We start from the raw sequence: 72,089 nt of genomic DNA on the forward strand, positions 1-72,089 counted from the left end.
TAACAACTGTTAGGGCAGGGGTTCTTACTCTTAATTGGCACCATCTGGAAATGAGAAGGAAATTGCTCAGGATGAACGCAGAGAAGAGGAAAGGCCTTGCACTTTTTCACGTTTGCAAAACTTACTCCATTTGGAATAGCTGCATCTGATCTGGGATCCTGCTTGCCCTTCATTTCTGCTGGGGGCAGGAGGAGAAGAGTGTTTGCTCTCAGGAAACAGACAACCAACACTTTGCCAGCAGAACTAGAAAATAATCATTTAGAACCAGAAAGTTGCACAATTGAGGCAGCTAGCAAACTAGGCAAATTGAATATCTTTATTCCGTGTTTTTTTTTTTTTTTTTTTTTTTCCCTCCCCCTAATCTTGCACCACTTGTTCAGCATTTCCTTATTTTCTGGCACTGGTTTCCATAGCTGCATGCAATCACACTCTCACACAGATGCCATTCTGTGTTCAAAGCACTGAATGCTACAGGGCATATTAGTGTTTTTATGCTTTAGATCTATCTTTATGTAACTTCAGAGCTCATTAATATATACCATTTTGTGTGATTAAAAAACAACAACCTGGCACATGAGAAGCTTTGAACAGGAGAATGGATTGCAAGGAAAATGGCTTTCTTCTCATTATGCAGATTTTAAGTGAGACATGAGATGGGCCCAGACAGTCAATGGTCTAGGTACCATCTACTAAAATGCAGTAATTCCCTGACTACAGACAGTGTATCAAAAAAAAAACCAAAAAAAACAAAAAAACCCCTGAAACAAATGCTATTCAAAATGTGAAGATTTTCACATTATGATTTCACAAAAGTAGACTCAAATGAGTGAAAAATCCCATGATATTCATCTTAAGGCTTTTAAAAATACCAGTGAAAGCCGTTCTCTTTTTCTGTGTGAAAAGCTAGGAACTGGACTGAAGAGTGCAGATCCCACAGTGATAGGCTTACTATGAAAATCTAGTTAGCAGAGACTGGAAGAGGTGTAAATACTCTGGCTGTTAGTGAAGCACAATTCTCCCAGTAGAAATTACAGCTTGAAATGTCATCTCTAAAACTGTTGTGCCAAAAAGGATTAAGACTATGGCTGCAAGAGCTTAATTCTTCTCAAGCTCTGGCTGCCGGCTTCGAAGGAATGAGGGAGGTGAATATCTTCCACACCAAATAAGGTGATATGGGCATTCTTCTAATCCCTGTTTCTGATTTTTCAAGCTGCTTTCTATATAATGACACCAGCATGTCACTTGCTAACCAAAGCACCGTCTGTTTTAGCAACACAAGCAACTGACCCTTCCAGCCTGCATGCCTCTCCCTGACGTGGCTCTCTCTCTTACCAGGGTATCCTGATAACTTCTCAAGAAGAAGATCTCACGATACAGTCTTAAATTCTCACTCATGGCTGAAATCCCACTGTGAAGGCTGTAATGAAGAGGAGTAGTGAGTGAAATTGGTAATGGAAACCAACTTGGGATACAGCAGAAGCTCTGGCTTGTAAAGGTAGGTTCACTGCTTGGTACATTGGAGAGTAATCAGGGTACAAATACAGTCTCAAAGAGCAGGAAGATATCTGAGTGTAAGAAAGAACGTGGCCGGTGTAGCATGAAACAAAGATGACGATTAGTGAGGTACTTCTGTTTGCCTGTAATGCTGTACGTGCATGTGCTTTAGGTGGCACCGCTAAGCAAAGCAAAAAGACACTCCCTCACATGTGTTTTAGGAAGCCATACTTCTTAGGAGCAGCGTTCCAGAAAAAAAATCTTGTGTGTTAGGATATTGGGGAATCTGCCATTGCTGCAGCGTGGGCAGCGACAATAATGTAAATTCTGGTGTAATCCACCCAATGCTCACTAAGATCTTTGAGAAATGGGCAAGCAAACACATTTTTACTATCTTAATCCTTGACTTTGTGTTCAGGGGTATGTGACTTGAGTAGCAATGCAGCCCCAATTGGCTGGAGAAGTAACAGAGAAATTCATGTGGCTACATATGATTCATACAATTTTAACTCCAAACAACAACGCCACACAGTTCCCCAATGCTGGGCAATTTTTTGTGTCCTGCTTCTCCCTTCCTCCCTTTTCCTTCTTCACGTAAAAGAGACGTATTCATTATATGGAACAATGACCACAAATTGAGACTAACATATGAAAAGAAAATCCCTACCTGACGGCACAGAGCTCTGAGGCACATACTCTGCAATGACTGCCTTGCTGCAGTTTCTCCTGCGTATTACTACTCAAAAGCATTTCTGAGCACAGGCAATTTGCTGCAAAGATCATTAAAAAAAAATCTTAATAAACCCACACAGTTTAAGGCCAGGTAGTTTCCTAGCTCATGCTCCCTTTTAGTACAAAGTCTTGGAGGCTGGCTGCGCCAGGGAAAATTCCCTCGCTGGTGTAAGAGTCCTAGCAGAAGGCAGAGGGGCAGGGTGAGCTGCTTGCTACGCAGGAGGATGCCCAGGCTGAGCGAGGCGGGGGCTGCAGGCTGAACGCGCCTCTAACTGCACTGCAGACCTGCGGGCATGTCACCAGCTGCTTGGAGAGACCGTTGTGTGCAGGGAGATTTGGAGTCGAGGCCAAGTCTCTCGAGTAGCCAGCAGCCTGCACTTAACAGCCACTTCTTTCCCTGGAATACTGTAGCCCCTGGGGACTTGGCATTCACTCCTGCAAGATGATCTGTTGAATGCCCTGCAAGACACTGGACCAAATTCTCTTAGCAGCAGCATCAGGTGCTTGCAACTGCTGGGAGTCGGCAGGGCCAGTTGGCAGAAGCCCAGGCACCTAGCAAATGTGCTGATCTAGCACTGACAGGGGAGCTCCTGCCAGGGCCAACCCTGCAGAAGGCCAGGCAGGAATTAGAGCTATCTTTGTGCAGCGTAATTTACTGACAGGCCCAGCTGTCCTGTCTCCTGTTTTTAGGTGGTAAATACCCCATGCAGAGATGCCACAACTGTGCCAGTCAGGGTGAATCAAACTCTTCAAATAGTCATCACTGATGAGGCATTTTGCCTTCTCTAGCTAATGCCCTGAGCGGGTAGAGAGCCCTGATGTCAGCCAGTTGATATAAAAGAGGGAAAAGGTGTTGCCATTCATCCAAGAGTCTTTTACAGCCCAAGTGACACTACTGCATCTGAGGTGCAGGTCCAAGGGGGAATGCAGGATCCCAAGGCTGCTTCCTCACCACATGCCACTGCTGTCTGCACCCTCTTAGGGAAAAGGCATCCGTGCAAAACCCTCTCTCTGCCCCCAAAGTGATGGGCTGCCCAGATTTAGCACAGTGCCATGCTGCTTGGTGACAGGCTGCACACAAAGACGCGAGAGCTATGTGAAGGGAAGAACAGTGCTGGAAACAGGTGCTACATGGGCAGTATGTAAAACTGGCTTTGATTCAAGTACATGTTTGAAGAAACACACCTGAGCTATTCCCATGGAAGGTAATTCACATGCCTATGACTGGAGACTCAATTCAGTCCACGAGGTCATTAATCTAAATAAGGACATTTAAGAAGCCCAACCAAAAAAACCATCAGTGCTATGGTTTTGCTGATTTTTTTCCCAAGAAAACGATAACATATATTTAAAGTAAGTTAATTCCCTTCCTGCAACACCCTACTTCACTCCTCCAAACTAGATACTTTCTTTTTTGCCAATATAGCTTTGTTTTTATTATAATATTATGATTTGTAGAAAGTATTTGATGACGAGAAACAACACAATAATATCAGTTACCCAAGGAGAAATATTTGTGTATACGGAGAGGGAATTTAACCTCAAACATTCAGTTCACCTATTCATGTGCGATTTATATTGCCCCAGGCTCCTAGGCAGAGTGAACACTGACACCCTTTGATGTTGAAAGAAGCCTAGTCGCTGGCCTTTAGAGAGAGATTTGTGATGTCTCTATCAGTCTGTCAATGGAAAACCAGGCAGTAAAGCCAGGCCCCCTAAAGATTTCAAGGCCTTGTAGGCAGCGGAGTCATGTAAGCATTTTGCTTTCACCTGGTGCTTGAGAGGCCAAGCACAAGCAGCTGGTCTAATTGACTAGTTGCAGAGCAGCGTGCTGCAGTCTGCATCTGCATGGGCCTGTGTGACTGCATGTCCTTTTGGCCCCGAAAAGGGGCCCGTGTCAGGGATGGCTCCACTTAGCGGCTGCCCACCCCTGAGCCATGGAGCTCTTCAGTTTCTGTAGCAGACTGGTAGGGATACCCTAACCCATGACCAGGATGCGGAAGGGAGGAGTAAACCTTGCTTACTGAAAATAGAAGATGTTTGCTTGCACTTGCTGAGGGGAAAATAAGCGCTGCCGAGAATTTCTGCTCTGCAGTGTGGTGCCAAGTGCCCAAGGTTTTCCGTGGGATGACGCAGCCTTGAATAGGTCTGATATGCCCTACAGAAAAGCACAAAGCTCCAACAAAAAAGGGGAGGCAGCAGTGTACTAGGCATTGCACAGCCTTGGCACAGGAACAAGCTGTGCACCGAGGTGAGCGAAGAGAAGCAGGTGGCAGAAGGGAACAAGCGCTGATGCTCCTTGTGAGGCAAATTCCCAGGCAATGTGTTGAGTAACACTTTGGAAGATAGGATTAAAATTCAATACAATGCTGATAGATTGGGGAAATGACTTGAAAACAATAACGTGATATAATAAGACAGCTGTAGAATGGTTTACATAGAATTAGGGACTGCTGGCTAGGCACAGCAGGATCTGAGGATTACCAGGGATTATAAACTGAAGATGCATCTAAAATATGATGCTATTGCAAAAAACAAACAAACAAACAAAATGAGCAGTTACGGTTATATTGAGTCTAAGAGCTCATTTGAATCAGGTGTGTCCACAATTGCAGCTTAATAGGCAAGTTACAGAAACCATCCAAGCATTTGGAAACTAAGAGTAAGGGGAAGCTGGTATATTCCCTTTGGCAAAGAAAGACTAAGGAATTGTATTTGAGAGGGACAGAGTAGCCAGAGACTGTTTCTTCCTTCTGGCTGTTGAGAACAGGAAAGTGAAGGTGCAAGCAATTCAGCTGCTCAGGTCATTTCACATGTGATGGAGATGAAAAGTTACAACTATTTTTTTAAAGCCCAATTCTTTTGGGCAGCAATGAAGGGGGACAGGAATATCAGATGAAGCTGAAGACCTACAATGAGGCAGGTATCCGTAAATTTGCTTCAGTGGGGAAGTGGAGAATAAACTGTGGGTTCTGATTTTCCAGGGAGCCTCTGTGGGGAACTGATATTCTAGACTTGTCCTTTTTGAGGCCTAATTATGTCTCTCTGTCAAACTATAAAAACAAGAGTCTGTAGCATCACAAGGGAAAATGAAAGCTATTGGCCTGTGTTCTGCATTTAATAGGATGTCAAAATCTAAAGCACAGTCTGACTGGTTTTGACTGAGGTTAGAAAAGAAAATGCAACTAATTGGCCTGTTTCTGAATATCCCTTTCTGTCTAATAGCTGTAGACTTGTAAATTGTAACATACTGGGAGTCCCAAACTCTCTGATCAGTGCTGCTCTCTGGATGGGAGGGGTCTTTCCCGCTGATGAGATTCAGACTCCACTTGATGAGCAGTCTCACTACTGTTGGGAATGGTGAGATGAGAAAACAGAGCTGGACTTACAGGTGTAAGGAGGTGAAGCTGGAGAGGAGCTCAGTGCTCCCTGGGAAGCATCTCACTCTGTTGGTAAAAACTACTTTTTTCAGTTTTCATTGAAGATGAATTTCAAGTCTTAAGAGAATGAAGAAACACACAGAAAGTACCTTGTCGGTTAAATCACAGATTTTCTCTCTTCAGGTATCATGGTGCCTCAATCAAAGTAACACATGGCGCTCTCCAGCTTATATAAACGAGTATGGAGGCTAGCGTTCACCTAAAAATACCCCAGATGTCTTATGGGTGAGCTAAAGCAGTGGGAACCAACCTTTTTTTCACCAAGCAGCTCTTCCATGACCTTCTCTTCTGCTTGCACCCACTTCATGACCATTAACTCTTGCTTCCAGGCTCTTAGAGCTACCCCCTTTTGCTCTCCTTGGTGCAGCAGACACCAGAAGACAATGTAGCCACACGCATCTAAAAAGTCTGAGACAGGAGGACCTAACGGCCCATATTTAAACTGACGAATGCTTTAATTCCACTGTGGCTTCTGCTGTGTCAGGGGTTGCTAGGTAATGGTTGAGTGCCCTTCCCTTTCCTTTGGAAGTTGGTTTGAGGCTTTTTGAGTTGAAATCATTTCTTGGAGAGAATTACAGCAGTTCCAAGTCCCTTTTACCTTTCCCTAGCCAGCTGCCCTCATTCTGAACCAATGCTTTGCTCAGCCAGTTCCTCATGTTTTACAGATGAACTGAAACAAAGGCAGAATTTGTCCTGGAAAAAAAAAAAAAAAGAAAAAAGAAAAAAGAAAAGTAACTGCTTACACAGCTTTTCATACAAAACCTGTATCATTACTTTTGCTCTCTTTTGACAAGGAAATTTGATTGTCTTCTGCTTTGTATGTTCTACAGTAGCTTCTCTCATTTTCATTCTTCTTTTCGGACCAGACTTAGGGTTTGTAGAGGACAGGAAAAACATCTGGCCTCAAAATGGTGATTTTTTTTTAATGTCACTTCTGCAAGGCCTGCAGAGGTATTTGAGTCAGGAAAGCAAAGTCTGTGAGTCCACAAGAAAATGGAAGGTCTTTCCAAGAGTCAGCAAAAAAGGGTGGAAAAGAATAAAAAAGGTGAAAGACTTGCATAACCCAAAGGAGCTTAAGAAGCTGAGAGAAATGAGAGCACCTGGCTCTTTTTGGCAAATGCCAAAATACTATGTGACATAGCTTCAACACTTACATGGGGATTTATAGCTATATTTTCAAATCACTACACAGTGATTTCACCCACAAATAATAGTTTCTGCAGACACAGCTAAATTATGCCGTAAAGTATGTTTTTTCCTAGGCTGTAACTAGAAAAGAGACTCCAAACAGCTTGGGCCCAGTATTCCAATTAGAAAGTACTGCTTACTACTAAGCCTTTTATAGGTGAGCCCTTCTTTTCTGGCTTTGTATTGTGATGCCTAATTTTGATGGGCATGCACACAGAACAGAGCAACATCACTGACTGGTGCAGTGGCAAGGAAAGGAAGGGAAACTGGACATGACTTGGCCAAGTCGTTAGCCCTGGGTCCGTCCTGCACTTCCAGAAGTGAGATCTGACATCACTCAACTTAGAGTGGGTAAACTGAGGTCTTTGTATTGCAGCCCTGATCACAGAATCACAGAGTGGTTGAGGTTGGAGGGGACCTCTGGAGATCACCTACTCCAACCCCCCTGCTCAAGCAGGGTCACCTACAGCATGTTAGACAGGATCGTGTCCAGGCAGGTTTTGAATCTCTCTGGAGAAGGGAGGCTCCACAGCCTCTCTTGGCAACCTGTTCCGGTGCTTCTGGTGCTGATCCATGATGGCCATGATTTTTACTAGCAAAAAGTCTGGGCAGGTGGCAGTAGCACTCGGTGCTTTGTTTCACTGAACTCAAAGGTAAATGCATGCGGATGCTGCACCTGGTGCTGAGTGTCCCGGGCCAGGCAGGGACCATGTACTTTCTTTTGTGGCCCTTAAGCACAAGATTCCCAAAGATTACTGGAAAGCTGCTTGTATAAGGCTAGTATCTGTATTGGTCTTTTAACTTAAATGTGCATTTAAATGTTACTGAATCTTGCAATAGGTGGATTTAAACATGTGCTTAAATAATTTCTTGATTGCAGGCATAGCTGCAACTCAGCTGGATATTGCTGCCGGTTTAGTGATGATAGCACTGTCTCAGTATGAGTAATTTGTGAGTTAGGCAGCATGGGAAGAACTAAATGATAAATTACCGTTTCTTCGAGGACGGTCAGTTTGCTTGCTGCCCCCGCCAGCTCCTTCCTTGTGCAGGCATTCAGGGTGGTTTCTCTGTTCAGCACAAAAGCCTTCCTGACTGCTTCACCTTTAGCACAGCTCGTCAGGAGCTACTGAAATTTCACATCTGAACACAAAGGTGCGAGTCATTTCAAAGTTTTGACAGTGATCAAGGCAATCAGAAAAACGGTGACAACTGCAATTAAAATACAGGCTACTTGGGGTGGAGGAATAGACGTAATAACCACACAGCTCAAATTTAGCATGAAAAGTTATGAAACTGGAATTATGGAGAGGGGGTCCAGATTTTTTTCCCTTCTATATTTATCTGTACAACCTGAAGGGTTGGAAGGGACATGCTGCTCTAATAAAGGATCACTTTTACCTTTTAATCTATGGCATAAAAATGACATAAAATCCACCTCCACAAGCCATCACGTAAATGAATCCAAGTCAGATAATGCACATAGTGTTACAAAGCACCCCAGACTCGCCTGCTTTGCAGAATGGTCATTTAATTCATGCTTTGAAATTATGGGGAAGCTGTGGTCATTTCAATTTACAGCCCCACACCAGTTTCCCCCTCCCTACCACAGCCGATTTTTTTCTTTCAGGGGGAGGGTGGTGAAGGGGGGGGGGGGAAGGTCGGCAAATCCGTGTTAGATTATGGCCCAGATTCCTCTGCTACAAAAATAAAAGGCCGAGCAGAACAAAGAGATTTGCATTCTAAGTGATGCAAAGCAGCCAACAGTGTTTTAATGTTCTGTTTGCTCTGTGATGTCTTCATCAGGCGCTCAAAGCGAGCGGCTCTGGCAGCAGCAGGTCCCCGCGAGCCTGTCAAATTCCGTTTCCATGGTTTTCCTTCAGGCAGCACCATAGGCAGACAGCGCCGAAACGGACCCCTGCAACCTGTTTTGAACAGTGTCTCTGATGTAGGGCCCCATAGCGGGCATCAAACTAGCAAGAAGCAGCAAGAAAATAACAATTTTGCTTTTCGCAGGTGTCAGAACGGCAAACAAAAGGCTGTTTATAAAAGATGCCGCATCCCCTTTTTGTCGGAGTTAGCAGTTTAAAGTCAGCTGGTCAGCCGTCAAGTTAAGAAAGAGGTTTTGGAAGGGCTGTGCTGGGAGAGAGGGAACCCAACCTGAGGAATTCTGATTGTTTCCCCTTGACTCCTCTGCCTTGCTAAATAGCACCTTCTAATCATTGAGCTAACAGCTCTTAATGGTGTTTCAATTATTCCATTTGAATCAATGAGGAGGACTGTTTTTTTTCAAACAACTACAATTTTTTTACATACAAAGCAAGCACAAAGGTCTCACTATTCCTTCACCTTAAAGAGTACTTTCATTTAAACAAAAAGTTCAGAACATTTAAAGCTTCTGAAGCCATATTTGAGCACTGATACATATTCAGAAACTGAGAAAGATGAATCTATGGTCTTTTGCAATACTGCCTATGTGAACAGTGCTTTAGAACCATATCCTCTGCTAAAAGAGCAGAAGTTAGGAAAGCTGGCTTCTAGATCCAGTTGGACCAGTGAATTTCTGAGCAATGTTGGTTAAGGAACTTTATCTCTTGGTGCCTCAGTTTCACCATATGTGAAGAATATGGAGTTTTATGGCTGAAATGTGATATAAGGGTAATTGTTATGGTTGTGCATGCTGTTATTACCTCCTATTACCATGACACTAGTGATTGCAGCTGATGAAATTCTGTACTGGAACAGTTTTCCATTCAATAAAATTGATGGGTCAGATGCTGGCCAAGATGCAGCAGAACCTGTTTTTTCCTACCAGTTAGCCTACTTTATCACAGCTACTTGGGGAGGTTCTGGGAGCCTCCGGCCTTGTTGGCTCTTGCTTGCTTAGCAATGCACTTGATAAGCCAAGGAGAAACCAAGAGCTTTGGGAACATCAGCTCCAAGTTACTTGCTTCTTCCTGTAGTAGAAAGACCTGAGGGTGGAAATTTGGTGTTATTGGGCTCACAGTTTCTGATCATGAGCTGTAATTGGTGAACTGGGAGCTTATGATGCATGGCTTTCCAACTCACTCAAGAGCTCCCAGTTCACCTGTGGCTTCTTCCTTCACACATAGGAAAGTTGGAAGCCAGCAAGCTGTAAGGACACCAGTCCAGGATTCCTAGCTCTTCCATGGCCTTGAGGTCTGCAGTGCACAAGCCTTGTATTCCAGCTCTTGAATTCATGCTTCCCACTGCCTTGGAGACTAGGCCTCATTGTCCTTAATGGAAAAATAAAAATGTTTGTGATTTTGTTCCAAATTAGGGTGGAACCCAAAAAAAAAATAGCCAAGTCTCATGCAAAATAGAGATACATTTTTCTCTATAGCTCACCCCAAAGTAATCTAGTTTATAGTTTGACAAAAGTTAGCCCAAGTACATTCAGCTAATGCTGCTGCTGTCCTTGCAAAACTCACTGGAAATTTTGCCACTTTCTACGCTTTTAGGTGCTTTAAGAATAAACTGATTTAATACTTTGTCCTTAACCAAGTGGTTAGTTGATTACTGCACAACATCTGTATATGCAGCAGACTGATGGTGCTGGATGTGGGCTGAGGTTAAGTGTCAGGGAATAGATAAAGGTGATGCAACACTGCAGCTGAAGTCCTACCCTGACCTTGGGTTTAAAGGAACAAGCACAAGATCTGTAGAGAAAACAAGCTTGGGACTAGCTAATGAGAAGGCTTTAAAAATTGCATATGCCATGTTGGTCATTATTTTTTTTCTCAACTTTACTTCATCTGTTAAATAATAAAATTGAATCATTTTTGAAATGAATACTGCTTCGATATAAACTGCAGATTAGCACCAGAGCAAGGCCAGGTACTGCTATACTGACAGTGATGGACAAGTGCTGCCATTACTAACCTCTCTGTACAAGGTTTCGGTTTCCCAGGAACAGTTAAGTTCCTTCTACATAGTTTGAAACAACACATTTGTTCTAAATGTTGCTGTACAGTGTAGAATTTGCTCCCACTTTCTCAGGAGCCAACAGTACAGTAGAACAAATGTTCAGTGAAATGAGCAGCCGTTCGTAAGAAGGGAAGGGGTGAACAAGCCACAGACTCTAGCAGCGTTTTCTTTTGATCAGAGCAACTGTTCATGACTTTTGTTCAGCATCTCATGATGAAAAAAATCGTCTGGTGAGAAAAATATGTCTGTGTCACAGTGGAGTCAGAGGCTGGCAGTAGTCGCGCCTAGACTATTTTTTTAATGAATACTTTTGTTTGCAGCGTATTACATGATTGTACAAAATGCAGCTTGTACTGTTTCTCAGTTTGAAAATAGCTGTAAGTAGTCTGGGTTAAAACAAACAAAAAAAAGGAAAAGTGACTTTGTTCAGGAATGGTTTTGAGTCAGACCCCTATCTAGCAGGGTAAAGGGGACATACCCAGGGAATTACTGGAGGGAACAGGGATCAGTTGTTTTAAAGCTGAGGATTTTTGAAAAAAAAGAATCCAAACCCTCATGTTTTCTGTACAGCAACACTGTTATTTATAGATAGGGATGGAGCTGGAGGGAGACAGGGGTGCTAACCTTGTTTTCTCTCTATTGCTTAGTTAACGCCATTTCAAAATCAAGAGCTTTACCGATCTATTTAATTTGGAATAAGGATACTTGTTTGGAATAAGAGTACTTTGTTCTGCTTTAGGCCTTTTAGAATTTGTCCAGAGGTCCTCGCTCTTGTCACCTGTGTAGGCCTGATCTGAGAGCTGCACTGCTCAGGGTGGAAGAGCAGACGGCAGGTATAAAAGGGGAGGAGAGCCTTTGTCCCCAGCCCTCTCCTGGGCTGAGGTGGCAGGGACCTCGGAAGCACCGAGGTTAAACTATAGTTGGGGGAAAACACTGTTATTCTGGGTAAGAGTATGCACACAGTTACCCCTAAGAGCTGAGTAGGCAGAAGCTTGTTAATCTTTTGTGCGCTGGGAACCAGGTAGCACCCTTGAGCCCTATTAGAGAATTATTAATGATTCTGTAGGGTCTCCCTCCAGTCAGTGTATTCCCATTAGGATGCTCTGATGAGCTGGGTTAGCAACACAGATCTCATCATTGCCATTATTTTATTTGCTATTCTTACTTTTCAGGGCATTAGAAGTTTTTTACAAGACAAAAGCAGTCTGAAGTCTTGCTATGCCAGGAAGTAGAGATTTATCATATTAGAAGTCTTTTTAGCCTGTCAGAATTATATTATTCTGTAGAGTCTTGGTTGGGAAGGGTGAAAAATAAACTCAAAAAGGACAAAGAAGTTCACACAGCACTGTGTGCAGGAGGTATCCTGAGCAGAGAAATGACACACTCAGGGTGAAACAGAAGTGGGAAAAAGTAATTTTATCTCAGCATTTGCTTTGGCTGACTTCTTGGTCGCCAACATATTAATGGCTCTTCCCCTAGCAACTACAGAGCTTCCAACATGTAACTATTCTTTGGTCATAAAGACAAAAAATTGAGTTTGCCAGAACAGAGCTACCCCATTCTGGGTTGCTGACAGCAGTCCCAGACTGTCCATATGCTCTGTTGCGCTCAGAAGCGGTAAAGCAACATTTTTGCTCCTGCTGGTGCCGGTGGTGTCCCTGCAGTTGTTATTGTTTCCATCCATACCCTCTCCTCTTCCCTGGAGCTTGCGCTCACTCTATTTCAGCCCGTACTGATAGCAATGTCACAGAGCCTTAACGCCAAGAAGGGCTAACAGATGTAGCTGTTGTAGGTTCCCTGGGAGCCGACGGTGTGGCCTCACTTTATTCCTCAAAATGGCTCTTGCTGGATGGCCATGGAGCGTTTTAGAGTAGAAGGGGCAGAGAGGGAACAGACTGGGCTGGATCGGAGTGTGTGGGGGGGTAAGTAAGTGGCCCATACTGTGCAGGGAGGTGCAGGCTCTACCACTTTTGGGGCACAGGGACTAAGAATAATTTCTTTTTTAGATGAATTGGATGTAATAGATGATAGAGAATGGGGAGCAAGCTGGTAAAGGCCTGACGGTCCCAGACTTGTAAGGGACAAATAGGCAGTTCTCAGTTACTACTAGCAAGAATTTAGGGCCATGGCAGGATTGGTAGAGATCGGCTAAGATGTCCCCTCTTTCAGTGAGAGTTGCAGGACTTGACCTCTCAGGTACGCAGGGAGAGTATGAGCATTAAGATGAAACCCCAACACTGCCTACAAAGGCTGGCTAAAAAAAAAAAAAAAAAAGGCAAAAGGCTCACTGCTTTTGGTGGTGTAACACTGGCAGCACCTCACTGCTGTGGGACGCAGTGCTGGAGACTGCACCCAGGCGGGCGGGCGTGTAGCTGTGTTTGGTCAGCTTCTCCAGCACCCTGCCCTGTGGGTACTTCACAGCATGATTCGCCATCAGCTTAAGCTGCTGTTGCTTCTTAAAGGGGTGATCCCATTTGCTTCTACTCCTCCATGTCTTAGCTAGACATCCCCATCCTGCTCAGATCCAGCCAGAAACTAAACACTGACTGTTCCACGTGGCTGACGAAGAGCTGTTGTCCATGGGGTGGAGGGGGGCAAGGCTGGGGGCAGCCTGGCCTTCAGTCTGCTTACACTGGCTGTGAAACTGCACCCACAGCTTGCAGAAAACACCCAAGTTTAACTCTGTGTTAAGCAGCCTGATTTGTTGCAGCCCCTTTTGGATGACCTAAGTGAACTTACTTACCCAATGCATCAGGATCTCTTTAGGGCAGTTCCTCTAAAGAGATCCTGATGCATTGGGTAAGCTCAAATAGGTCACCAGAAGAGCTGAAGATTTATCAAAATAACAGTTTCTACCTTTACCCATTAGCAGCAGAGGGAGCAATTCATTGTTCTGATTCCTTTCCATGAAAGACCGGAGTGGGCAAAATACCAGGTTCTTTCTACTATTAATCTACCCTCTTCCAAAACCTACTCTTATCACAACTTATCCTGCTTTCAGATGTGGCGATTCAATACTACATGCCTTCTTTAGGGTGAGGATTTTTGTGTTTATCTGCACACTCACTGCCAAGGCAGATAAGAGACTTTAGTCTCTATGTTATCACTATTTTTGTTGTCCTGGAAGCCAGTCTGACTTTAAAAAGAGGGATAAATATTTGAGCTTGTTTTGCAGATGCAAAATAAGGCTCTGTTTTTTTTTTTGTTTTTTTTTTTCCCTTTTCCCATATTTATATCCACTAAAATAACCAGCTTGAGGCTTTTTCAGCTTGTTGGGCTAAAAAGTTCCCTTTTGCTAATATTCATTTGCTGTGTTCATTATTCTGTGCTAGACTCTTCCCTCCCCTGATTGCATGTTATCACCTTCAATGGAACAGCTGTGTCATTGCTAAAGGGTGTTAATCTTCCCCTATCTAACACCTTATTGACAGCTAGAGTCAGGGAGGCCCCCAATCTTTTCTGACTTGGGTGATTTGGACTTCTCAAAAGATTTATTTTTTAGCTTCCTTTTCATTTTGTACCCAAGTGCCTCTTGCCAGGGCCTGAGCTGGGGACTTAACCACAGCCTATCACCATGCACAATTAAAGCTGTTCCCTCCTGGGCTGCTGCAGCAAGCTTTGACTTTTCTGCCTACATCAGTTTTAGGGATTTTAACCAGGAGAATATTCCCTAACGATGTCAAGGAACAATGAGCCACAGCTAATCAATAAGCACAATACCTACGGCACACCACAGCCCAGAATAGAAACTGCTCCGGCAGGTGGGACAGCTGGCTTGAATTTTTATTTAGTGCTTGTGAAAGACACTGTGGCTTTCAGCAAGACGAGAGCAGCACTGACAGTGACAGATCCCCCATTACATTGTGCCACTGAACAGAATGAGCCACTTCAGCAGATACAGTTCTTTTTTTTCCCTCAGAATTTTGTAGTGGAATGGAATTAGTCTAGAATTTCATTTTTCTGAATTACAGAAGTGTTCTGGACTGTCCTTTGGTTTCCAAGGTCACCTTGACTTTTTGGACGCCTGGAAAGTTGACCTGACTGTACAAAGATCCAGTGCAAACTTGCACACTGTGCTGATTACCTGACTAGGTCTGCCTTACAGCAGGCAGCACAGCAGTGGGCACCCTGGTCACCCACGTCAATGCAGGGCCCGAGGGGATATTTTCCAGCGATAACCTGCTGTGCAATGGAAGAGCAACAGGAAGCAACTTTCCTTTTATTCTTTATCCTTCTCTACTGAGTGAACTGCTAAATAAATGCAGACGCTCAGGTTTAGCCCACCTATGTTCCATCACAGCACTGAAATGCTGAAGTTGCAAACAAACTGCGTTTTCCTCTGAAGTCTACAGAAAGAAGCTGACACCACTGAGCTCACATAAAAGGACTGAGTCGCTTCGTAGAGGTCTCCCCATGGAAGATCCAAGAAACCACAAGCAACTGTTCCTAAAAGGTAGAGTAACCAACTAATCAACACCAGTTGTCCTGGATTTCTCTTACAGTCACTGTAGCAAAGTGGTGACCATCAGAAGTTGGCTCTCAACAGCCCCCTGCTGTCGTAACCTTAATTTCCCACTGAGGCTAAACATTTCTGACAGCAGGAAGCATTTATCAGCAGACTGCTGAGCGGCTCAAGATGAATACCGTTTTCTTTTTGTTTGGATTAGGAGGAGCATCCAGAAAAAAGGAGACAAATGCGGTCATAAAAGAAATGTAACATTTATTGCACTAGTGATCTACACGTCCTGCTTCTCCAGTACTTGAAAAAGGTAGCTGAGGAGTGCAGCATAGTGGTTTGAGTACTGAACTGAGAACCGGGATTGTAGGGGCTTTTGGAGAACTTTTGAATCAACCGCCTAATTTTACTCCTAATTTTAAGTGGAGTTTTCTAATTGACTATGACTGTTAAATTTGTTAGGTCAGTCAAAACTGGGGCAATAATAATAGGTAATCAGTGCTTAGAAGAGCTTTACTTGACAGCTAAAGTACAAATACTCATTTGATGATAAGATATATCCTAGTCTGAAGATGTATGTGCTCAACATGACTGTCAATTGACTTCAAACTTGACTCTCACAAATACTGCATTATTCCACTTCAGGTACACCTTCTGTGGGGCCACAATTTCAAAATTTCCTGCTGCAATTCCGAAGCCATCAGCACATTTCTTTGGGGGAATGAATTGGGCCAATAACATTTTCGGATAGGCTTGGCCAGATGTAGTTGTTAAAAGAACCAGGCCAACACAGTGTGTCATTAATGAAAGAAACACAGACCCCTGGGGGAAAATATGAACATCAGGTTATTTGGCCACCAGCTGATTCCTTATCAATGAGTGATGTAGCAGAAGGCAGAGTTGTATTACACGTGCTGAGAGGCCACTGCCATACAGAGAGGCACTACACTCGGGATAATAGCCTGGCCTAGCTATTCTGGAGTCCACAGCAAAGCAGAACATGCCTGGCACACACTCTTTCTTTTCTTCAGTTCATCTTTTCACACTACATATGAATAATAAGGATAAACAGGCTGAGCTGATGCCCCACCATGGTGATCAGTGGGCCCCAGGGAGCTGGCTGGCCAGAACGTTTCCAGCATTTAGGAAGGGCACCGAGTGTTTGCCCTGCATTACTCGATACTTTTGTAAATTAGAAATAATTATTTCTTTTCTGTTCTCATGGGAAGGAAAGCCATCAGAAACTGGCTATTTGATGTAATGTAAAATGAAGGAAAAATGTTCTGAGGCTCATTAATAAGTTTGCTTCAGGAAGTCAGCTTTGTTCATTCTAACCAACTCTGTACCCTGAGATCACAACCAGACAGCTAAGAGAAGTCTGCATATTATTTAAAAGAATGGTAAAGTCACTGTGGCCTGAGCCTCTCAGGTCTGAATTAATCTCTTTAGAGATAAGTCTCCTCGCTCAGATGAATGTGCTCACAGGTACATTTGTGTAGAGCAATGCCATCCAGTGGTTGCTCAGATTCATCACAAAGCCAATGGCTTGTTCCTTAGGGGCATTACATGAGCCTAGATGTTTCTGCTCTTTTTTCCAGCTAAGGCATTTCTCAGATATTAAAAGGCTGTGAAAGTGGTGGGGTTGATCGCTGCCAGCTTCTTTGTCATTTTACATGCAAAACTAAGGCGTATTTCAAATAGCAGCCACTTGCAAAGGTTATTAGACGTTTTGGGAGAAAAAAATCTTCTACCTATGCAGTCTGAACACTCAGAGTGATTATTAGGCCTTAATTTTGTTGCAGGGACTGATGACATGAACTGATGTGGAAATTATGCTGATTTTTTTGAGACAAAAAATACAGCCTCTGAATGAAACTTTCTTGCTAGCCATAGCTCAGGAGATACCAGGACTGCTCAGTGGGACATTTTTTGTTTGAGAAGGACGCACAAGAATAAGAGAATATTACACAAGGGAAAGATGGATAAGGGCCGAGCTGAGCAGAAAGCATCTGTTCCATGTCAGTTTTTAAAGAGCTCCAGCGTTGCTGGCTACCCAAGCAGTGTAGCATCATTGCAGGCTGGACATTTTGGGGGAAGGGGGGTCTTAAGTCTGCCTAGCTTCATCCCCTCTCTTGCTTTCACCCACAGCTACCATCGGACAGTGGCACAGGCGAATACCCCACAGTGATTAGACTAACACTTCACATTTCTGCCTTTTGCACTCCCGAGTCAGACTTCATTGCACGGTTGGGAAGGGGAGGATTATCACGCTGTGGCCAGGGCTGCAGCAGCTGTTACACTGGCACATCACCCAACCAGGCACCACCTTGCCTGGGGCTGGCGGCCAGCCTGACCCTGACCGGGGTGCTCTGCCCAGAGTGACGCTCGGCCATGGCCCGCCTCCCACGTGTGTGAGAGCACGGCCCTGCTGTGCTTGCATGACACTGTACTGGAGACGCAGGCAAGCCCTAACTTGAGGCCTGGCGAGGGGCTGCCCTTCGCAGCAGCACTGAAGTACCCAGTGGGTCTTACCTTCATTTACTCTCGGGCCCTTTTACACTGCTCAGGCAGCACCGGCGACAGCCTTCCTGCTGAGACAGCAGCCAAGATCGCAGGGATGCTGCCCCTGCCTGCAGCCAGGCGCCCGTCTGCGCGTGCTGCGGTGGGTTTCTGCTCTTTGCATCGCTCCTGTTCTGCAGAACAAATTCCAATCAGGCGCGACAAAGCCCACCGGGTACTTCTGACAACAGGTGTCTCATTAAACATCTCTCAACCTTACAGGCATTCTCATTGACAAGAACCAAACTCACACTCAATCACAGCTTAATCACAGCCAAACTCTATTAACAAGTCATACTAATTACCAACTTCTAACAATTTCTCAGGTTCAGAGGCAAAATACCCTTTCTTTATAGACGAAAACAGACTGGTGATACTCCAGCTCTGGCCATGATTAGGTCCTTTTAAACAAAACAAAACTAAAATAAAAATCCAGACAGATTCCTTTGTGATAATGGTCCTTAAAGTACAGTTGTACAGTAAAATATTTTGTTTAATTTTGTATCTGCTATGTTGCCCACAAGGGTCCAATTAGCTTATTACAGATGCTTGTATCAGTTTTATCCACTTGTCTTTTTAAATTTTTTTTTTAAGAGGGGTAACTTGTAGCACAGATTGCTGGCCTGCAGGCATCCAGAGATCAACAACCAGCTTTCTGTGATACCAAGCCCCCTGTGAAACAGGCAGTCCTTACCCACAGAATTCATAATGCAAAGGGTAAAGTGAACAGAGGGGAGGGAGGGGCTTGAACTGGATTTAGGATTATTATGGAATAATATCTGATGTGTTCAAAAGTGGCCTGAAGATGGCAATTCTGCCATGGCTAACAATAACTATGATAAACATTGGTTGCTACACCTTGAAAATTAAAATGCACGTTTTATTTTAATAGCATGAAGAGCTGCCTTGCAACAAAATAACACAGCTCTTAAGATTTCCTTTTGAATTGTACATGTCAGTACTTGTTCTTGTTCCCTGGTACGTTTAGCACATGTGTAATTCTGTGGTAACCTGGATGCTTTTCTCCATTGTGTGGCTATATTGAGTGCCGAGTACTTGAGAATTCACTTGTATAATCAATACAATCACAAAAGGGTCCATATAAATAACATGAAAAATCTGACTTGAACTGACAGTGGGGTATTTGCAGCTAGGGCTAATGCATCATCTTTAACTCATGCTGATACTGGAGAGGAAAAGAAACAACAGACTGAGTTAAGGGCTAACGTAAGATTTCCTAGCTATTTCTGAACAATGTTGGTTCAAGGAAGAAAGCCTCCTCCTTGCATCTGGTGTGCAAAATCCAGGAGCTAGCTATTTACCTTTTCTTGGGTTTAGCTGCTATTTGCTTTTCCTCTTCTTAATTTTAAAAGTAATTTAACATCTTTCCTTGAAGATTATACAGGCAAGGAGGAACCATGTTACTTCAGCATTGCCAGAGCTGTAGAGTACAAGAAACCCAGGGCTGATCTGCTGTTTCCTTGTGTGGATTACAGTGTGCAAGACCTGCAACAAACCTTCCCAGCTCTGAGCTTTTCTTTGGAGAATGGATTTCTTTTTTTTTTCTTCATGGATTTTTATTATTAATTTCTGAAATTTAAAAAGAAAAAGAAATAACATAAAAGAAAAAACAATTCAAGCCTTACTATTTTGTGAAGCAATCACTTCTGATCAGAAACTGACATCCTGCTTCATGCTCCTCAGTGTGGAAATCTGTCAGGTAACTAGAAATCACCTCGTAAAAGCCCCTAAACAGCTCTGTTTTATATTTTAATTGAGGAACAGAACATTTTAAGTACTTTTATTGGGTGGTGCCTGCTGAATGACAGATGTCCATGGCAGAGTAATGCTGAGCACACTTTCATAAAACAGGGCAATTCCTTGCTTAAAACATTTACAATTAAAGGCTTGATTGAATAACTACAAGTTCTGTGCATGGAGCTCATTTCTGCACTTGTTTGTGCACCTGAATCAGGCTGTGATCATTTGGTAGGTTGGATATGAGGTGCCAGTTGCTTTGTTCAATGACCAAATAGTGCTCATGGGCACAGCTGGAAATCTGCCTTTGATTTTTCACCAAGCAAGAGATAACATACACTATACGCTGCACTGTTAGACTTGCTAACACTCTCATTTCAGCTTAGAGGCTGTTTTTTTTTTTAACTACATGTTAGTAACTCTCCCAATTTGTCAAGAGCCAGAGATTTTAAAATGAACACTAATCCTTAGCAGCTGAAAAGTCTTACTAGCTTCTGCTTTATTTTTCTGTCTAGCTCCTGTGACCCCTCTTTTTATTGAAATACCTGAGAACATCACCTTCATTAGTGTGCTGATCCTCACAGTATCTCAAGAAAGTTAGGTATTATTATTATTATTATTTTATACAGTCATGTAAGGACTATTGAGGCACACTGAGATCAAGTGAGTTGCCCAATGGTGTTCCTAGAAGAGGAGTAGAAGAATTACCTACTGCATTGCTCTATTTGCATGACGAGTCTTTGGATGATACTTAAAATGTAGCCTTGTTAATGTAGGAACAGGCTTAAAGAAGGAACAAAACAAGCTGCAGCAAACCAGCTGACGTGGCACAAACTGCAAACTGTCACTCAAGTCAACTCAGAGACTCAGTGAGAAAGGATTTCAAATTTCATCCCTACACAATTAAAAAAGACTGTGCCTACGCTGACATCAATACGAATTTGTGAAGGCACAGAAAATCCTAATAGGGAGCACTTAAGCTTGGAAAACAACCCCATTTTCCTGAGAAGAGATGAAACCATAAAGTAGATGATGCCACAACAGAACGAACATGTGTCATCAGAACAGCAAAAGCCAGATTGTGTCATGGGAAAATCTCAAAGGATTCAACCCAGGATAAGAATGTGCAAACTGATGCGAAATTAAATGCAACTGAACAAGATAACACACATCTCAGCAATGAAGAACATGCACTGCATACTCACGAACAAGATGATGGAGTTTAAATCCCAGGAGGTCTGAGGAAGTCTAAACAGTCCCAAGTGACTAAATCTTGGCAGGACTAAGAAGAGTTCCCAGAAAAGGAGGCAGGAAGGTGCTGCAGAAACTGAACAAGGACTAAAGGAAGAGAAAGGGTAAGTTACAGAACTAAGTGGAAGTTTGTAACCCAGCACTACTACATAGAAAGAAAAGAGGTACTAAGTAATGATAATAGTTTGTCTGCAACCAAAAAAGTCACCCTGTAGCTTGCTTCTGGCATACTGTATTTTTTTCTCTTACTGGTCTACTCTGTTGGCAGAGAGATTTCAAACAGTTGCTATGTTCTGGCTCCAAAGTAGTTGCCTTTCAGTTCCAGAGGAAACAAAACTCTAAAATAGCCTTATTTGTAGAATTACTGAAGATGGAGGAATTTCCTCTAGTTTTAAGAAAAAGGAATGCAAGCCAGAAGCTGGTACAAATAGAGAAAGAGTCTGATATTTAATTAGACACATCTTTCTTGTGGCATGAGTGACTAAGCTCTTTCAGGCTGAAAATCTCTGATACTTACTGCACTATTCTCCATTTAAGTGGCAACACAGAACTTTCAGCTGATCCTTCTGGGATGCAAACAAATCTTCCAAGTTTTCCTAAATTGTTCTGCTAAGTACTGACAGTGGTTCTGGCAATAGGTTCGCTGCTCAAATCCCATGTCTTTCCCACTTAGTAACACTGACACCAAAGGAAAATGTAAAAATCAAAAATTGCTTTAACTTCTTTCTTCTTCTGAGATGGGTAGGAAGATGTTACTAAAACCTCTTGATTTCCTCCTACTCGTAGAGCAGGGAAAGGAAGGGAATCATTCATGTAGGCGGCCAATTCCCCAGACCTCCCATGCAAAACTGAAGAGACCAAATAGTACTGACTAGCAGAGCTAGTATTTAATTAACACAGTGCCTCAAAATTCTCTCATTCTTCACCACAAGCTGAGGTCTTTCTTTGCTATAATAGCAAGCTGAAAAAAATATTCACCCAAATTCTTGATGGGCCTGACCAAAAACATGGCTCTTCTGAGACCCATCAGACAGCTGTGGTTATTTACAGCAACCTCAGCACACAGCACAACAACTGCCTACCCTTACAGAGGGTGCCAGAGCCTTCTGCTTAGGTGCTGACTCCTGCTATGGCCTCTTTCCCAAATGTATTAGTTTTGCCAGAGCAAAAGGTTAGAAGAGTGGTTACGATGGCCCCAGGAATAACATACACTTACTTACGAATGATTCCGATTTATGTAAAGAGGGTGCTGTCATTTTACAAAACAGAGGAAGACTTGGTTCTAAACCAAAAGAAGCCGGACCATCCAGTTCATCAATGGTGAAGGTCTCCTGATGTCATGAACTGGGGACACCCTTCTGGTTTGCGACGTTGCTGTGGAAAAGCTCTCCTTTTAAGTAACTCCCGACAAGTAGGCACTGAAGATCGCTGTCTAGTTAAGACAGATCAAAAGCAAGCAAGTACAATATATGTGAGACCAGCTGAAGAAAATATGTGGCTAGTCAGGAAGCCAACGCCTTCAGTCTGGGAGCTGCAGAGATGTTACTAGTATCTCTCTTTCCAGGGACACACAAATGCACATAGTGGCTGCATTCAGAGGGGGCAGAGTGGGAACTAATCTCACCTTGCCAAACGAAGTTTGCCACATGGTCTAAGCTTGTCATCTAGCCTTCTTAAATAGGTGCAGGGAAAGGCGGGTATCAGTCTCAATATGGGATAAAACACTCTGGAAATGCCTAAAATAAGTGGCATGAACTGTTGCCTAGCAGTGTTTATCTTTCTGTCTTGACTATACAAGGACTGGACATCCAACTTCCAGACACCTAATGCTAGTAACACCAAATGCTATTAAAATTGTCCTAGCCTCTAGGAAATAAAATCCGCAGAGAGAAACGATGGGACAGATTGCAAAGACACAGCAGACAAAGCAAGAGACAAGCACAGGTCATGCAAAACAGATGCTCTCTAGCTTGGAGTCAGGAAACCATTCAGCACCCATTTGGGTTTCCGTGCCTGTGAAGCAGTTTGGAGATTCCTTAAGTCTTATAACAGGTTACCTAATTCAGGATAGAGGCACATGCTTTGCACAACAGAAGGGGTTACCAAAGGACCCGTATGCATGAAACTAATATCAGAGGTGCTCAGAGGCAGACAGGAGGAATGAGAACAAAACTACTCAGAGCGAGCACTGAGTGCCCTGGGATGCTGTCTCTCATAGCAACAGCCCATGAAAGAAAGCGGGGGAAAAGAAGAGTGTTAGACCCAATCTTGTGTACCTTTCCAGCATGCTGCTGGTATCAGCCAGACTTTCTACGGGCACTGGTCCCTAGGTTTGGCAGAACTGGGTTGTAAAAGTTGGCCTGTCATCTACTTTCCCTGGGATAGGAGTGCTAGTGAGGCAGCCACACTACACATGGTCCATAGTGGCACTAGTCAGTCTGCTGCTGACGAAAGAACATTTTGAGAACTAGTAACTTTGTACTTTTACATGACAAATCAATCTTTCTGGATTGTCAGATCAGTCTGACACGTATCTCTCCAGTGCCAGAATACTGCAGCAACGTCCTTCCCAGGCAGCTGAGGTGAGGAACCTGCACTGCTACTCCACTGTACAAAAGCACAGGCTGCCCTAGTCTGCCCTCAGAAGCAAGTAAAAATTTCCAGCTAGTTATAAAAACAGTATGAGAAAAAAAAAAAACATGTTTCAGGGCTGTTATTGTCTAAAGAAAACAGCTGGAACACAGCTGGCCTGATCCTGCACCATGGTCACTACTGAGCTTAGCGTGAGCAACGAAGTTACGCCAGAACAGCGTGCTGACGGCGGGAGGTGAGGATCAGATTTGCAGACTTGCCTTTGCAAAGGGTCAAGACAATCTTACGTAGGGCACAACTCTGTTAGTTTTGTTCTGGTTGTCTTTTTTTTTTTTTTTTTTCCTTTCCAAAAAAAGGACAGCATTTGCTCTTTTCTGAAAATGATATTCTGCTGTGTGAGAAATGAGAACAGGTTGGCCTAAAGGGAAGGAGGAGTGTAACACTGACAACAAATGTAAGAACATACCAAGGTCTGCAGATCCCCAGCCCAATTTTGTTTTTACGTATGTAGGATAACTTCTAGCAACATGGAATTTTATTTCATAAACTTCTCACTTTCACTGTTAACCAGTCACAGCTGCTACATACTCAACAATAATAAATGAGTTCTTCTCTTTTTATTAGAAAAGAGGTAATTAGGAATGAGGATGTATATGGCTCCTAAAAGTTACCAGAGCTTTCTAACTGTAAGCCTAGACCCCCATGTGCCCGTTACTCAGTGGGAGGTGTGCGCTGCACCTGGGCTGTGGGCTGAGATGTGTCCTTGCTATCGCAACACGAAGACCTCGGCCTGGCTGTCAGCATTCCTGCAAGTAGCCCCACTGAGTGGTGACATGGGTTTTCCATGAAGATACAAACCAGGCATGAGTCAAAGCATGGTGAAGTCAAAGGGAATCTTTCCAGGGAAGCTAGGATGTGAAATGCTCATAGGTTTCTTTGACAATGACAAAATGAGTCCATTGTGCAGTATTCCCCAGGCTTTCTCCTAGATGTCTACCAGCAACACCCTTCCTTCCCGGCTGCAATTAGCACTACAGTGTTGCAAAGGCATCTGATACTCTGCCATCCTCCTTCAGCATCTCTCACACCTTCCCCTCTGTTAGGGACATGCACCGTAGTGGAATTATACTTGCTACAATACCACCACCACCACCACCACCACCACCACCCCCACCCCCCCATCGCCACCCCCTCCCCATCGCCATCCTTATTTTCTTCTATTAGACTCTGCTCAGCATTGTGGCTCTGCTCAGCATTGTGGTATATGAGCATGTGAATACAAACGATAGGAAACAGCTGCAGCCTTTCGTGTGCTCAAGCCTCTCCATTTGAGTCCCTGCCAAACACACTGGCCTGCCATGCCACAGAGACACACAGCCAAGCTCCTGTCTGGGCTTATTCCAACTCCATGCTTGGACAGGCCCAGAAGAAATATGTTAGGATGCATTTGGTTCAGTGAAGCCCCAAACCTTTGCAACTCCATTCACCTCACTGGAATGACATACGCACAAATTGGGCCCCAGTATGTTTCATGTAAGGTAACTGGAACTGGGCAAGTATCTGCAATTTTAGCGGAAGAGTCAGAGTGAGGAGAAAGGTGGGAGTACATGACCACTGACCTTAATTAGAGGAGATAAAAATGCTGAAACGTGATTTCCTAAGAAAACCAAGGAAGGCTTCTATTGTTGAGTGTTTCCACATGGATGCCACTGAGAAGAGGTCAAGTGCTTTCTATAAACTTTAGGTAAACAGCAGATTGTAAATTCACAGTCTGGATTGGATTTGAGCAGCCTCCGTGTTCTGCAAGATCATAATTGAGTCTTATGTACTTAAGATTTGATATCCACCAACATTATTACTTGAGAGTTGCCGGGAAATACAGCAGTGATTAAGAGTTATAAAGTTTGCTAGTGCTGCTATGCCTAATGTCATAGATGTCTAACCTCAGGCTAGAATTGTCATGGGTTCCCACTCTTAACAGACCAGCAATAATAGACTCCTCTAAGAGCATCTCTGCTGCTGGTGGCCTTCTAAGATAAAGATGTATCTCCTTGCATCTTGACTGTCATGAAAAATGTGCACAGCCTGCAAAATTAAATTTGCTAAATGAGAGATGGGTTGTATGTCAGGAATAGAGTGCGTCAAATAATGATGTAACTTATTTGCAAGCTACTGTGAAGCCTAATAAGCCAAGTTAAAACGTTAGGCATCAAATTCTTCCATTCATCTTTGCGTTTCTGCAGACTAAATGCTAAGAACATGGAATATAGTGAGTTTGTACCAGAAGTAGCTCAATTTTCCTACCTGGAAATGGGATGACTGGTCAGAAAATACAGCTCTATTCCGTATCTACAGATTCAGCTCTGGTGTCACTGGCAGCAACCATGATGCATTTATCTATCTCAAGTGCTCAGCATCTCTTCCATGCCTTCCAAGATAGACAGTATCATTATTAGCAGTCCTGTTTACAGATAGGGAAGCTAAATCAAAGAGCAACTGTCCAACTTCACAGAAGTCAGTGGCAGATCCAAAGCCCCTGACTAAACCCGGTAGACCTAGTAACTTCTACAGCTATTACAAGCAGGAAGAAAGGGCAGGAGTGCTCTTACAGGCCTAATTGGAAACATATGAGAGTTACTGGAAATCTTCCTGTCCATTCAGTGGGCTTTACAGGAGGATTTGAAATAGTCAGGACCCAAATTATTTAGGGTGTATTGCTGGAAGGAGGCAATGAGGCATGAAACTTGGGAACCACAGTCCCCAAGACTCCTCTTGGAAGCTAAGCCATAAAGCTTTAATATATACACATCTGAAATGAAGTATCACTCTTTCCCTAACTGTATCTGCCTGTGAAAAGAAAAGGGCAGCTGATATCTGAGTGCTTTCTTGTTAGAACCATTGATTTTAAATCTCTGTCCATAATTAAAGCACGTACCATTAATTATTACTGATAAAACAAAGTAGCAATGAAATCAAATAAAAATCTCCTGCCATTATGATCAGATCCTGGAAAAAAAGACAGACTCAGGAGCCTCTAACTTACTAGCATATGTTTTGGGTGGTTGTTGTGAAATACATGTCTGAATTCGTAGCTTTCCAAACCTTACATGTACTCTGACTACATGATGTCTGTAGTGTAGATCAAGAGAGAAGAACTTTATCTATATAGACAACCACAAGCAACTTACTTACTTACAGTTCTTTAACATATGACCGGTCCCAATTATGGCTTCTTACACATGACATCAGTATGCGATGGAGGATCTCACTTTCTTTTTTCTTGCCAGAGGTAAATGAATACATTATCCAGCAGTGAGGCATGGGGCAAACGGGTAACTCTGGGGTGATCTGGATTCCAAGCTTTCGCAGGGGCGTAAGCCAACCTCAGAAGTCGTTTTTCACTGATGCTGACACATAAGGCATCCCTCAGAGACCTGTCTATCAAACTGCAACATGCTATGCAGAAAAATTAGATTACTCATGCTACAAGAAAGGGGGGAAGATGACAATGATGGGAAAAAAAAGGACTTCAAAATATAACACGTACTTATGAATAAAAATCCTGTCAACAGGAAAGTATCTACAGACATTTTGTTTATTTATTTTTACCTCTTCCAATCCATTTCAAGAATAGCTAGCTGGAAAGACCCTATTAATCCAGACCGTCTCTGGAAAAGCCACCACTTCATTATGACTGTCACATTACTATACTTGTGAAATATCATCTTAAATGCTTGTTATGATTTTGCTGCTGGTCTTGCCGCAGTCAGCAGCAGGATTTCCTTTGGCTTTGCTAAGAGCAGCATCAGGCCCTCTCTCTTGCTCTGTGAATTGCAAATGGCTTGTTCATGTGTCAGCTGAGTAACTAGGCAAAGTTCACCATGCTTAGTTCAAAGCATGCAAGATGAAGCTCAGGGCATTTCACCCGCAGTGTTTGCAGAGTTCCACAGGTCTACAAAAGTGTTAAAGTGGTTAAATACAAAATCCCTAAGACAAACGTTATGCAGCTATGTGTGAAGTACTGTCCAATAAAATCTATTTCTTTGGGAAAAAAATACAAAGTAGTAAAATATACTTAGTAAAGAAAAGGCTATGTGAAGCTTAGTAAAATCCTATAAATCAGAAGAGCGAACAGCTGCAGAAGGGAGATTTAAAATAAAGCTGCAGAAGAACATACAAACATATACACACACAATCTATAGTTGGAAACAGATCTGGAGAAGTGCTGAGGTTATAACATCTCAGCACTGCAGGAGTGGTTTTACAATATCAGATAATGGAAAGGTTTCGATAAGTGATTTTACTTCTCTAGAAATAACAAACTTGTGTTGGGGCTTCCGCTATATTTGCTCCTTGAATTATTCCTCAGGAATGCTATTTGGGAAGGCTAATTGAAATTTTAACTCCACCTGCCCTGAATCATCTTACAGAAATGCTACTCTCAGCTGCAAGTTCTATTTTACCTATTGTTATAATTTTTGTAAGGAGCCAGTTGTTACATATTGGCTTGATTTGTGAAGCAGTTCCAACCATTTTCCATGGGTTTCTTTCCTGTCTGATTCTTTCCTCCAAATGTTTCTTCTTTCTCCTGCCTGGAGCTCAGTTTTGGTTCCAGTCCAAACCAAAAGAGTACCATAACCTCTTCTGCATCCTTGCATATTGTGTAACCTCAGTGGAGCTAGTGTACTGTTGACCACAGCAAAGAAAAAATGCATGGCAAGTCTGGCTTTCCCTCTTTATTTAACATTATACTCAGTTGTGTATATCAACCAGGCTACACCCTGTAAGCCTGCCTCGTAGTCTGGAGTTTTTTTGGCTTTAGCTGCTTAATACAGATGTGCAGTTTCAACATGACCACACAGAGTGGAAGCACACAGAATTATAGGTGTCTTTAAAATTGTCAGGAGCAAATATGATCAGATCTGGTTCTTGATCTCATTACTGTCTAAAAGATTTGGTTGGCATTTTTAAATGCCATGATTTATGTTCCTCACCTTAACACGGCCCTCAGTAGTGTAAACCCAGTAACTCTATTATTCTCCAGGGCAACTTCCAAGAATCTGATTGGAGAACTTTCACAACACTCTGTCTGTAAGAAAATATTAACATGGATTAAGACAAGTTGCTAGATTTTAAACCAGGCTATAGACTGAGAACCAGTAAGAATAAATCAAATAACTTTGGCTAACTACAGAAAGTATTTGTAAAGCCCTGTAAGGTTTCCATTTCCTAAAGCCACCTGCCATCTCAAATGCCCCTAATCAGTCACAGATGCTGGATACCAACCTGCTAACCCTATGGCTTTGAGAAAAAATATTGCACTTTGTAAACTCATTCCTAGGTATTTCCTTAATTTTTCTTAAACTAAACTTTCATCCCTTATTTTCCACTTAAATGTAATGAGTTAAATCGACTCTGACATTTTGCCCTGCTTACCTTTACAGTTCTGTTTAGCTGCTTCCTTACTACTTCTTGAAAAGTCTGAAGACTTAAGGTTTAAAAAATTTTTTTTAGTTATCATTAAGGTATTTTTTTAACTCAACATGTCATAATTTCGTCCCTGGTGTTGAGGAATCATACTAAATGCAAAGTTTCAAACATTTTTCTAACCCGCTGCCAATGGAAAAAAGTATATGTATGTTGTTTTTCTGTTCCTAACTGATGCTTATCTTGATGAAGATGTACCAAGCACTGAGCTTTTTTAAACTACTATGGAACATTTTTTAACCATGCTCTTTTTTGGGATGCATCTGAAGATGAAGTGTGTCCTGGTGTGACCCAGTTCAAGTTAATGGAGGGAAAAAAAGGGACTGGCAACATGTAGGTAAAGATGAATGTTGAGACAGGAAATGGTTTTTGTAAGGCATTGTTGTAGAGGTTTTAAAGATACAGGTTAGGTAGTTATTGAGCCTGGAATGAGATTGTCAAAGGGTTCAGGACAAGATTTTCAGATGCTCTGTGGTCCGAGCTGGCAGGATTTTCAGAAGGTCGCGCTCTCAAAACTGCTCAGAACTTTCCATGACAATGTCCCCTGAAAAGCCATTTGTTTCTAACATGTCTAAATGGCACCAGCACCTGAAAGAATGAAAACCTTTGGAAATTTTGTCTTCCATCCTGAGTTTTTGAACAGCTGGCCCACAGCATCTTAAAGACAAAGTTGGAAAGCCCAGTCATATGCTGGTATTACTACTGAAGAGTTCCCTTTCAGTTTGCTAAAATCTCTATAGATAAGAATATAGCACAGAATCAGATCGGTTTTGTACAAATTTCTTGGTTTTTTTTCCATGAAAAAATTCTACTCCTGAACAAATAAATAGCATTTTAGCGGCCTGATCCAGCACCCACAGAAATCAAAAGAAAGAACTCCACAGATTATGGAAGCTACTGAAACTGGCCCTGGTACAAAACACCATGTTAAGACACATTTGTATTCAAGCAGAACTGTGTGTTTGACTTAGCTCTGGAAGGAGGCATTATTCCGCCTTAGCTTGTGAAGACAGACTGGGAGTGGGAGTTGTAATGGAGGTAGGAAGCAGACTGGATTTTATTAGTCTTCCATCATCTTTAAGAGATCCCTAACCAGATCAGATTTCAGTCTCTCCCTCCACTTTTGTGTCAACCTTTGGTTCTGTTTTTGCTGGAGGATAAGTTTCATTATATTAATAAGCAGCACAAGTGGTTCCAATTGTGGAAGAACCACTCTGAGCTGTCAGAAATGATCAGAGGAGAAGTTTCAAACTTTCCATGATCACAGCCTCTTCTTCTGGTGCCTCAACCCACCACTTCCCTAGCGCACTTCACATTTTTAGCAACCATGACAATAATAAAAAGTTCATTTACATTTTAGTGAACGTAGGTTATTTTAAGGAACTTTATTGTCTGATCATGGTAGTACACTAATGCTTGGAAATCAGATGCTAATGTGAATAATTGGAATAATATCCAATCTACTGGCTTGGGGTGAGCATGTACTTAAATGAAACATTTTCAACCTTCTAAAGCAGTCAAATTTCAAGCATGGACATCTTTATGTCACTAAGCCAAGTAGTCTGCATTCCTTATTACTAATACAGAAATGCCTGAAAAAACTCACCACACAGTACCCCCAAAGCTGAGACTGTTCGGTATCTTAGCATGATCCCTTAGGCGCTTATCAGCAGTAACACATAGCATTTGTCTCCTTAACAGCTTCCATCCAAAGCAAAGCATAGTAGACTAAGTAATTAGTGAATTCCTGTGTGGATAGAAATATTACCACGTTGATTTTGCAGATGGGAAACGAAAGCACAGGAAGTTTTTAGTTCATCTGAGCTCAGCAAATTGGCCAGTAGAGACAGTCTGCCTCACAACCATGTGCTCTAACCACTAAAGCCATCCAGTTCTCGGGCTAACAGGAAGGCAGGCACTGGTGTGACTCAGGCACTGAAAACCCAGCCTGCTCTGACTGCCTCACTGCACTGAGCAGGATACGCCCTGCAGCCTGCAGTCGCCACAGTCCTTGTGCTGGGTCCGCTGACGTTGCACGGGCTTTGTGCAGGGGCACGTGTCTGCCTGCATCCCCGAAGCTGGAGGACTGGGGCACCAGTCACTGATTTACCATGAAACCTACTGAGACTCACACTTCCCACTGACAGATTTCCCCACTGCCCTGTGAAGAACCAAGTAAAATTTAGTTTTCAAATTAGATTCACGTGGGACTAGTCACAGAAATGTCATCCAGAAGATGGAATGAAAAAAAGAGGGGAGAAGTCTAAAAGAAAATCTTTGTAGCCAGGACTACCTGACTCTCCCGCAGTAGGAGACACAAGAATACTGTTTCATGTCATGGAGATGTAGTTAAAATGCAGACTGCATATCCTTGTTCTCAGAATTTGAGAGGTGTGGTTTATGCATGTGGACAAGCCATCGTTCCTCCCTTTGATCTATCACTTGATGTAGAGAAAGGCTTTTATGTGTTAGTCCCATATAATGGATAATTTAGTCTGAAACTATTATGAAAAGTATTACACTTTGGGTACATATGCTTCAATTATTCTTTAAAGCACATGGAAATACTTTATGACATTCACATATATTTCAAGTAAAAAGAAATCAAAATGAAACCAGAATTTTTGTTTACCATCTAGACAAATCTGTTTGCTTGTTTGTAGCAAATTTAAATATATTTTAAAAGACTGCCACCATTTTATGAAATATATATTAAGATAGATTGTTACCAATGCTTTTGAGTGTTAAATAGAAAAAAAGTTAAGAGTCATCTTCTATTAAAATTACTAGGGGCACTTACTGCTTCTTAGCTGAATATATTTACTCCTTTTATGAATAAAATTACTTAACATGAAGAGTAATAAATACAGAGTTAAATTCTCCTTATTCAAGTGCACTTCTAGCTGAACTTCCAAATAAATCTAACCATCCTTTTACAAATAGAGTTGGACAGAAGGAGATCTGACAGTGTTACCAGTAAAACCATGAACTGCCAGTAAGACATGAGACACTTTTTGACAATGGGCAGAACCGGGGTAACCCCTTTTTCCTATAGAATAATTTGTACCAAGAGGCACAGACATTTTAAGGAGGGTCTTTTGCAAGAGGATTGTTTCCTTTTCTATTTTTTTTCCCAAATGCAGTTCCAACGACAGATGTAGATGGGGACAGCTAGATGCCAGTCAGAGGCCAGTACTTACAGTAGTGTCACTGAGGTCCTCATGCAAGTCACTACACCTCTGTGCCTCAGTTTCCCTATTTCTAATTAAACAGCTCCATATAAGATATTGATGTTTCAGTCATGACCATTAGCTTAGCACTTAATTTGATATTCCGTATTTCTACAGAATAAAAGCATGTCTGTGGCCCCTTAGTTAATAGTTAGAAGAAAGGACTGGCCCCATTTTACTTATCAAAGAATGGGTTTGGGTGGCAGGTATCACCTTGTAACATCTATGAATTGAATGTGTCATTGGTCTTTTCTTCTGCATGTGGAGCCTTTGGCATTGCTAATTTAAACAGTCCAGCTAGAGTAAAAAGAGTGTTTAGCCTAGAGGTATTCTGAGCTTCACAGACAGCAGGAGACATTTTAAAGAGACATTTAAAGGGTCATTTCAAGTTTGTTCTCAGGACTGTGTAATCCATATTGTTCCAGTCACTTTCACAGTTGCTCTCCCACAGGAAGAGAGACCTTGGTACCCCCATGACCACGACCACTGACTCCCCAAGCTCTATGCTTGGAAACCCTCTCTGTAGGCCCTGGCTTCCAAAACTTGAGCCCCTGGAGAGGGACTGGAAGGGCTGAACAGGCATGTCTGCACCAGCTACCCATTCCTACGTTAAAGCCAAAATCAGATGAGGAGCGACTGGTTATACAGCATGGTTCAATGCAAGTTAGCAGCCCACAGTGTTTCCTGAGGCCTGACTTTATTTGGTGCACTGCACAAGTAAGCTGTTTCCCACACAACATCTGAACTGAATTTCATCAACAGTGCCCAGGATCTAGAGCTGACCGAGCCTTTACTGCAACCCATCACCGAACTTACCAGAGATGAAAAGTGTCAAACGACAGGATAGAGAGTGCCGAGAGCTGGTAGCAGAGGTTTCTTCTGCAGACATCTTGCTGGTTGTTTTAAGGTCTTCTGCCTCTAAGTGGCACCATGCTGAGTGACTGAACACTTGCTAGAATCTGTTCTACCTTTTATTGTAATGATTTCTTACAGAGCTCCCAGTTTCAAAACTCTGAACTTTCAAGAGTACTACCTGGATGTCAGAGCCCTTCCGTCAGAAGCACGAGAGCTTTCTGGAGTAATGGTCCCAGTACTATAAAGCCCTTTTGCAAAACCAGCAGCTCTTAAACCATCACTGGCAAGGACTGAAGTGTAGCTTTTAGAGAAGGCTGTCACATCCTCAGGATTCATAGTAAGAGGTACTCAAAATACAGCCAGCTAGAGCTTTCACTGGTGTAAACTGCCAGAGGGATAAACTGAATCATACCCATGCAGGATATAGTTTATGGTTTTGTATTTGCTGAAAGTAATTAGGGCCAGATTGTCTTATATGCAACTTACTTCTGTTCCGAGAAGAGGAAACAATCTGAGTGGGGGAATGGAGCGCAGAATGGATGGGTCTGATCTGTGCATACACACATGTGCACACATACACACACTTATTACCTTCAAAGTCCTGAAACTACTTAAGCAAATTATATTCCTCAAACTAGCCATCCAGCCTAAGAACTATTGTGCTTAAAACAGAAGGAAGCAATCTCCTCTCCGTGCCATAATGAGCGCATAATGCTAAAACATTCAGAGAGTCGACCATCTACCAGGAAATCTGACTTTGGTTTCCTCCTTGAAGATACTCATGCATTTTGCAAAGTTCAGGGCTATTCGTTCTACTTTAGAATACAGTAAGAGTTTCTTGTCCGTAAATAATAAAAAGTCTACAACCCAGACTCGTACCTCTCACAACAAACACAGTAACAAAAAAGCTACACAGCCCAGGATAATTATTGACAGCATTTACACAGTAAGGGGGCTAGGGAAAAGTATACTAAGAAGAAAGTTTCTCTACACTTGAGGGAAGGTTGTCAGAATAGTAATATAGTACAGCAAGTAGTGACGAATGGAAGATTTATGTGCCAATTCTGTGCATGATTTATTTAGATGAATCGTTCTGTATCAATATGTAAAAATCTAATAAATATAACTCCCTATACAAAGGGTTGCTCCAGTCCCAATGTTTCAGTGGACAGTTTTGGCAGAAAGTCAGGATGTGCATTAAAAACACACTTTTTGAGAAGCCTAATAAATAAAAGCTCTGAAATATGGTTTCCTACTGAGAAAGGCATTTTAAATCATTTTGATAAAGAACCTAAATTAGGCCTTAAAGAGAGGGGGGAGCTAGGTCCCTGTAACTAATTATTTATAGCTATTTTGAATATGAAAGTCCGAGAAAGCTGGCTTCCATCCCCTGTTCTCTACTGCAGTAAAGGAGAAAGAAACAGACATTCCCCTTCCCCCCAACCCAAATTAGAAGTTCAAGTGTTAGAAAAAGGAGGAGGAAAACAGAATTAAAATGTCAAACAGGCACCTGAAGAAACCAAGAAAGTTTAGAAGTCCTGAACGAGACCTTGTATATATTCTACCAAAATAAATGAAATGAATAAGGGCAGGCCTTCAGTTATCCTCTATGATACTCATGAAAGTGAGCTCTTACCCACTCCCATCCACTGAAGTGAAAATGCACTGTTATTCGTTAAACACCAGAGGGAATGTTTTTAGAAGTGAACAAACATCTGAATACCCCTGGTCTTTTGGAAAGTCAAAGCAATTTAGAGACTGCACAGAAGTCTAAATTGCTGGGGACTTAAGCTTCTAAATCACTTAGATGCTTCCATATATGTTAACCTGAAAGCACAGCTGACATTTTGCATGCGTACGGCAACCCCTAGGCCTTGTATTAGAGAATTTACAGTTTGGAAACTTGCTATCACTCGCACCAAAACCAGTGGGATTGAAGGAGGACTGATGTGTTTGATGTGGGAGGTCCAGTGACTCTGCAGCAGTAATCAGCACCTCCAGGGGCCAGATCTTATGCCAAGCACAGCAATTCAGGCCCATTTCAGAATGCATGATGCTCTACATGTGAGAAGACTGAGGAATGAAAGATTAATGCTCAAAAGCATCATGCATATGCTGGAGAGATTTCTGCTATTGTGGTTGTACCTATCAGACTTCCTACTGAGGTTACTGAGTTATGAATCTCTGACTGACATCCAGAATTTCCCTCCCAGTTCTCAGCACATTGCTTCACTTTGTACTCCCTTACCGCCTACAGGGATGGTGTCCTCTCAAGTCTCTGCACAAGGAGTTGTTCATTTTCCTCTGCTCCATCAGGATTGTTTCTCTGATCTCAAGTTCATCCCTCTCTTAAATCCAGCCTTCAGAGCTTCCTTTTCATTGCAGGGTTCAATGAAGGTGTACTACAGCAATTGCCACTGCTGCACTTGCAGAACCAGGACATTGTTAATAGATGGCATTTGTTCTAAGGAATGAAAATATAAGCGTTGTTAGAAAATTAAGAGTAAGGCACTTAAGCTCTAAACAGAGTAGAGTGTGAGTTTGCACCCACATTCAGAATGGTTGCATGGCTGTAAGTTCATGGAATATAAGAGCACACCACTGACTGATGGGGCTAGTCATAGGCCAAAGTCTTTCACTGCCCCTAAGACCCATGTCTGCGGAAGATGACACAGTCCAGATTTCCAGAGCTCTCCAACAACTTGCAGTCATGATGCCTACATCACTAGAAATTGCAGATATGTCCTTTAAGGGCAGAAAAAGAAAAAAGAGCTCAGACACACCGCACTAGGGCACAATTTTCAGCTCCAAAACCGACATGGAAATATGCGGCCAAATTTTCAAAAGCATTCAACAGATTGAGGGCTTTTTTGAACGTCTGCCTGTAAGCACAATAGTGAGAACTGCAGGACGCAGTTCTGAAAATCTGGCCCCAGCTGTAAGTACTCAAAAAACTGGCCACGAGCTCCTCTGAAAATGTTATCCTCAATGACCAAATGTGAAAGAGAGGAAGATAGGATTTATGCACAAAAGAAAAGGCATTAGCTGCAATTAAGACAATGGGATTCTGCCCCCATTTCAAAGAGACTGAGATTTCATCCAGCCCACCAAAACCAGAAGTTCCTAGACAGACTGAAAGTGGTAATTTGAATTTAAATTGAAACCTTAAGGATTAAGAAAAATTACAAAAACATTTGTTGGTGTCATGAAAACTTAAACTCAGGCTTCTGACATTTTAAACTTAATAAGGAAAAACATCAGCCATAATGATTTCTCCATCCAATTCAGCATTAATATTCAGACAAATGCCAGAGGCTGTCACTTTCCATATTAAGGCAATCCACATTCGTTTGCATCCAGAACACCTAAGGATGTTGTGCTTCTGATGAACAAACTGTAATTTTTGAGCTGAAATGAAAAAAGGAAAGAGGTAGAGTAAGATGCTTGAGTGTCTTCTGCAAACATCAAAATACATTTTCTTTTAAATCCCTGGAAAAGAATGTGATTATTTAGGGATCCTTTCCTTTTCACTTCATTATCAACATGTCGTCAGCACTGGGTTATTTAATTACTCGGCTCTGAGCTGGAAACTTCATTTTCATGCATTAAGGTGTAAGAGGACTAGCTTGTCTGGCTCAGTAGTTAGTACTTAAAGAACAGCTGTAAAGAATGGAGTCGAGAAGATTGCAGCACAAGAGGAAATCCTCAGTAGAATTCAAGTGCTTTACGTCTGTCATAAACCCACTTCCAGATCAAATTAAAGGAATTTCTTTTAACTCTATTCACAGTCTCCAAATATTCTTCAAAACAAGCTGCCTGAGATCTTAGTCATTCTCAGAAATGAATCATATTCCCCATGTCATCTGGCTGTTCTCTGCTGACTGCTAATTCATAGCGTATTGATTTTAAGACTCAGTTAACAGAGTATATTTCTGTGTTAAGCCAAGAAAGCTTTTCTTGCTGAAAAATCATGTCCCGTCCTCATTCCTCACAACGTTCATTGTTGTCCCCCCCCCCCCCTTTATTAGAATGACCGATCGACACAATTTGATCAGCTTTAAACAGCTTGGTGAATTGTTCTGTGATACAGTACCATTTACATTTTTTCTGACCAGTATTTAACTCCACAACATGAATCTTGCACAGCAGACCTGTGGTTTTGCCTATTAATGCAAAATTTTAGATAAAAAAATAGTTGCCAGGGTAGCACTCTGGGGTTCAATAGAGTTATACAACTGAGGTTTTGGAAATCAACTGCTCAGAGAAATAACTTGTTATCTAGAAGGAACAATTTAAAACAAAGATAATTGGAACTGTATATATATTTTTAATCACCGATTTAAAACAGGTCAAGACCTTTAAAAAGCTCCTGTGAAAGTCTGCTACCACAACTGGTAATTAAAATGTATAATGAATTAGATAATAAATACTTTGTTTGATTGTTTTAAAATGTCACTAATGGTGGAGTCTCTCACTGCAGTAGTACGAAACTGCTGTTGGCAAAAATCTAAGTACAAATACAAAGGCTTTATGTTTCAGATGCTTATAAAACTTCACTAACCCTACTGATTTGGGTCTACTTGAATGCTTAAAGATTCTACATAAATATTTTTTTTAGCATGCAGTTAGATTACAACTTTGCTTATATTAAAATATTTGTAACAGGCGTAAGATCTTTGTCACTTCAAAATAAAATGGTTTCTGTTAAGTAAAAGTTATTTATATGTTCAATAGAGCCACAGTTCTTTGGGAACTCTTCTATTCATGCCAAAATCTTCAAAAACAGGCACCAAAAGTATTTAGTTTCATAAAATTGGATACAAGAATGTACTTTTCCACTCTCTCCAAACTCGAGTAATTTATCCTGGAATGACTACTTTAGTCACTTTTTTGTCCCGCAGACGTTCAATATATCAGGTGCTGGTTGCAAACATAGTGCAGGCAACTTGTCAATTTTGTGTCTGAGTTATACTTTTCTCAGATGAAATACATTCATACAACTTACTTACATTTTTAAGTACAGATGAACATTTTAAATATGAAGTTTCTCAGGGGCAAAAAATTCAAAGTAGAATCTGAAAATACTAATCACAAAATTAATGAAACAAACTCAAATCTTTTTAAGAATAAAAGAACAGCAAGAAAGTGTAAAATCACTAGCATATAAGTAAAAATTTAATTCGAATTTAAATGTGTAATTAAACAATATGAATATATACTGTATGTATTTATATTAAGAATGCTCATGTTTCAAAAACTCTTAATATTTTAAGAACATATACTTAACCAAATCTGGTGGGGAGAAGTTATATAAAAATGTAAAAGTAAAGCTTCTTATGTGTGACACTAGACATCTGAAAAGCAAGTTTGAGTCTGGGTATGATTACATGTCAAACAGGTCCAAGACCTAAAGGAAGTTGTATCAGCACCCTCACAAAATACTGCTTTTGGAGGTGGTATTTTTTTGTGTCTCAGGAGCCTAAACACTGGATGCAAAATACGTTTGCATGGTATACCTGAAGTATATAAAAGAAAAATAGCATTCATTTCTCTTTAACGTGTAAAATCAAACAATTAAAAAAAAGAGCAAAACATAAAAAAGACTCTAAAAAATAATCTGCTTACATTCTCTATCCAATTTAATTTTTACCTAGTAATGTAAACAGTAATGTATACCTCCTATTAACAATAGTTTACTGAAGTGTTTTGACTGAGAAATATGTTGATTAGCAAATGCCCGTACCATTAAGCTGCAGCTTATTAAACATTTCATAATGTTTAATATGAAATGTATAATATGAAACAATGAAATAATATGAAATGTTTAATAGGAAAGAGTGAAGGATTAAATTAGAGGATTGCTTTGCTGCTAAGACTAACACTTTAGTCAATGTAAAATTTTGTCCATTTAACATACCTTACAATTAACAGACCAAATTCTGCTTCCAATTACTGGGGTGCAATTTTGACTGAAGTCAACAGATGTTGCACCTCAGTAACCATTAGCAGGATTGGATACTGAATAAAAGGCTGTGAGAAAAATTATCCAATGGAAATATTTTTGATGGAATATGGATATTTTCAAATAAAGGAAAACTCTGTGAAAAGCGTTACACAGAACAGAAGTATTTTTATCAAACTTTTCTGCTGAGAACTTGAAACTTTTTTTCATTATTTTTTAATGACAGATCAGAATTTTATTTGGAAGAGAACAGCCAATCATTTGACATGTCACTGGAACAAAACTATCTATGAAGTGAAAACATGATGTCATACCCCAAGTGCCAAGAAAAGGAGAGAGGAAGAAAAACGAGAAGAGGGCAATCTGTTTGGTATCCTTTAGAAAGTTTATTACAAATTCTTGGTTCAGTATTTTAATTCCTTAGACAGGGGTCATCTCTAGGTATGTGCATGGCTTTCAGCACGGCTCTATCCTAGACATTCATTCAGCCGAACTGAAGCATGATCTGGGCATTTGCTGGCAGTGGGTTTGTTATACAGTCACCAACAACATAGTAGCACCATGCTATGGTAGTATTTCAGTACTTATTCACTGGAGAAAACACAGGAGAAACCTCCAAAAAGGGAGGCTAAGCCTACATAAATTTAGCTATTTCCCAGGATATAATGCCAAGCAGGGGTTTCAGAAAGCAGAATCTGTGAAATAAAACAGGTGTCTACCTCGGACCAAGGCAGTCTGGAAGTATTTAGTGCATGCCACAAGCGTTTCCAAGTCCACATTAAAGAGCTGGTAAAAGAGAAGCAGGTATCATGAGAGGAGGGAGGAAAAAAGGAGAGAGAAAATAAGAGAGAAGGAGGAAGAAGAAAGAGAAGAAGCAACTACTTTGGTAATCTCACGAAAGAACCTCCTAGAAGGTCAGCCTGGTACTTAGGGCCAGAAAGGAGTCATGAGTCAGACTATAAACTTCGCTTCCGCAGGTAGTCCTGAGAATAGCATGAAGTCAACAGGACTATTCTGAGGAGCAAGAATCACTCACATCAGAAAAATTTTCAGGGCTGGGCCATAAGCACACAAAATAAGATTGTATCATAAATCTAAGTCAACAGTGCAATGGTACCGACACTACTCATTTATATGCCGGACACCTCTGTATCTTTGGCCATGCAGATGCTTTTTGATAAGGTCAAGCCCTCATGCCTGTTCTGGTGGACAGGAGGAACACATGACAGATCCTTAGTCCATACAGGACTCCTGGTGTGCCAGGAAATGGTACATTTAGATCCACACCTACGGCTGGATGATGAATCAAGAGCGTTACTTGGAGGGCTGCTTTTTATTATCTGCATCTGGGGATCACTGGCAGAAAGGAACATTTTTATTTACTTATATTCCTCTGGTACCCAGAAGCCTCAGAGAACAGAGCTGTTATTTCCTTATTGTGAAATATGTAGAAAAGCACAGTCACCACTGCATAAACCTTGCCTGCTATTTAAAAGCAGGCTACTGAAGGGAGTATGGGTTAGACGAACTGTGAAAGAAGGGGAGGAAAGGAAGAAAAAAAGGTTAAATAGCAGTAGGAAACATGACTATAAAGGACTAACTATCTGTACAATTGATGGTTCTGAGCCTTTGGATTATGCTGACAATATATTAATCATATGTTACAGCCATATGCACACATACTGATAAATTTATATTTATGTCTGCCTATAAATGAACATGTTAGATGTAAATATATGTAAAATATTGATGATTTAACATTATGTTAATATGATAAATATTTTAAATGTAAGAATCTTTTTGCATTACACTGTTAGAAGAAATTATAGGAATATATGTCCGTGTGAAATGAGCTTATGACCTACACAAGCTCAAAAGATTAGGCTTAAAATCCTAGATTGCCCACAGACTCCTCCTGTAATTTAGCAAAGCTTCCAAAAGCATCACAATGATTTAGGAGGACAGTTCCTAGGTTTTGAAAGTAACTTCGGTTACTATGCAGTCTATTGGCTTTTGAAACACTTTCCCATGGCCACTCTCACTTAGTTTAAGTAACTAAACGTGCTGCCCCTGGTCCCTGCATTTATTCTGAATTATTTAAGATCTCGGCTTTCATTTTTGACTCTGGTCTGTTTTAGGTGCTAGCTTCCCACCACCAGGAGCACATCTCCCACTAACCCATCTACTCTATAGCCATATATGACAATCCCAAGTGCTTTCATATTCCAAATAATTACAAATATATGATGCCACATGGGAATTCCCTTGGACTTCATTCCCATTTCATTTCATGGACCTCAATGAACTCCATGAGAGTAAGACTAATACAAAGGATTAGACTCAATCTATGTCACATTAGACTCAATCTACGTCACTCCTTTTGTCACCTACCGTGCCACCAGCTGGCCTGCTTCAGTCCACGATGACTACAGAAATTTTCTTGCTAAATCCCATGGGGATAGAAAAAAGGCTCCTCTGTTTTCCCTCCACAGGTGATGGTCCCACAGGCAAGAGGTAAAGAGACACAACTGCCTAGCTATAAACAACAGGAGGTCACACACACACCAGAAAAGGTCCTGTTTTAAGACTGTGCTTTTGGTCTTGGTCCTCTAGATTCAATAATCTAAGCACATGAGAGGACTCCCAATTTCTTCTCCTTCCCTATGGATGCCCACTGAGGGCACTGTATTGTGTAATTTATGGGCTTGATTGGGCAGCAGGTTTCTTTTCTGATATTTAAATTGCAAATAAACACTTGTACCACTAGGAAAGTGCTTCAGTGGCACTTTATTCTTGACATTTCCCTGGAAACACCTCTTTCTGATGAAATCCTCCCCCTTTTCCACAAACACCACACATCTAAACTACAGCTACAATCTCAGGAATCTAGAACTGGTGGTGCAACACCACTCACGGCAACTCACTTTCTGGCTTACATGCAATGTGTTTTTTACATCCTCAGTGGCCCAAGCTCCCAGTGTTTACAGGAGCATCCCAGGTCATGTTATGAAGAGGACAAGAATGATCTTTCACTGGACTCTGCTCCCAGACTGACCTGTGCCTGTAGGATCTCTACTCACCCAGTGCATAAACCTCACCCCAGGCCAAAGCTTGTGGTACACACGGCTGTGGCTGTCACAGTTCAGAAAGGGTAACTTTTACTCACACAGAATGAAGCATTGAGTGCATTCATTGCTTGATCTCTCTTTTGCTAAAGGAAGATCTTTGTTACAAAGCTTGAGGAAAAGAGGCATAAAAAAATAAATAAAACCAGGTTTCATGTGTATGTATGTTGTGACTGACTTGCTCTGGGACTATCCTCTAGATTCTTAAAATATTCCTCTTTTTTTCCATTAGCTTCCTTCCTTTTTTACTTTTGCCATATGCTGCCCTGATGACACTGCTTCTGGGAGGGAGTGTTGGGGCAATTTCCTTGACAGTGCTGAAAAGTCCCTCTGCATCCACCTCTCTCGTTCTGTTGCTCCAACTCCTGCACTGCTCACTATGGATGAATTCCTGCAATGTTTTGTCTAACCACCTCTCCTATCCTTTGTCTGAGGCTCGTGCGCTTAGCTTATATCCAGTCTCATCAGGACATCTTTTTGATTTAAGCCCTTGTCTTCTCCCCGCTAGGTCTAATACCTCATCTGTTAGCCACTGCTGGTTTTTGCATTGTTTCTTTATCCCAGTCATATTGTGTGCTGTGTCTAGGTTGACATCTTCTCCCTCACACCATGGTTCATTTGGTCCCTTTTTAGTCCTGGCATGGTAACAGCAGCTCAAACTGGCTCCAAACTTCCACTCTGGAGTTATCATCATTGGTATATCCTGGGAGAAATCAATTGCATGAAAATAGCTTTGGCTTTAGATTTTTGAAAGTTCTTTTTTTTCACTTAGTTTGTGTCTTTATGCGACATGTGAATCTTAGAAGTCAGAAGATAAAAAAGTAGTGAAGGTAGAGAGGTGATCTTTTACTAGGAATTCACTGGCACATGGTCAGAGGCAAGTCTGCTCTGCTCAGAGAAATGAGCTTCTGTGGAATAGTTCTGTCACTGAGTATGAGGCAAATGAGTTCAGTCTCCAACTTGAGAGAAAATCACTGAGTTTGAGGCAAATGGATTCAGTCTCCAACTCGAGAGAAAATGTGTCCAATCTTATTTTGTTCTTCCCTCACCTCTGTCTCCCATATTATACCATATTCTTCATGAACAAAAGTCTTCCTCTACTTCCCTAGGAGCCAAGAACAAAAAAATCACTATGACAGAAGCAGAACTGGATGTGCACAATGGAAATGCAGAAGGACAGCTAACGTATCTGCACAAATATAGGCGCTGATCCCATGAAGACTTTTGCATTGAAGCTGGTGAAAGATCTGAGTGCATGAAGTTAGGTGTATGTGTCAGTTAGTCTTTGGCAGACAGAGATCCTGAAGCCTCCTCAGACATCATGACTGGATACAGACATTATGATATTTCACTTATCTCTGGCAAAATGTGATATTCAGGCAGTTGCCTTAACTCCCTACTGGTTGAATCACCCTTTCAAATAAGCTTGGATTATAGCCTTCTTGTTACATAGCATTCTTGTTTGTTAAACTTCCCTGAGAAAAATGTCTTAAATTAGAAGATAAATTTTTAATGAAATTTGGTCAGTTGTTACTGTCATACTGAACCTTTTGGACCAGTAGACAGACAGACAGAAGGAAAGACAGAACTAAAGAAAGAATGAAAGAAAAAAAATGTACTGAGAGCAGCTGTTGAAGATTTTCAAGGACATTTGAGTAGCATTTTCTCCACTTAAAAATGCATGAAAAAGGGAATCTTTGCAACAGTATTACATCCTCACATTCATGGGTCAAGGTAACTACTGCTGGTGTAGGAAGAAAACTCCTAGTACACAGATCGCTGTTTTTTACGAGGTCATTATCAACAGTCTTTGAGGACAGAATACTGGACTAGATTAGGGAAGGTGGTGCTGTAGTCTTGCTGTAGATATTCCTCCTTACTTTATTTCCAAATAGTGCGTGTTTTCTATGTAGCTGTATATAGAAAAAGCAAACACAAGCTCTGAATCCAGTAGTTCAATCAATAGTTTTGTGTGGCAGGATGCCCTGTTCCAACTTTACTTGGCAGCAACAATGCCATGTAAAATCTTTACTCTGAATTTAGCAGAAAATTTCAAATCCTGAGTGTTGAGAAGAGCTGAGTAGATATGGCTTAACAGCTTCCATGAAAGCATTCCCATCCCTTTTCTTTTTGCATTCTACATCTGTTCTCTTGAACATAGTTAACAGTGGGAACACATGGAAAAAAAAAACAGTTCTATGCAATTCTGAGCAAACAGGGGAAGGTATCACAGCAAAGCAGTTGTGAACTCGTAACTCAAACTGTTCTCACTCAAAACTTGAGTTTCATTGTCTAATTCTTCCGGTCAAGAAAGAAAAAGTATATAGTGGGAGAAACAATGAATAACTCTGGAAAGGAAAAAAGCCAGTTTTCATAAACCTAAGTCTAGAAGACACCAGTCACGCACACAAAAAAATACACACCCATTGTACATCTGTATGTTGAAACCAGTTTAAGACATAAGCTTACCTAATTTAAGTGCTATTGAACACTAACCATATATCTGTATTTGGATTCTCTTTGCAGCTCTTCAGGAATGTTGCAAAGGATATCTGACTTAATGTCTGATCATGCCCGGGGCGATAGAAAGGAGGAAGGAACACCAGCAATCTGTGGTGTTCCTCAACAACAGAGCAAATATGCTAGAAATACAGTGGCTCCTCATCCCCCTGCTCCTGTTCCCCTTTGAGAAGCTAGGGAAAAAAGTAAGTTGGGCAAACTGTGCAGAAAGTTTGTTCCACTAGCTCTCCAAGAAGTCCTAGAAGTAAATAAAACCTAAACATACCAAAAAAGGCTGGAGATTATATTACCTTAACTGGTAATCCTTCTTTTCATCGGAAAAGCAGGGGCTGACTTGGAGAGTCTTATAAATCTAGGGAGGTCCAGGGGAAAAGGGAAAGGCTGAGGGTTCTCAGGAAGTCTCAGTAATATCTCATGCTGCTGAGAAAGGGTGGATCTGATTACAGATAAAGAAGTTACTGTTTTGTACATACATGCCTGAGAAAACAGAAATGAGACTAACTTAGTTTCTGTGGTGAGACTGAAATACTTGCAACAGAAGGAAAACCTTTTGTAATGCTCGGGATCAGTGGATCTAGTTGGAATGAAAAAAATACTGCCTGGGTTTCTGAGCATCAAATGCTTCTCTGAACAGTTTTGCTGTGAACATTTGTGACCAAGAAAATGTTTCAGTGATTCATTCTGAAGAGCAAATGAATCTCAGAAAGCAGCAATCTATTCAGAGGCAATTAAATAACAGAAGAGAGAGGATTCACAAAATCAGTTATTCAGCCAGTCTAGCACTATGTCAAGAGAAGATACATGACTCCACTGCTGTACAGTGCGCTCTGGTTAAACGGCACTTACTCCATCTTGGTTGTGGTCAGTTTATCTGCAGCTCTTGACTCTCTTGTTACTATGGTGAATGAGTGTCACAGGGGTGTACAGAGGGATGTTTAGGACATGAGTGGAGAGAACAACCAAAAATGATAATGGGACAGTGTGAGTTACCAGCAGGTTCTTCTGCCTTTCTGTGTATGTGGGAAGGATAAGTGAGAATTGGCAGCTGATCTGTCACTGTGTCTGTGAGAGACAAATGTACATCTCCTGTCCTGGTCTTCAGCTCAGTCACAGCTTTCGTTTAACAGCTGGAGAAAGAAAGACGAAAGACCAGCTCCCAGAACAGAGGCAGCTTTGGATACTGCTGCTGGCATTTGTGCCTGTTACAACAAGGGAGTCCATATGTCTTTGCGTATGTAGTCTCTTTTTGGTACCATATCCACAACTCTTGGTGAAGGATTCAGAAGAGTGGGTAGACCGCTGTTCTTTATGATCCAGGGTATCCAGAAAGGGAAACCCAGCCTTGAATCAGTGCATATGTTGGCTATGTGGAATTCATAAAGTTGTAACTTACCCTTGTCTGTCTTTATTCACCTGCATGTTTTGATCAATAATGCTTACTGCTTTTTGGTTTCCCTTCCCATGTGAGAGAGAAACCAGCAGAGCAGTACATGTAGGATTACTATAGGCACATTTATGTTTGCTGACAATTCAAAGGTATGTAGATTTCTCTGTCCTTGGGCAATCTTACCCTTGGTTAAGGCCCCTCTGTTCTTGCTGCTGAGTACTATTTCCACACCAAGATTTTTTTAAGCCTTTAAGTAGTAAGTCTCTTCAAGATGGGAGCAAATTAGAAGACACGTCAAAAGAACAACTACAACAGGAATTCTTAAATGCCACGTCTTAAATCATTTGGGCAAACTGTCAGTGTGCTTTTATTTCTGCCTTACTCCCCAAAGTTTGGTGATGGATGACCACTGATAGGAGTGAGTTGGAACTCATGATCTGCCACCCAATCGCAGCATTAACTAAATCATCTCCCTGCTGCCGCAAGAAAAAAGCATTGATTCTGACCCAGTTTAGAAACTTAATGCAACCATATCAGAAAAACTTGCATGCTGCTGATTTCTAACTAGAAGTTGTTAGAATACCGCATAAAATATGAAGACACTACTTTTCCAGCTGCAGAAGGCTATTAGTTCTTTCTGTCCCACAGAGGTGCTGACCACAGTTAGCATTAAAAAGTGCCCTCAAATGGATATTCCTGAAGCTTGTTTTTGTCAAGTTCTGTATATTAAGGTATCCAAAGAAGCTGAATACACAGGCTTCCCTATGAGACATTCAACAGGAAGAGGCATGTACTTTTCTTTAAGGTTTCATTTATACTGTGTTTTATAGATCAGTAAACTGACAGTGAGATTAGGTAACCTGCTGAAGATCACATAGCAGGCAGGTGGCAGAACAGGAACTATTGCTTGGAAAAGCCTCTTGCTCTTCTGTCTGCTGTAGAGTCAGACTACACTGACCCGTGTGAATGTAATAAGGAAGAGAGCAAGAGAGAGAGTGCACAAGAACTTCTCTCTTTTTATCACACCTTTGCATGCCCACTAGAGCCCTGACCCCTCCTACGCTGAGCCCTCTGCAAGGGGGCAGGTTCAGGAAGGATCAGGGTGAAATGTGAACTCACTATTTATCACTCTGAGAGGTCAGACAGAGTCTGGACGTGAGGCAGAAGCATCTTGGATTTTTTCCAAGGCTGGAGTGGCTGCTGCGGTATGTGCTGCCCAAGATTTTCCAATGCAAATTCTGATTCAGCTCTAAGTCTTATTCTTATTAGAAGCTCTGTCTGAAATTTCTCTCATTCTTATTCACTCAGCTGAGGGCATTCAGGGCATCCCGACCACTAGACATTATCTCCTCATACCACTGCAATCTTTATACCTCAGTGCCTGCAACAAGGCAGCTTTGCAGCCGATGGAAATTGCACAGCTCTGCTGACACAGGTCTATAGCTGCTAAGGAACTGGCCTTGTATTTTGACTATCACATACACAGCACAAGCAGCACTGTTCTTCCCTATTTTCATCATCACCAAGAAAATTTTGTTTAGGACTGTGGTTTACAAAGATCTTATTATAGAGAAATGAAAAGAAAACTCATCTAAAATCTGGTTATATTGAAAAATTCCAGCTGTCTTGCAATTCAATGCAGCTGTGCTATCTAGTATCTTTTTCTCTTCCTTTTGCATCTCTTTATAGAACATTAGCTTCTATAGAAAGATGCTTTTTTAAAAAAAAAAAATGTTGATTTTTTTCCCCCTCCCCTCTTCATTATTTGCTGGCTGTTATTTCCACCAATGAAACCTAGGGACTCTTGACAAGCAAAATGCACAGTGGAGGAGGACAGCGAGGAAGAGAAAAATAGGTTTTTTTGAGAGTGTCTACTGGCAATCTCTTGTCCATGAATTTTTCTTATGGAAACTGTAATATGATGATATTATGCAACTGCCTTCACATATTAGAATCATTATGAGCAGTAGCTTTGTGATATCATACAGCAGGTGCTAAGAACAGTTTTCGTTTTTTCCCCAAAGCGACTACAAAATTACTTACGATTTCATTACAGAACAATCAACACTTTGTGGGGAGAAATTTGTATTATTTTATGATTGTGTTAGTGAGGAAAAAAAAATCTCTTTCTGGGGAGTTTGCAGCATTCTCAGGGTGAAAACTAAACTGAATTCGGAAAGCTTCACTCCTGTTCAGCTCAAATTATTCCAACAAGAATTATTCTAGATGATTCCTACTGCCAGAGGAAGAGAGAGCCACAGCCTAAGCCTAGAAGGACCAGCAGGCTTACATACAATTGCACTTCATTCCCAGCATTTCCTGCCAGTCTCCAATGCCTGCACTGCATCTAGGCTGCTAGTCCCAGAATGATTGTATTCCAATTAGAAACAAGGCAGAACTTGAGTTACAAACCTTCTTTTTCAGTCGGAGAATTTCAGAACTGTGATCAAACTTCACAAGCCCCAATTCCTTGCCCCTTCATTTTAATAGCCCAGAGACTGCAATTCTTTCCAAAACGTCCCAATCTGTGTTGTCCCATCCCAAAATATAATTAACATATTACAAAGTACTTTTTCACTACAAAAAGCAAAATGTGTTCATTGGCTTGTACCTTCTATTCCCAGACTATGATCTGCCCTTATTATACAAAAAGTTCACTACCAAACACCCCAAGCCCCTTTAAAAGCTGGAAATATTTTAAGTAACTCTTATTTATATTAAGGAAAGACACCAGAAGCGCAGGAAAAATCTATATGGGAAGAAACGTGTATACTTCTCATTAATAAGTATGACAAGGCAGAGTAACATAATGATAACCAAATGACTGGAATATTTTGTTCACAGTGCAAATTTCTGAAGTGCAAATCACAACATTCAAAGCGCCAGCAACTCAGCGCAATATTTGTTACATCTGAAAACAGAGATACGGATCAATTATACTCAAGAGAAACCGTCTTAACATTATTCCCTGCAAGAAAACAGCTTTGAGTAAGACATGCCACACTTGCAGGAGTGACATTTTAAATGAGTCTCAGCAGATCATGCCTTCCCTGCTGCAGTAAAGCAATGAATTCTGGAATAATATCGTTTCCCAGCCTTGGCATATTAAATCAGAAGCAAGGCCCTGGATACCTGATTGAGCCACTGGTCTCCAGGTGGACAGACTTTAAATCTGGTCCATTTCAGCTACGAAGCAAAGGCATGAAGAAAGCAAGCCAGGTGGTACATGCTCACCAGCTAAGAGCTCTCAATGTTTTTGGTGAAGCTACTCTGCAACTGAATTGATTTGAGGACCTGTCCCTTTTGGGGACTCCCTGGGGATTTGCAGCTGTTGCCAGAGAATGCATAGATGGGGACAACAAGACACTCACTTAGTACTACAATCTCATGCCACAGTGATTGCTGATGATCAAAACAGCCCTGGAAAACTGATGCCCTAAACAGTTCTAAATTAAATGCAAACTCACTGAATTGCTAGGCAAAACGAACACGCCATGTCAAAATGGCTTAAATCTGTAGTTGCTCCCTCACCCCATTTCTACTCAGAACCTAACTCAGATCAGAGAGTGTGGCCCCAAATCACTGCTGCTATTCCAGACTGAATAATGGCGTTCTTAGTCAGAGATCATGGGTTGCTTTAGGAAAAGGGAGAAATTAATTCTTCTTTGTTGTCCTCCCCTTGAAAAGCTTTGTTTCTTTCTTTAATTCTTTCCGTCTTTGTTCCTCATCTGAAGGATATAACAAAGCTAGGTTTATGCATGGGCCAGGGTGTCAGAGCCAGATTGTTATGGTACTTGCTGGACATTTGATCCTAAATAGCTGAATTAAACCATATGAACTTTGGATGAAGTTACTTTGACACCTCGGTGAAGGCTTTCTCCAGCGCCAGCACACACTGCCAGACATACTGAGCCAAATAACTTCACTAACAAACTTGTGCTGGCACTGCACAGATAGCTTTGTTGCTTTTTGATCTGGTTTTATATTCCAATCTGTGAGTTATACTGATGGATTGGTCCCATAACAGCTTTTATATAAGCAGATCAGCTAACATTAAAAGCATTTCTTAGTTACCATTACTATAAAATCTGTACATAAACCTTTGTTCAATCCACCCTTTATCTCACACTTTCAAAGCTAGTCCACATCCAGTGGGCATCTAAAATCTACCTCTTCTGGCTATGTTTGACTTCCATCTGAGACTGCCCTTTCAATAACCACACTGCAAAATTATGAGTTCTCTCATTTCCTGCTTTCATTCTTTGTAAAATAAATAAACACAGATTTTTTAAAAACTATTTGGTCCTCAGGTAAAGGGTTTGAAAACAGGTATATAAATAAGTGATAAGGAATCGGGGCTGACAAAACACACCCTTCCAGTGAGAAAAAACAAGTTCCGTGGCATGAAAAAAATACATGAGTTTCACTAAGGTTTACGCTCCCCTGACCACTGAAACTTGTCTCAGGGACTGGCTGCAGCCCCGGACTTGAACCTTGCTAGCAACTGGAGATGCTCAGAGCTCTCCCTCCGGTTTGTCTCCAAGGGAAACGCATCACGCAGAGCGTCAGCGAGGCCGGCTGATGGGGCCACACACTCGGTTGCAGGGCATAAACCTGCCCAGCTGCTGCTCCAGGCCCGCGTGACCCCTCAGTCCCACGTGGGACCTCGCATCCCCTGCAGCAGTGCTTGCCGGGAGCAGGCAACCTCCCCGGGGTGGGCTGCAGTCCTGCACCCCGCTGCCACCGGCTGGCCCCCCGTAACACCCAGCGCCCTGCCGTTCCTTTTTGACCCTCCGCCCTGCCGCTGCACAGTCGGCTTAGATGTTACAGGGAACCGCACATGAGGCCCACGAGGCTGGCGGGAGCCCCTGAAAGCAAGCGCTGCGCCGGAGGGGGTGGCGGAGCCCGGCCGCGGGCATCGCTTCGTGCCCCTGTGCGCAACCCCGGGTTTGGCTGCCGTTTTTAACCCGCTTTTCAGCCTCACGTGGAAGCGAGCGCTGAACGGGAACCGGCCATTTGCCGGCGCGGCGCTTTGTGCCCGGGGGCGGCCGCGGCGCGGCGCGTCCCCGCGGCGGCCGGTAGATGGCGCCGGCGCACCGCGGAGGCGGCCGCGGCGCCGGCTGCGCGCAGCGCGCCCTGGCCGCGCCCCGGCGCGCAGCGCTGCGGCGGGGGCCGCTTCCAGCCCTCGCCCCGGCAGTGCACGCAGTCCCTCGCTTTGCGAGCGATGCAATTAAAGCTGGTTCTTCACCGAGTTTTTATTACAATTCTTTTTTTTTTTTTTTTAACTCACAGCCCCGATAGGAACATGAAAGGATCAGCCTGCTGCAAACCCCCAGAAACTCCGGGGAATTCCTGTGCAGAGATGAATATGGATGAAAATCTATATTACCCCAGGCACCAACTTAGCACAGGTTGTTTATGAAATATTCCTGAAATGTAGTTTATTTACAAATCAAGTTATCCACTTATGAGAGATACTTAAAACATTTATGCGTTTAGTGGACGGTTATTATTACTACTTACCACTTGTTAAGCGCCAGGTGCTCTCTGCTGTACAAGTCACACATACAAGGAGTCAGTCCCTCCTGCTAAGTATTTACAACACAGGGGCCTGGTCCGAAGTCTGGAGAAATCTTTTTCTGAATCAGGCCATAAATGAAGAGGAGAGGCTGCAGGAAGCCTAGGAAGGAATAAAAGCTTTAGGGACTTTTTCCATCAAGTTTATTTTTTAGTTTTGTATTTCTTCAGAATACCTGTTGGGTTGAAGTTCAGTTCAAGGAATGTTCCTGTGCAATTCTGAGCACAAAATAAACTGATCAGAAGGTACTTTCTTTCCTTCTTACGTATCTACACCAGTTTTCCTTCTCTTTCCTCTGAGCACTGGGCAGACATGATCATGTATCCAGCCCTGAAGAACAGTCTCACGCTGCGAAAAAGAGGGAAAACTGGAACACTCATGAAGAACCAGATGAGCTTCAAAAGAATATTTTTAGCAAACTGCTGAGCTCTAATAATTCGTAAAATGAGAAAAATTCCCTAAGAGTCTCTGAACTGTATTCCAGTGCATGGAGCTGTATCTCTGTGCACTGGTTCTGCACAATACGCAAGTATTTAGCATTCTCTGTTTCTGTCTGTATATGCATTTGTGTAAGAGCACACGACAGCACTATACCTTTCTTGTATAGAAAGCTATAACTATGGTAACAGGATGAGATCTGTTGTGAAATGCCGGAGATTTTTTCCTTTTTTTTTCAATGGTGACTTTTTTTATGCCCACTTTCCCCACACATCCGTTAAGATCTTGCATCTGCAGCAAACCTGTGTTCACTGAAATCGCTATTAGACTAGCAGAAAACTCCAGGGTTAGTAATCTATGCAGTGCATGTCCTCTGCTGAGCAGAAAGCTGTGTCATGCGAGACATGGAATCGAGCACGCCGCAACTTTGGGGCAGAGGGTTAGCAATTCTTTTCATGAAGAAGAATCTCTCTAACTCATCAAAAGAGAGACAGACATTGCCCATACAGAGTTTAAAATCACAGCAAGAACTTGTTACCCTTTTCCAACCTTTCTGGACGGAGTCTGTTGCTGCATTCGGTGAAGAGGGAATCGCTCGAGGTACATGCACAGCCAGCTTCCTTTCAACTGTCTAGTCTTTCCTGAGGAAGGGATGAAATTCTGTGCTTCAGAGCAGCGTTGTTCTTTGTTTCTTGATTTGCTTCCTGTACTGTTTTAAACAGGTATTTCAAATAGAAACCAGTTAATACAAGTATCAGCTTCACAGAAAAACAGTGTTGAACTATCAAATCTAAAATCTATCTGATCTAAGCATCTATACCACGCACATCTTGTATATGCCATTTCTTTTTATAACACCATTTCAAAACAACCCCTGCCAGCCTGTTAAAATTATATTCTTTTTCATGAAAAAGAGGTTAAAAATGTACTCATGGTGGTTCAATATTTGTTATTATATGTCATCTCTCAAAGATTTAAACTCTTTCTCAGATTGTGAGGAGTTTAAATATGGACTCTAATTTTGGATTTTGCATGTGTTCAACTGTTTCAGAACAGTATAGGAGTAAAGAGTAAATGCTACCCCTGTATCAGTAACGTGCTCTCTCAGTGCAGTCCTGAATTACGTCCTAGCTTACGAAGTTATAGAGCCTTCTCTTACATTATTTTTCTTCATGAATATTGATTATTAAGGAAGTATCTTGCTAATGGATAAAAAAGGAGACCGAAACATGCAATTTAGAAGTTATACTGAAGAAGATTTTTCATAGCAAGTAACTCGGTTAAAGTCGACCAAAATGGATCAGAAAAACCCAGAACCCCAGAAATCCAAGGAAAAATATTCTGTCCTTAGCTCACCCCTTTATGATAAGGTATTACAGCACATTTCACACTGTTTACAGAGTCATGCTCTTTTGCAGGCTGTTCTACTGTGTAAATATGAATGCAGAACAGAGGAGGCGGCATCCTGCTCTCTAAATTCCCTAAACTTTAGGGAATTTAAAGACAGACCTTTAGCAGCATTTTAAGTCCTCTGAATATGAAATTTGCCCTTTCTCTTTTAAATAAAACCTGGAAAGGAAAAGCCCCCCAAACCTTCCTCAAACGCTCTGAAGAAGTTCACTGATCAGACAAAACACATCCATGCAGATAGAAAGCACATATTTTTTGAAATATTATTTCCAAACATACATAATCTCATTCAGTAGGAGTTAGGCAGAAACAGATAGTAGGATTTTTGGCCTCTGTTATGGAGGGGGTCACATAATAGGGTTTCTTGTGGCTTTAAAATTTATGAATTTAGGAACTGTTCCAGCTCTGTGTGAAGTGATTGTCCCTTTGAGTTTGGGGAGGTAAAAATGAAGTCAAATTTAGAGCTTTTTAAAAATATATATTATTAATTTCAGAGGTAAGTTTCATAGCTCTTCTGTGACCATATATGCAAGATTATTTTAAATGGAGCTTTTTAATGTTATGGATTCATTTCCTGTTAAGTTAGATTATCGCACAAATGATCTCTTGAGAGCTGATTTTACATGTGAAAGCTGCCATGGCACAGTATGCTCAGACAACTCAGCAACACACGTGCTAAATCTATGTACTGACATGTCTGATTTTTTTTAGGGCTTCTTAGCAAAAAATAGCAACTATTTACAGTGAAATACATCACCTGCCTTTAATATTCATTTTCCCAAAGCATCTGCTGAAAAGCTTTCGTCCACGTGCTGCACCTGCTAAGATCAGATTAAAGGAAAACCAAAGCTGTTTTCTAAAGGGTCCATGTCGGGGGGGGGGGGGGGGGGATTCAAAACAGGAACTGCAATCAGAAAGAGTTTTTACAAAGTATTTTGTATCTTTAAAATGGGAAACTTTTTTTTAAGTGAAATAAGTAACTAAAAGATAAAAGTCAGCAATAAAAAATAAGTGTAAAAAGGTCTCCCTTGGTTCAGGTTTAATTCAAAATGCAAGAAAATCTGTAACTGAATTAAAACTGTTGCTGTACCTAGCCATCCTTCAATGGCCATGAAGTATTCTGTGAAGAATAGGTGTGCGCATTCTACTCGTTTCTCAGGGTAGAAACGTATCACCATAGTGAAAAGGTTTTTTAAAAATATTATTGTGTAAATGACAGATTATAATGTTCATTGGCTTACTGATCATTTATGTGATGCTTGAGCATTAGGCAATAAATGCTTGGCTACCAATATTTGTGCTGATTGAAGAGCAGAAGCGAAGAGAAATAAAACCCTGATGGACAGAACGTTTGTTTCAGTAATAACAACCAAAGCCAGCAGTGATATACGTCTGAGGAAGGACAGATCAGGTATCATTTCTGCTTTAAATACTACATCTGCTTTCAATATCTGTGGTCATTTCAGGTCTTTGTGCAAAGTTATTTAATGCTGCCTTTTGTTGTGTAACACCAATGTATTCTGTGATACAGGAGTTCTGCCAGTTCAAAGGAGATAGCCCTACAGAGCATCTTTTTCATGTCATGGCTTTTGCTAGTGGCTTTTGTTTGAAGTGTGCTTCCAGCACACCATCTTCTCTCTCTCATGTTTGCGTGTGTGAACAAGCAAAGTCATTTGCAATATAAATTACAAACTGTGGAATTTACAAATTGAATATGCATGAAAATATTGCATAATGTTACTACCTTCCCCAGCCTAGTATAGGTAAATACGTCTGAAATCTTTGTTGGTAGAAGAATGGATATTTAGAGACTGTAGATATTAATTACAGTTGAGCTAATGTAAAGTTTCTGTTATTAATTCCCATATAGTTTATCTGCTATCAGGATTAACTGCAACCACCTACAAGTGCAACCATTTGGTAATATTCTTAATTACACTGAGCAGATAGTTTTTTTAATATTAAAATGGTACTTTAACAAGCACCTTGTAATCTCTTTCTCCTATTTATTCAAAACAAATATTATCCTGGAAAAAAGAAGAGGCCAATACTCTGAGAATAAAAACGGGCCTTTAGGGACTCAGACTAGCAATGATTTTGGTGAGTGCTTAATTTCTCGTTTGGTTGAAAAAAGGCTGGATTGGCTATTGACAAGTCCCTATCAACAGGCAGACCCTGGAGGTCTGGCTATTTGCACATGGCCTGATTGACTCGTCCTTAATAGACATATAATTGTTGACAAATACCTTCCAATAGACTGTGGCAGGCCTGGCCGGGCAGACAAAAGAGGCTTCTCTACGCCAGAGACCAGCGCGGCGCGATTCCGGGGACACAGCACCTTGCGCAGAGAATAGCTGGCTTCCCTAGAGAAGCTTCCAGAGCAAAACCTGTAAAAGCAACCTTATTTTGTTCTTCCAGTGGCTGACAGCCAGCTTAGAAATTAAAAGCAGCATTATCCGCAGAGAGATCGCAGGGGATCCTTTCAGGGTGTCCCTTCTTCTAGGCAACCTGAAATACAGCTCAAGTGCAATGGTAAACCCATGCACTTAGTCTCCCCTTTTCCCAGTGCCTGAGGTTTTAAAAATATGACTAGATTTTTTTCCCTACTCATATCTGTTCTGTTTCTGGTACTTTTTCCATAAGCATCTATCTCCATTGTCCCAGGCTAGAGGGACCTTTGGCTGGTCTTAGGTTCCTTATGTTTCATAACCAGTTTATTATATAATATTGTAGTATTATTTTTTACAACAGAGAAATTGCACACACTGGCTCGGGGGAGGTGAGGCTCTGAAGCCTTCCTGTTTCCACTGATTCTTGCCATAGTTTTAAGAACTTGGTGCCTATAAAACCAAAATGCAGAAACGGATGCCTGATGTCGGTCACCCATTTGTGAAAATTCTGGCTTACTTTCCACGGCACCACAGAAAATCTGTGGTGAAGCTTACAGTCTAGAACTAAGGATCCAGGACTAGCCACAGCACCAGTGTCGTCACAGCCTTCACACACACACACAGAGGCACACACAATTCTGAACGCGACAGTTAAATAATACATTTACTGTGCTATTATTTTCTGTGTTAAATAATAGCACAGAAAAAAACCCCGAAGAGGTGTAGGCAAAGGAGAAAAGATAAAAAAATGCATTTATCTGTCCTCAAGATAATAGTTCTATATTAGATATGTTGGGGAATTAATTGCATGGATTTTTAGAATGTTTAGTACATTATAGACATTGCAATACTTGTCACAAGACAAAAGGCCATTGAAATGATGCAGTACAGCCTTAGGCAGCCATAAAAGAACAAATTGTTCAAGTTTGTACATCCGTGAGAGATCCAAGGAACCCTGGCTCCAAGAAAAATACCAGTCAAATTTAGTGATTTACCTACTCTGTGGATGTACCCAGCAGTGAATTGAAACCTGGACTCTGGCCTTTTGGTGCTGGGTTTGGTGTGCCTGCCTTTCCGTATCAGCAGCAAGCTCAGGAATCACTCTGGCAAGTTTGCCTTGCCGGATTTGTTGCCTCAGTCATTTTGGATTTGGTTATTTTTTCACCCTTGACATGCTGTGCTTGGCAGGTACAGGTAACAGGTTACCCTGCAGCAGAAGCAACTCACAGAGGGAAGACAGAGATTAGCCGGACAGGGTCAGAAAGGGTGCTACTTGAATCTCTATGCTAATGTCTTCAGCTTCCCACCTCTAAGCTCTCCCACCTCTTTCCTCCCAAACTAATAAAAACAACCATTAAGAAAGAAAAGAGACAGTGAGAGGAAAAAAACCAGTCCAGACCATGATCACAGAGGCAAGTGAAGCAGGTTACAAATTAGTGTGACACCATCAAGGTGACACTGTAGACAACCTCTGACACCCGACACAAAGCTGAATGCCTTGTGCCAAAAAGACCTTGAGCCTTGTCTTTGATTCTTATTGATCAAATACATAGATTAAATACAGTATCAGATGGCAAGGCTAAAGCCTGGGATTCTACATACAGCAAAGACCCTCAGACATGAAAGAACAGATACAAAACAGCGATAGGCAGACAGTGAGAGAGCTATAGCATAATTGTATTGTGAATAAATAGATGGAGGCTGAGGAAGACAATTCTTTCTGGCAGATGGGCAGGGCTTTTTGGACTTACTGCACTTCCTACAGGTCATGAAATTCAAATGTCAATAATGTTAGGAATAAGGGACACTTTTAACAGCATTTCTGCAATCCCCAAACATTCCTAAACATGTGCATCTTGTGACCAGCTGCTTCAAAATGGTGTGTGTACTTGTGCGTCTGTGTGTGTATATGTCCATTAATTCAGAATTACTCCAATTACGAGCTTTTGATGCTCCAAAACCCTCTTTCTAACCCAAAAGAGATGGAGAGCCCTCGGCCTGTCCAATCAGATCATTTTCCCTCCTGCCTGCAGCAGATGTAAGCAATTTACTTTTTTATTTCTGCATATTCAATGCGAGCGGAGCTGTTGGTGACTTCTCACCCCGGAGCCTGCAGGATTCTAACCCTATCAAATTAAAGCATTTTGCTCACTTATTCCCAAGCGCTCGGCTGGTGCTTAGCAGGCCTCCCGCTGCATAGCAATGGCGGGCGTTCGTGTCCGCTCATACCCCGAGCCTAATCACAGATTATTAAGGAAAATATACAGTGCTTTAATTTGATGAGACTGGTTATAGGTACTGCAGTTAAAGGTCACACTCTTGCGTGTATCTCCCTCAGTCACTGTAATATTTTCCTCTCGCTTGACAATCCTCAGCTCCAAACAATAGGCCAAGAAGACACGCTTATTTTTGTCACGCTGCGATGAGCTCAATAGGGACAAAAATGAGTTATTTAAAGTTCGCATAAACAAACAACCCCAGGCCAAGTTCCCCGTGTGCCACTCACCCCCTCTGCGTTTTTGCACACGTGTGCGCGCACACACGTTTTGCTCGTCTGTTGCCTTTGAAGAACACATGACAAAACCACTCCTCAATGGCAACGAGGACCCATTTCGATGTCAAGTCCAGCTACGTCGGTGCCAGATGGCCAGTGCCCGGTTTTGGCTAGTCGGTGAGGGTCTGGCCACTGCAGCCTTTCAGAAGCACTCAGGCAGGTCCCACTGTTAGGTGCCTGGAATGGAAGACTCTTGAGCTTCTTGGGCTGCAAGCCTTCCTCACTCAGCAGGAGATAATGGAGCTATCCAGTGCGAAAGAAAACACACAAGGCCTGATCGGGAAAGCCTCTGAGCTTTCTTGCTGCCACAAAAGGAGCTGAAGGGGCTCAGCTCAGTCCTTAGCAATTTAAAGGGTTGAAGGGATAAGGGAAATGCATCAACTCCAACCTGCCTCCCTCCGTATGCCATCGTAATCGGCTCACCGTCTAAATTCACACCACTTCTAGGTGAGGCTCTGCGGGTGTAGAAAGGGGAGGAGGGTGGAGATGCAACAATTTTTTTCTTCTTCTCTCAGCCTCAGCTCTGCTGCTATTTGTTAAAACAGCGAGGTGGTTTAGTCTGTTTTAAGTGCTGCATGGTGGGGAGGGAGAGAGCAAGCGAGTGAGAGACGGGTGGGTTAATTCTAATCTCCTGTCAAGCCTAATGGTTTGAGCATATGTGTCCACGCAGCAGACCAACAGCAGGCTTATTTACCTCCTAAATTTACATGAGAATTGCTTTATGCAGCTGTATGTAAAAATTCAAACCACACAGTGTCACTGTATCACCCAGGTCAATCCAAAGCCCAGTGGCATTATAGCAAGAGACAAAAGCCTCACCACTTTGCCAGGGTTTCCTTTAGGACTGAAACTTGTTCTATTAAAAACAAAAAACAACAACAAAAAGTGGGAGCCTATTTCCACCGCTGCCCCCCCCCCTCCAGATTCCCTTCACATTCCCAAAAGGCTGCCAATATTATGAGGACAAGGAGCCTGATCCTGCTTTTGCCACTATCAGGAGGCGTTTCATGCAGGGCTGCAAAAGACGTCAGGATTGGGCCTGATTCATTTTGTGTCTGTGAATAATCCCGTTAGCTGATCCCCAGGCACAGACTTTTTATATACACATTACTGATGGGCAAAGGCAGAAGAGTTCACAGAGGTGCGGTTTCAGTATTTATCCTAAACAGAGACAGACAGGCTCAGGCTGCTTGGGATGCTAAAGGCATCCTGGTCCGTCTGGTAAATTGCTTGTGATTGCCGGGTTGTTGGTTTGTTTTCTTCACGAATTCGAGGGGTCTGGGATATCACCAGAAAAGCCACAGCTAGGTGTGCTGTGGAAATACGTTATATGAATTTCTCCAGTGAGCTGGGGAATCCTGTGCTGCACGAGAAATCAGGCGCTTTCAAAATCATCTCAATTATATTCTGCTACGCCGATAGTACCCCATCTCCCGACACACAAAAGAAAGCCACTCTGCTTCAGGGTTCCTAATTCTAAGTGCTTCTGAAGTCATCTGAAAAGCTTTGACTGGCAAATTCGTCTGGAATTTCTAGCATCTTACTGATCTGAACATGGTCAGATACAGCATTAGCAGTCTCTGCAGTGGAACTCCCTCTAAAAATGCAAAGGTTTATCAAGGAGAAAAAAGTTACCTGTGCTTTTTTCAAACTTCAGAAAAAGTTTTTCTGTGGAGGCTTGGGACAGTTCTTATTTTAGTCTGAACCAATTATTCAGCCTTAATACCTGGACCCTGGTATGCCTCTGTCTTTGATCAGAAAGAACTTGCCTGAAGGCCAGCTCAAGAGAGGTTCAAAGTCAAATGCTTTGATTTAAACCACTCTGCTCCCATCCATAAAAGAAGATGAGAAGAAGCTCTCTAGTGTAAGACACAGATAAGTGCAATACAGCATGTCACATGCAGCATTACAATGCAAAGCGTATGAAAAGAGATGTTTCGGGAAGCAGAGTGCTTAAAACACATATCACTTAAAAAACCTGGTGATTTTGAAAATGGTAAAACACCCTAGGGATTACTGCAAAATTCTCTAGCCCATGAGAAACTTCATATATTCCACAGTAATGTAAGAAATACAGATCTCTGGAATGACTAAGGACCAGGACTCAGATCCTCTTGCTTTGAGAGCCTCTACAACAACATTTATAAGTTTCTAGTAGCAATACATGGAGGATGAGATGCAGCTAGACCAGTCCAGTTCTCTGCATAATTCTAACTTGAACACATTTTGCTACAGCATTCCAAATAACCATCCAGCTCTAAGACTGTAAAGATATTTCTAAAGTTTATAAAAGTTGAAGTCTGGGAGAGACCCCTGCCCTTTTAGTGAAGAGCAGGATGCCATGCTTACTGGCTGCCATGGGAAAGCACAGGACTCAGGCCCAGGCAGGAACGAAGCTAGATCCTGCACAAAGAAAGGAGGCACAGTCTCCCAACAGCAACAGGAGTTTGTTCTCCTTTCCTACTTTCCTCAAGGACCTCAATGAGTATTTCAGCCTTTGACTCCCCCCACCCCCCCACACACACACAAAGAAAAATTTCTCCCTAGGCTTCACACAGGAAATGAAATGCAGGAAACACAATATCAAAATACAGCTTTCCACTGACAGTGTCACCGTTTTATTGCTCGGGTTGTAATCGCTCTTTTGGGGGAGTGATCATTTCCCCACCACATACAGCAACACACCAGGCAGGCTGCACTGGCAAGAAATGCAGGGAGATGATTTTCCCCCTTGCCATTCAAAACTTCACTTGGTTGACAAGAACTAAGGGAATAAAGAGGAGAAGGGCTGTTTCAGATTTCTTTTTCCATTTCTGGTGAATGAAAGTGACTTGCCTTTAACTATCAGTGCTGTGGCAAACACTTCAGTCACTGTATCCTGCTGGGTCTTTTCACTGGGGAAGGTTTTGATGGCAGAGCCCTTCCTTTCTCCACTGACTGGAACTTTAGGCATTTTCCTATCTTCTTTCATTAATTTGCTGTCCCTTCTGGTGTCCTGGTATTTTAAACCACAGAAACCCAGAATTCACTGCAGCATTAACACAACCCTGTTATAGCAAACTGGATCAGAATTTTACCTTGGAATGCAATGTGGGGTCTCTCGGGCAGAGAGCTCTCAAAGCCCCATCCCTACAATCGCTCCTGTGATTTGAGCAGGCCTATGCTTGTGTGTGAACTTTGTTGACCAAGGCCTCCTTTCAAGATGTACCCTGGTGCAGGATTACAAAACAACTGTGAGAACATGTTCCAGGGCTGCTTTGTCACCATGCCTTGCAGTATCACTCTGCTATACACTGCGCTCACAACCCATCAGCAGCAGTGGAGCATAAGCAAAGGAGATGCAAGCTAAGCATTTCTGATATTGAGGGAAGCAATTCAGTCCACAAAAAGGGAAGAATTTGAGGGTAAGGCTTTGAAACTTTTTTTTCACCCTCAATAGTCAGCATGAGGGAACTTTTACTTGGAGGTAAGTCTTCCTCATAGTGACTATCAATGAATATTCCTTCTTTTCAGGCTCTGGAAAGGTCTGTTATGAATGCATAACCCCATAAACAAAACAAAATCAAAACCAAAATGCAAAAAGGAAATCAGGGCTGAGGAGACACAGTACGGGTGATCAAACCATCAAAAAGTAAAACACAGGGGAGGATAAACAAGAGCAGGCAAGGGAATGTACAAGAAAAGGAGAGTAACAAACAGCGTATCCTATATGGAGCTGGAGAGTCCTGCTCATAAAAAGCAAACAGTTGGCTTTCTTATCTGTTTACAGGAAAATTCTGGACTCTGCTATGCCTTGAGGGTTTGAGAGGAGAACAAGGAGTTCTGTTCCAAGGTGCACTTCTGATGTGTGGTGCACAGCGCCATGAAGCACAGTAGCTTGCTGTCATCAGTCAGTTCCATCTTCCAAGAGGTGAAACGAAACTTTAATCCAACATATCCTGCTAAATTTTCCAACCAAGCCAACAGACTCCTCATTTTCTGCTTACCAAATCCAAGTTCCATGAACGCTGCTCAATATGCTCACTTTGTCAAAACCACAGCCTATTAACTCTACGTACCTTTTCAATGGAGACTAGAAATGTGACATAGCTTCCGATCTATCTAGGTGAGAGGCACTGTTAGAAATCAGGGTGGAAGGAAGCATATTTGTTTCTTGGTTCAAAAGTTCCTGCCATGCTTTCTATCATGGCAGTTCCTCTGCTTTTTCAGTGTGTTGGCAGCCTCCATTTTTGTGAATGAGAGAATACTATCTAGGCAGGGAACCTTCAGTAGCCAGTGCTTTTGGAAAAAAAAAAAAGTGGGATTCATGGAATGACCTTCCTCCACACAGAGATAAATATGCATGGATGTGACTAGAAAGCCCTTAAAACATCTCTAGCAGCTGTGAGCCAGAAAGTGAAGAAAAAGGAAGAGTCAGAGAACCTTGAGAACAGATCAAGGTTCACCAAACATCATGGTAAGCCTTATGGAGCACAATCCCTTGCGTTTCTTACTGTAAAGCCTAGTGTAATGTGTGTGTGTGGTGGGGGATGCTGGCGTGTTTTCTGCTCGATTCCTACACGTTAAGAGGAGTTGCCATGAAACTCTGGAATTCCCACAGGGATACACAGTTCCCAAGAACACTGTTAAAAAGAGATGAGAGAAATGGGAACTTCAGAAAACTGGGTTAGACTCTGAAAAGAAAATTAACCCAGAGCAATACCATTTAAATGAATAAAAAGAAAACGAGGAAAATAGGCATGAAAATGCTATGGAGGGAGGATAGGCTGAGAATACAGAAAAATGTTACAAACTTACATGAACACCTCATTTTTATTTTTCCTAAGAATGTCACTGTCAAACACGGGGAGAAAAGGCAAAATACTGGGAACATGGGATAGTAAATGACAAGGACATTGTCATTAAGATATACAACTATATTTGAACAGAAGACCAAATTAAAACGTCAGTACATTTTGGTTGAAGAAACTGGATGATCTCTTCTAAGAATGAACACATGAAATTACTTGTTCAGCAGCAATTGCCAATAGTTAATAGACCTAGCAAGGCTGCATGGTATAACACGGGGAGGCAATAGCAGTACCTATGCTCTAGGTGACCCTGCTGAGCGAGGAGGCTGGACTAAATGATCTCCGGAGGTCCCTTCCAAACTTACTGATTCTATGATTCTATGTTTTTAGTACCTACTATTGTACCTTGTGGTTTCTTCTTAGAGTAGACAAAGGGGATTTAGGAAGACATGTCAGTCAGTCCTTAACAGCTTACACGATTTTAGAACAAATTTGAAGAAAAACTGCAAACACAGGAGCAAACTGTAAACACTTACAATGTGCTTCCCAACTCTAGAATGTGCCAGGCTATCCTGAGAGGTTTTTTGATACCATTTTTTAAAATTAAAATTATCAAAATTCATCCAGGCTTCATTAAAGTATTTCAGCAGCTGCCACCTAGGAACTACTTAGTTCATCTGGGGAAAATGAAGAACTAGTCAGAATTTTAAGGTCTAGATTGCTGACAGGGGAAGTGAAGATGTAAGATGCTGCGGGGGGAAATATGGGGCTGCAGGGATGATATTAGGGGAGTTCCTCAAAGATCAGCCTTCGGACTGATCTCATTTAATGGTTCATTAATAAGCTTGGCGAAAAACTACAAATGTTCAAATGAAATTTGCAGATTGTACAAAGTTGGGAGGCACCACCAACACAAACGAAAACCGCAATATCATACAGGAAGAATTGGATGACCTTGAGGACAGAACTAATAGAAATGGGATGAAATTGAACAGTACAAAATGCAAGGTCACGCACTGAAGGACTAATAATGAGAAATTCTGCTAGAAGCTGTTGGGAATGACAAAGGAGGAGAAAGACCTGGGTTTGCCAGTTGATTACAGGATAAATATGAGCCATAATATAATGCAACTGAAAAGGCAGATGCAATCCTGGGATTCATCACCTGTAATAGCGCTAATAACGAGAGGAAAATATTAATGCCACTACACAAAGCACTGGTGAGACATTATCTGAAATACAGAGTAAACTCTAGTTACCCATGCTCAAGAAGGGTTCATGTAAATTGGAACAGAGAGTGCAAAGAGGAATATTACAATGATCAAGGGACTCGAAAATTTCCCAGAGGAAACTAAAAGTGCTTGGTTTGTTCAGTCTAGCTAAATGAAGGCTTAAGGTGGCACAGTTACAACTCAGGAATAGGGGGTGTCCATACCAGCTATATAAGCACACACATGTGTAGCAGTGACACAAGAATGGCTACAAACTGGGTTTGAGTTCACATAATTTGGGAATTAGTTTGTTTCTGACCACTGCAGTAAATGTTCCTGAAACAACTTTCCAGTGAGTGTAGTGGAGTTAAACAACAACAAAATACCAAAACACATATAAAAAGTTTTAAGATGTAATCTTACAGTTTATGAGTGCTACAACGTAACATAACATGGTGACATGAGGCAGCAGAGTCGATATGTTATTCCAGACGTACATTCTTGGATTTACCTGTATTCTCTTGCATTATTCCTCTAAAACCCAGGAAGGTCAGAAGAGAGATCACTTTGCTTTCCAAACACAAGACAACAAAAAATGGGGGCTTTACAATGAGGCAGACGAGACAGTCTTTTGGAAATAAGAGTTAGTCAAGTCAGTATCCTGAAAAGATCATGAAAAACTTACTTGATGGGTATCTCAGACTCCAAGGCCATTTTAGAGGAAAATACCACTTTTTTGTTGAGCAGAATTGCAGATAAAAGTTATTTTCCCTTGTTCTAAGAGCCCACTTGCCAGTAGGAATGCATACTCTCTGGTCTTCTCTGGGAATACATTTTGATATCAACAAATCATTAGAAGTCCTAGATTTGGTTGTCTATGATGTAAATCAGCTATTGGTACCTGTTTAACCCACTGGAAATGGTTGTTCTGTGGTTTCTACAGACTTATTTTCATATGAAGGAAAATATGAATCAACCTGTAATACAATCTGGTAGATTAAATGGGCCCTCATTTATTTATTATTGTACTACTTGAATCTGCCTTCTCTGTATACCAAGACAAAGATATGGTGACATGAAACTCTCATCTCCCCGACCTGCATTTTTTTTTTAGCAGTTCCACTCTTTTTAAATACAACAGCACATTTCCAATATAAAGCAGTATTTGCAAACAGCCAGATTAAAATGAAAAGGGGAAAAACAAAAACACTAGGAGAAATCACAGAAGGTAATAAACAAGAAGAGATCTATCTGAATATTTACCCAACAATCAGTTTGGCAACAATCTATGGGAAAGAAGAACCGGGAAGGAGCAACTACTAACTAGAAAGCACAGCTTGTCTGCTAGGTGGGAGAACTAGTCTTGATCCCATGGTTTTAATGTTGTATCTAACAACAGCGTAACGTTCTCAACTTTATAAAGGCCCAAGTGCCAAAAACTTTCCTCACTATGCATTAAAATAAGCCATTACAAATGGCATGAATTACCAACTGCTACTGTAGTATGTAATTAGGATACTAATGACATTTTTGGTGCTGAGGCAAGGCATGTTACTTGCTTCCTGGTGCCTCACGGAATTTTTCAGAAAACTAGTTTTTTTTCATTGAAAAATCTAGCGTCAAACTGACCACCGTTATCTGTGAATTCTAATTAAAAAGGCCCCAAAAATGCAAAAATGTTCGGAAAAGTCCAGACACACATTTCCATCATTTTTTAACTATTTTGCTTTGTGATTCCAGACAGTATTTTCACTCCAACAATATTTGAAGTCCATTAAAAAATAACATGAAAACAACCCAAACATTTTTGATAGAGGTCAAACAAAATATTTTTGATAAATCAATGAACTTTGTGGAAAAGATAGATTTTAGTAAGAAAAATGTCTTTTTTCTTTCAGCCAAGTCCCATTTTGTAATTTTTACTTTAGTTTTAGTTACTGAATGAGAAAAATCATTTATTCAGCCTCTCTAATGGCAACAGTTGGAGGGACAGAAGGGGAGATTTTTACACTGCTGCAGTTTAGACACCTAGTTTAACTGGCCAATGCTGCTTATGCTAAGCAAATAATGATGAGATGAATTTTCTGTTGTCTAATGGATGCCTGGGGCCAATGAAGGAAGTCTATGATAGGAATGCTGTCAGAGCTTCACAACAAAACTACCAGGCAACAGGGCTAAAAAATCAGTATATATAAATGTGCTCAAGTGACCTGAACATATGAACACATTCCTGCTATGAAATGGTGTTATTATGAATGTTCTTGTTGATTTGAAACCTCAGCAAATTCTACATTAATAAATGTGTTTTAGTTACAAAGAGAGGGCAGGCAGCTACAGTTATTTCTCTTCACTTTGGCATGATAAAATTATCTGTGTTAATTCTTGACTCAATTTTTAAGGTAACTGGAATGGCCACTGGTGTGTAAATAAGGAAATGTGGGAATACGCTGAAGAGTTCTGCTTACTACTTAGTGCTATACAAGAATAACCTCATGCAGGGGAATTCAATTTGTCCATTTGCATGGATGTGTCCTGGATGCGAAGTGTTGCGCTTCTGCCCTGTCAAACACTATGGCTCCTGCTATGGAAACACAATGAAACCAAACAGTTAGTTAGAATTATTGCTCTTAAAGAAAACTGATTTGCCTGTCTGTCTTCTAAGAAAAACTCAGTTACCGTACACGATCATCCTTGGCTTGACTGGCAGTGATTTTCCTGGCCTAGTCTGCTGGGAACCTTAAATGAACATGAGCAATTATAAACCCAAAGTATTCAGCAATTTGTAGGCATTATCTCAGGATAATTGCCCTGAAATGTTCACGTTGTAAAGTAAAGATAGATAATTTAAAAATCCATCTTTCTCTGTCTGCACTATAAGCTCGGCATAGCACTCTTCCCTCCTGCAGGTCTGGCAGTAGTATGACAAAGCTTCGAATTGGTCCTTTGCAAATTTCTATTGCTGTCTTTGAGAAAGCAAGGAGGCCAAATCTGACTTTAACCTTTTTTGGCTTAAATTCTTAAAAACTAAACGCAAGTCACGTTTTCTGGCACAAACAGAACAACTAGAATCAAGTTAAAGGAACAAAGTTGTCCTAAGTAACATCCATTGCAAGCAAGCTCTCCTGCCTCCTGAGTAAAGTGAGCACCCCTCAGAAGGAAGCATTAGGTCTTCACCTCCTCCTAAGTGTCCATGCACAATTGGAGCTTAGTATTTTCTGAAGGGTTTACTTATCAGCTTCTGAAAGTGCTCGTAAGAGCTCAGCTGCCAGTCCTAACCAAGAAAAACCTCCTGAGAAGTACTCAACATTTCTGTCTTCTGACTAACACAACCGCCTCATTTGTACACAGTTTCCTCAGTTCCTTACCCTCATCCAGCAGAGTACACTACTGGAACACATTCACTGCCTTACCGGTTTGTAGCAGTGCTTCCCTTGGCTGAAAGGAAGGAGTGTGGTTTCTGGCTTTTGAGTAAAACACTGATCTCTGAGCTCCTACTGCACAGAACTAGCAGGAAGAGGGCTGTCTGAGTGAGGAGGAATGCAAAGGCGCAAACCCTCCAGATTATTTTGGAATCTTTTAGTAAAACAAGGCATCACTGTGTTTTTTCTTGCTTTGGCATAATCAAGCCAAGCAAAAAAAAACCTCAGTGAAATCAGACTTTTGCAAAGCCAGATTTGTGCCAGTGAAGAATGGAGGCAACGCTGACTTCTGAGGGAGCAAAACATGGCCCTCAGAGCAGGAAGTTGTACTCCTGGTATTGTCAAAGGTGAACAAGTCCAACTTGGCCTTTTCCAGGAAACTGGTTATAAAAATCAGGAAATGAAAGTTGGACAAGCTGAAACAAAATGTTGGTATCAGAAAGACTGTATTAAGAGGACACTTAGCAAATGAGAAAGCTGGTATGCAGGAAGTCTGCAGTGAAAGTGCTGGATATCCACCCACTCCCCTTTAGTTTGGAGGCCTAACCTTCCTGCAGAGGATAGGAAAAGACACAAGGAACAAACATTACTATCAAGGAAAAATACCTTTGCCGTACTTTGAGTTCCTATAAACAGCAGTGAGTCTTCACTGTACTTGTTGTCTAGAGAGAAAACTTGGCTAGAGAGCATTTGAAAGATTGATCCAGTTCAAATAACCACTCACAGCTCCTTTATGAACATCACGACAGGTCTGACTTGAATGCATTCTGCCATCTTTGCCTCTATATCCCCTTTTGCTTTTCTCCTTCATCCCATCTTTTTTCACTCTCAGCTGACACTCTAAAATTGCAAAGAGCTTACATTGACAGGCTCCATCAAACCACTGGGGAGTTATCAATGCTGCCACCCCCACTGATAATCACGTGTCTGTTAGTGGAGTTCTCCTTCTAAACTGGACTTGCTCTCATGGAGGACTCTATTCCATGCGGGGCTGGAAAACTGCAAGAAATGATGGGAGTGCAGGATATTACCAGCTGTGCCAAACACACGGCCAGATAAGACCCAAGAGTAATGGATATGCATGTAGTCTTCCTTACTCCAGCACCGATAGAGCCTTTACAACAGCTGCCTAATAGCACTTGTTCTTTTAGGCCCTGGAGAGCAGGCTCTGTCCTTTCCTCCTGTGATTTTTTTTTTCCTGATAATTGGGCCACTGACTGAAAGGGGGAGAGGAGAAAACGGGAGTTATCAGCAAGAGGGCCAGCTGAGTGAGGTTGGTGACCTGATTTCAAGCATACTGGGGATACTCTGTGACCCTGTAATTTTACTGCCTCCTGAGTTATCGCTTGAGATTTTCACTGGAGTGAAATGATACATTAGGGAACAGTGAGGATTCCAGGAGCCCACAGACAGACAGAATACAAAGTATCAACCAAAACAGCTGCTGTACTTCTGGAGAATATATATTTTTGATCCTTTCGAATAGAGTCTCCAACTGCCTAGCTAGATCCCCTAAAGTTTGGTTAATTGAAAATGCTAGAAAAGGAAGCATTTCTTAGAACTGTGGATCCAGCTCACAGCGCAAAAGCTCTACATGCTTCTGTAACTTAGGCTCAAGGAGCTTCATCCAGATTTGTACACCCTGTGGAATGTAGCATCGGCGCTCCAACAGCTTCCCGCGCAGACCTGCTTTCCTTAATGCCCACACAAAGAGCATTGCTCGCCTGGACGAAGCTGCGCTCCCCACAGTCCCCGCCGAGCAGGGAGGGCTCCATCTCAGGTATCTTAGCAACACTGCAGTGCTCTATCAGGGAGTGGACAGTTAAAAAAAAGTATATAGTTTAAAGGAAAATATTCATCAAGAATGTGCTGAGGTCAGAAGATATCTTTCTTGGCAAAATAATGGAAAGACGATAGAAACACTCTCTCTTTCGGATGGGATTTCAACTTGCACTAAAAATGGCTTTTCTGCAAAGTTTGATGCAGGCTTTATGTTCACGATGGCTATCTTGAAAAAGCTAAAGTAAATGTGAAATCTAAAATGTTCAGGTTAAAACCTGAAAAACTAGTGAAGTCTTCTTTCATTTCTTACTGGAAGGGGAAAATAGCCTTTATTTTTCATTGGTTGACAAAAGCAAAAGGTAAAGTGATAGAACTGGGAGGTTATACACACTTCCCCTTACACTGAGATGAACGCATTGTAAAACTTTGGCCAAGGTACTTCTGGTGAGATTTCTTGCTTGAACTGAAAATGCATTTTCCATTTTAAAAAGTTCAGGCAGAGTTTTCACTGAGTGTAGTATTCACACACCTTTTCAAAACTGCTACAAGCTGAACATGCAATTCCAAATCCCTCTGGGAAAGTCCTGTAAAATTATTGTCAAATAAATAGAATTGTATAGCAATGACAGCAAACCATCTGTGAAACTGACTGGAGAATTTGTTCCCTGGTAGCAAATGCAGACGGTTAAGTTTAAAAGTGCTATAGAAGTTTGTCCCCTTCAAAATGTGAATATTTTTAATCATTCAGTGAAAGACTTCTTTCTTTCCAGTAGATTACTGTGTGAAAAGTCTCTGGACCAAAAGCGTGCACTGAATTCCTTATAATTTTTAAAGAAAAAATCTAATATAGATGGTAACAGTAATAGCTTCTTTCTTATTCACGTACTTCTAACAGGGTACTTATCTGAGTGCTGAGATTGCCTACATGCTTGCTAATTAATGCTCTGTAGGGCAGTTTGCAGCCTTCCTGTTTCACCCATTCTTCCTTTTTCCACCAACTGATGGATTTTGTTCTAGCTGGTAGTTACCCATCACATGATGCCATGTGCACCACAAGAGGCTTAGGCCAGATTTCAGCTGGTAATCTATAGCTCAAATAAAACAGTTAAGTGACTTTGATGGCCTAATGCTGCCAAAAAGAGAGTGAACTGCAGGGTCTGAAGTGAAGAAGGAGCAGGCTTCCTCAGGTCCCAAGTAAGCAGAAGATCTATTACTACTTTACAGAGCACAGGCATAGGACAGGCACGGGAACTACCAGACATTCAGCTTCAGTGTGATAGCCAGCCCTTCAGACTGCGATCAAAAATACTGTTTCTAACACAGCTTTGTGCAAACTTTTCCTCCCTCCTGTCCCCTCCTCTGGCACTGCAGAGCTCCTTGGTCATTTCCAGTTATAGCCTTAGGGTTTAATTATTAGTATGACAAGCAAAGCTTTCAAAGAGGTGAAGGGGAGTGCAGAGGTGAAGTGGCTAGAGAAATCCTGCCTCAACAGGGCAAGGCAGGAATAACTTTCCCCCATTCCCACCTTTACTGACTACGCTTCCAAAAAAGGGCTGGCCAGGGGCCCTGGTGACCCACAGTCCTGATCACACCCTCTACCTCCCAGCTCTCTTCGGAGAGGTGAAACTCTGCTTTCGGGTAAGCGGCCCCTAACATGATCTGGATGCAGGAGCAGGAATGTCCCCCTTGCTCTGTATGTGAGAGCACTGTGGGAAGCAAGAGGTATGTTTTTATGTGCATACAGAGATGTGCAAGCACATATGTGCTCCCTGGAGCAGAAATCCCTCTATGTTCCTTTGATGTCCTGGTGTACCTTTGTATGTTGATCCTTTTAAACTCCAAGACTTCTGCTTCAGGTTTTGGCGCAAGATGAGAAACAAAATAATCAACATTAATGGGCATCTCTCCCTCACGTTCCCTGCTCCCATGCCATTTACACACTACTTGCCCTTGCCCAGTAATATTACTGTATGTATCAGACAAAACTCCACTATTTCATTGCCTTAAACAGGAAAATGTTTTCAGCTCCTCTACACGTTCTTGCCTAGTTCATGGCTTGATTTAATTTTACAAGGCAAGAGCTGGAACAATTATCTGATTCTTCATGTACAGCGGGCTTTCAGTGGTCATTTCTGAAGTTTTACTGGTTCGTAACCTCTGTAATCAGAAGACCCAGTTAAAAAAAAAGAAACTAAGTGAACAGGCAGGAATCTGTTCATATTATCCCTTCCTAGCTGTCCAGGCTTTCATCCTCTTTTCTCCCACACATGCCCTTATTGCTCTGCTACTCACCCACCAATGAGGGTCTGTCAATGGCAGAGAGAGGTCAACATCAAAGCACTTTTACAGCTAGCAGCTCGCAGCTAATGCTGGCATTATGGAGAGAAATAGACGGAGAGAGAGAGCAAGAGAGAGGGAGGGAGAGAAGCACAGGGACTGAATGAATGGCCCTCTCATACAGAAAGAGACTGAAGAATAGAACAAAACCTTCTATTCTCCCACTCTTTATAATACTCCTGGGCCGAGTGTGCGTATG

General features: G+C 41.8%; 1 long non-coding RNA gene across 2 annotated transcripts; it reads left to right on the top strand.

Annotated features, from left to right (window-relative positions):
• The first annotated feature begins 15,166 nt into the window (after positions 1 to 15,166).
• On the top strand, positions 15,167 to 40,668 carry LOC134144685 (uncharacterized). 2 transcript variants are annotated; one of them, XR_009959449.1, is made up of 3 exons: positions 15,167 to 15,252; positions 20,088 to 20,927; positions 39,176 to 40,668. It is a non-coding gene; the product is annotated as an uncharacterized LOC134144685 (long non-coding RNA). The 2 variants fall into 2 exon arrangements; XR_009959448.1 differs by lacking the exon at positions 15,167 to 15,252 and adding an exon at positions 19,441 to 19,534.
• The last annotated feature ends 31,421 nt before the right edge of the window (positions 40,669 to 72,089 follow it).

This window comes from Rhea pennata, chromosome 10, assembly GCF_028389875.1.
Source record: "Rhea pennata isolate bPtePen1 chromosome 10, bPtePen1.pri, whole genome shotgun sequence".
In the NCBI taxonomy this organism is placed as follows: domain Eukaryota; kingdom Metazoa; phylum Chordata; class Aves; order Rheiformes; family Rheidae; genus Rhea; species Rhea pennata.